Raw genomic sequence first — 72,089 nt, 5'->3', positions numbered from 1 at the left:
AGCAGTGCAATAGTACATCAGTTGGTGTTTGTAGACACTGCAGGAAGAGAGAGTCAGTGCAATTTAAATACGACCAAGGGGAATGTCTCTCGTCACAGCACGCAAGATGACATGGCGGATAGTTGCTGTGCAGTCAAAGTTTTATCCTATTCTGGAATCCACATGATTCTAGCCACATTTTAAGAGGGGCATTTGTTTGTTTATAAATTGGCCACTCTTATTTTCTCTGTGCATTTTTATGTTTTCTTTGCAAATGTCACCTAAAAGATATACATGAATCAACAACGTTATACATGACCAACATGGACAGGAATTTGGACCAAAGCTAAACATGTAAAGCATACCATAAGGAGTCCAAGATGTTTTAAAAAGGAGAAATGGTATCATATAGAAGTTTGTTAGAGTTTAGGTAATGACATGGGCAAACAGCTTACATACACAATAAAAGCTCAGAAAGTTTTTTTGTGCATTAGTAACTAGAGAAAAAATGTAACTTGTGTAATTTGTGAACTCTTTCAGACATAGAACTATATCCAATCATCTATATATATCTATATCATTTGGGAATTTCCTGATGGATTTGCTGCTAGCTCAAATGCAGCTCACAGACGATTTGTTTTCATGATCTGTCACTATAGACGAGAAATTTATGTTTTTTTGCCCTTTGACTCTGTATGGCAGTGTGTTTTACCTTTGGCTGCCTTGGTATGTGTCACTATTCTTCATGTTCTTCAAGACACCAGAGGTCAAAGAACCAGATTTATAGACCCAATCCTGAATTAAAGAATGGTACCTCAATTATACAGTTTTTCCCTCTCAATCTCGCACTTATGAATGTAAAATGTATTTTTAATTCCATAACTTTGAAGAAAATGTGTCTGCTACATTAAAAAAAAAAAAAAAAACAGTATTTATTGTTACACCAGGTTTTATTGCTCTTAGCTTGACTGTTCTCTCCCTCTGCTAAATGACTAAATGTAAATGTAAAAATGTGTACTAAATATGTCACAAAACACTGTATGGCACTGACTATGGCTGTGGAATCTGGCGTTGATCCAGTGGATCCATATCGTGACCAGCTCCTATCCAGTGTGAGTTAGGAACTAAAAACATACAGATGTGTTATCTAGAGGCCTCCTCTCCTGTTTGGTAAAAATCAAACCCCCCAAAATTATTGTTTTTCCTCACGTCTTTCCTGTATGTAGAAGTTACGGGAATAATCAGACCTTCTTGAAGCGCGTGGGCATTTCATGGATCCGTGCAGTGCTCAGCAAACACTAATTGATGGACACGCCGCAAGTCAGCCGGTCACAGTCTGCGGCTCTGGGAAACTGGACGCGCCATGAAAGAGGGACCTTCATGGATGCCACGGTGCTCGCCCCCCCCCCCCCCCCCCCACACACACACACCCCTCAACCCCCAGTTCCCATCACGTCTAAAAATACAGAAAAGCATGAGAAGTCGCGGCTTTCATCTGCGAGGAGCGGACAATACCGGGAGTTTTCTGCATGGGAGCATGGCCGGTTCGCTTAATTGAATTACCATCTTGACATTCGCTTGTGGGACAGGGAGAGGATTGCGCTGGAGATGGAGAGGGATGCTAGCCAAGTCTGCTGACCATTTCTCCCCTGGTGCCATATAACGGGTTTGGCAAACGGAGCGGACGCAGGATGCTTATTTTTCTCTCACCGTCGGGTCATTCGTGGTCCGTGGACAAGTACAGTTTGCATTGTGCTTAACGATTTTTCTCGGTGCTGAAACTTCTCCTTATCGTAGTTGGGGAGAAATTCCAGAGGACGTGGATAAATATTTATACTCTGGTCCATACACACCCACGTGCAAACACACACTCCTTTCCCATAAACTTACATACACACACACACTCACAAATATTATATGCACACAGAGAGCACAAAACACACACACCCACACACACACACATGCAGAGTACAAAGGCAGCATAAATCATTTCTTTGATAGGGCTGAACACTTATGTCTCAGTAATGGGCCTCTGACAGTGAGAAAGCATAACAGCTCTGCTGGCCATTTCCTCATTCAGTCGGTCGTACAGCCTGCACACACAGATGCACACACATACGGGCACTAAAACACACACACACACACAGGAGTACAGACGCACCCATCTTTGTTACACACACACACACTTAGACACACACACACAGTCACGCACAATTCGCTTTCCTTTGTTCTATTCACGTGTTCACGCGTATGCACAACCCCACACACATGCACCCATATTCACACTTTCTCATACACACACACACACACACACACACACACACACACACACACACACACTCTGTCCTCTGCTGAAACAGGAGCAGGAGGGAATAAATCACTGTCCGGCACATTTTTGCCTGTTGCTTATCTTTGCCGGCTGAGGGCCAGTCCTTTCCCCTGCAGGTTATACAGACAAAATGGAGCTGGAAAGTCCAGCTGCTTGTGGTTTGGCTGGGGGATTGTTACTGTAATCTGAATCGAGGGTCCAACAGAGAAGTGCTGGACTTTGGCACTGCAGCCCAAAGACCTATATGTAAAGACCATATGCTATGTCTGTATATTAGGTGTCTGTGTCACCTAATCTTGCTTATAACATTTAATATGCATGTGTTCTGACAGAGCATGTAATTCAAGTCTTCCCAAAATCATGTGAAGTACTGGTGCTGCTGCATCTGTGTATGTGTGTGTGAGTGTGAGTGTGTATGTGTGTGTGAGTGTACGAAATATGACACAAATAAAGCTTTCATCAGGGAACAAAAAAGGCTCTGTATTTTTAGACTGTGCAATATTTAACATGTGTTTGGACGCATGATGCGTAAAACCATGTCAGTTTATCTTATCTGACCCTAAACTACACATCTCAGTGTTGGTGTCTCTCTTTCTCTTTCTTTTTCTCTCTCTCTTCTCCTTTTTCCCACATACTCTCACTATCATTCTTTTTTTATTTAATCTCTCTTTCTCTCTCACACACACACACATACACACACACACACAAGTTCTTTGTCTCTCTTTCACACTCTCTTTTTCACTTTTCCCCCCTATCTACCCACACACGCACACACACACACACGTATTCATCACCTGATGGAGAGGCCCCACCATGGCATCCACAGCTGCGCCCCTAAACACACTCCCCCACACACACAACACACACACACACGTGTACGCAAGCCAACACCACCACCATTGACGCCGCCGTCCCCTTCCACTTCCAATCGATTTCCTCATCTTTGGGCCGCAGCGCTAGTGGAGGCAAGTCCACACTCTTCTCAGGCACAATGAGAGCACTGAATGTCCTTTGTGGCCCCAGCAGCACTGGGGTTTGGAGGTGGTGGTGGTGTTGGTGGTGGTGGGGGGTTGCTGGGCTGGGGGGGGGGGTTTGAGGTGGCCCTGACAAGGGGGTCATTCATTCAACAGAGCGACGAAAGCAAAAAACGGGTGGGAAGCCCGGCTCGAAGTCTCCGCTTGCTCTTGTCTTTTTTTTTGTGGTGAGGGAAAAACCAAACAGAGCAGAGGTGGGCATGGGTGGGTATGGGAAGTGATGATACCAGGGTCGTGTGGATGGGGGTATGTCCCCAGGGCTTTGATAAGTAAGATGCAGAATGCCATGGCATGGCCACTCAGTCTCTTCTGTACACTCATAATGACTCAGAGACAAGCACACACACTCATGCACATGACAGCCTGCTTGCATGGAAACACACACAGACACACTCATTACGACAGCGTTGAGTTGGTTTTAATGCAGCGAGACCCCCACAGATAATTTGGTAGTTATTGGCCATGCATAATGTACTCTAAAAATACTGTTTCCATAAGCCAAAAAATAATTTACAGAACCTTAACCTCTGGTCATAACTGAGTATATTCTCAAAATGATTTGAGTATTTAATTTGGCATTTTCCATTTATTTCATTGTCATTTTGTTCTCCCATAACCAGATGTAATTAGCCCTTTCATATCATAAAAGCACATTTCAGTTCCAGGTAATTTGCCTTTTGGCTGTTTCTCTCTCGATGCCATGTTGCTGTAAAAGATGGTGGTGGTCGAGCGGTTTTTGTGGTGGGACCGTTTCGTGCCTTCGGAGCCATCGCAGGATAGCTGTTTATTTCTCTTGACTGTATGGAGACGGTCCCTCGGTCCAAGACTCACTCGAAACGCTCTCCCACCAGGACTTGTATATGTGAATAGAGCTCTCCTGTTCACAAATACACAGACACCAGCAGAGAGAGAGAGAAAAACACACACACACACACACACACACACACACACACACACACGTGCAAACACAGAGGCTTGGCCTGTGGTGAGAAGGCCCTGAGAGTATAGGAGACCAGTGCTCCTACACTGAAACATCACACACGTACACACAAGAACACACACACACATAAACAGATACATGCCCTCACATACAGTGTGACTGATGCTCTGGTATTTGGGGAAACCTACAGAGTAGGAACCTAATTGTATCTCCTCCCGTGAGAAACATACACAGACACATATGCACATGAATACATAATACAAACCCACTCTCACACATAGATGCAGACACCCACGGAAACTTTTTAAGTGAGTAAACTACACACATATAGAATCTGTCCTTGAAAAATCCATAGAAATAAACAGAAGCAGACACCCACTGTCTGGCACACATCTTACGGCCTTACACACACACATGCTCACACACACACACACAAACACACACACACACACACACACACACACACACACACAAACACACACACACGCGCACACACACACACACACACACTCACACACACACACACACACGCACATACAGTATGACTGTGCCCTATTCCCTTTCATCTTCAAGTTCCTCCCTTTCAAGTCCTTCTTCAGGCATGTCTGTTTCACAACTTTGTGTCGCCTGAGAAGAGGACAGCCAACACTGAGAACAATCACAGAACAAGAGACAAGGAGCAACAGAGAAAACAGGAGAGAGAAGAAACAGCATGAGATACGGACCAAAAACATTATAACACAAAGTGTGTAAGTGTGTCCATGGGAGAGAGAGAAAAAGACAAAGGGAGTAATAGAGAGCGAAAGAGAAATACAGACAGAAGGTACAAAGGACTATGCGACGTGTGTGTGTGTCTATGTGTGTAGATTTGTGCGTGTGCATGCACATGTGTGTGTGTGCTTGCAATTTTGTCCACACATGTTTCTGCGTGTGCACTGTGTGTGCATTCTTCTGTGCCTCTGCAGTGTGTGCAAGAGGGTGAGAATATTGAGGGTGAGAAACTCCTCCTCCTCCCTCTCTGTCCCTCCCCTCTTCTCTCTCTCTGTCTCTCTCTTTCTTTCTTTCTTTCTCTCTCTCTCGCTCTCTCTCTTTCTCTCTCCCTCTCTCTGTCTCTCAGGGTCGTTCTCATGGTTGGGCTGGCCCAGCGCTCTCAGCCGTGGGGCTCTGGCTCTTAGATCGGAGAGGGGCTGACAGAGGGAGCTTTGTGAAGGGGAAGCCCACGCCTGTCACTCGCACCCGGGTCCCCCACCACACCACACCACACTTCCCCTACCCTCTTCCCTCCCATCCCCTCCCTCCCCTGGACACGGGGCAGTCGAGGCCCACCGGGGTCGGCCCCAGGGTGCCGGTCAGGTGACATTCCTACCACTCACCGATTCAGTTTCACACACACACACACACACACACTCACACATAGACACATGCACACAAGCACACACACTCACATAGGCGAAAGGATAAAAAAGAGAATGAAGCAGACACACACACTCCTCACACTAAACTGCATTATAGCTGACGCTGATTGGACCAGTACATACGCGTTGCCATGACACAGAGATCAGAATGCTTGATTTTTTTTTAATGCAAAATATTTCATGTTGCTCACTTATTCTAGAGTACCTGTGGGTAAATTCATTATAATGTTGCCCTTTGTTTTTTTTATTGTAACAGTACTGATATATGCCACCAAAGCGCGCAAAGCAAAGAAACGTTTTGTCCTATACAGATGAGGAGTGAATTTTGCTAGCAACGGCCAATCAGATTGTTGTTGTGTCTGGCAGATTGAAAATGGCAAGACTATGGTTGTTCGACCGAATTTGAATTTGCTATAAAGAAAAGCTTGGGGGGTCTTATAAGGGGTTGTTGTTTTTCCTGGTACGTTAGATATTTAATCCTGTGCTTACAGAATGGCAGTTCTGATATAAAGACAAGTGGCTGGATAGCCTACCAGCCAGCTAGCTTGCAAACTAGCTGTTAACACTATTTCCACATGCCTGCGTCTTCAGGTCAGAGTCTGTAATTCTAGAATTGTACCTCTAGTAATAGACTGAAGAAAACTGGTCCTTGCAAAAGAAAAAGATAAAGGTGTTCCGGACTGTAGAGAACAGAGTGATTAAATGTAACTATCATGGTAGTAACTGCTAATCTTACTTAGGCAATTGCTATAAAGTTAATGACAAAATCCACGTCGGTACAGATTTATAAAAACCGTCTTAGGCGTGGAAAAGGACGTATCTCTACGTCTGGTTCTAGTTCGCGGAAGTACATTTCATATACTGGAGTACTGCAGGAATTCAGAACTCTCCGAGCCCGACAGCTGACAGCCGACGGCCGACAGCCGACACGCAGTTTCATCATCATCATCGCTAGCACCACTGTCACCATTAGGGCTAATGGGGAAAGGCCAAATTAATGTTTTGCTCAATAAAATCAATTCAAATATTAGAATAATTCACACATGAATGAGATTCACGTCTAATAGGTATTCCGTTTTAATTTCACAAGTGTAGAACATTTCGCTCAAACTATAGCCTATAAAAAGTCTAATAGTGGCTTAGTTTTCAGTAGGAGATATGGCTGTATTGGCGTTGTTAGAGGATATTGCCAACTGTGCAATAAGGAGAGAAAGGGTTTTTTCGTGATTGCGCAGACTTTTGACACAGGATGATGTATGGCTGATAAGAAGGTACCGCTTGCCGAGAGCGTTGTGCCCAAATGGCCTCTCGTCTACAGAGGCGCACCAGATGCAACCAGGCCACACACGTTCAGGTTTTGTCTGTTCTTGGATTCCTGGCTACAGGAACGTTGCGACGAGAAATTGGAGACCAGTCGAGCAATCCCCGTCATCATTAAGCAGAATTTTGCCCGATGTTCTTTGCAGTATTATCCCTATATATGCCCGCAATTTATTAGATTTCCATATAGTGCCCAGGAACAGCAAAATGTGAAAGAGGATTTCCTGCCTAAAACAGGGTTCCAAATGTATTCTCATCCAGATTGTGCACACTCAGACAGCCTTTAATACAGCACATGCCCGTGCGTGGTCGGTAGTGGACAGGGACGTGCAGTGAGGTTCGGAGCTGGTGAGGCACAGAAACCGGAAGTGATTACGTCATTTTGAGCTCTAGTTTAAACTATATAATGTATATATACATGTATATATGTCTATGGTTTTAAAATTGTCGTCTGATCAGAACTGAAAAAACGTTGTTTTATTGTCTAATACCATTATTTTCAAACAATTGTTTTTGTATTGTATTATGATGAGTTATTAATAAGATATTAATAGTTGCAAGCTAGTGTATGTAGCCCTCCCACCAATGATATGGCTCATTTCATTTTGTCTGGAGAAAATATAACTACGGTGGTGGGATGCTAATTTAAATGACCATTTAACCAACTCGGACAGCTTCGAAAAAACATTTCCATATTTATTTACACAACATATTAACATGTAAACAGTTAAACACCGCATACATAGCACACAATACCAAAATGTTCTACTGGCCAGTATAATTTAAAGTTGGTGCACTTTCGTTGGAGCTCATAACCGTCAGTTTGAGGTGAAACAAAATGAATCCACTCACGATTATCAGTATAGATCAGTGGCTAGTTTAGCTCAGGATTAGCACCTACCTAGTCTGCTCACAACTTCATGGCAACTTTCCTGCATCAACAGCCTTTAGCTTCTTTAGGTTCGTGTTGCGCATGAATATGTAGTCCCGTTGGGAAACGTGAAATACTCCAATGCAAATGTGTAATACTACTGTGTTAACTTAAAATACTTAAACGTTCTTAGTTAATTCAACATGCCTCCAGTCCTAAAGGTGGGCCAACGTCTCTCCCATTATCAATAATTTCTTTTTTGGACTGAAAGTTCAGTTTTGAGAACTGCTTAGCAATGCAATCTTCTATTTTCGCTGTCAAACTCAAGTAGAGAAGTGAAGAAGAAAATCCAACGTCAGATTATATACCCAACAAGTGCCCTCTCGCTCGCCACCCTTCTTGAATCCGTGGTAGTGCGTGCCTCCCTTGCAATATTTTTCAATGTGTTTTCAGCTCAACTCAAAAGGTTCTACGCTTGCGCACGCATGCGTAAAACCCAGTTTGGAGTGATTTCGCAATCCTAGGGGAGGCACTGCCTACCATAGACATGTATACGTAGACGCCGCCTCCACTGCTTCAGCCCGTTGCCTCGGCGAAACGCGTCGCCGCCATATTGTTACAGGAGCGCTCTGACGCCAGAGGTCTGTCAAACGTATTAAACAACCGCAAGTTGCCAGGAGCTGCGGTTTATCTGGATACAAATCACGATAACCTTCTACATTTCGCAACCAATTTCATGGAGTATTCAAGGGTTTATGCTCTACGTGAAGTGTGTGAAAAAGATTTGCCTCTACATTACTTTGAATCTCGCTAGTTAAATCGCCAGTCATTCATGTGCATGGGTCTATGATAAACGCGCACCTGTCTTGCACAGCTCGTGCACTTTGAAAATACTGAGAAGCTCTATAAACTATCGAAATAGTGCTTCTTTAGTTACTACGTATTGACCATCATTAAGAGAAAGAGCATACATCAAATAGTGAAATACTGGCAGTCAGTGTGTTTTTCATAGTTTAATAGTTCCTTTTCAAGTATGTGCATTAAGAAATTAATGACTGTGCATTAAGAAATTAATGACTCAGTATAATGTGCAATGGAATAACATATATATGATATATATAATATGTGATACAATATAATATAATATATTTTAAGTATAGGTATATATTCATATTCCACAAAAGCAGGCTGCACCACATTGCAAAACTGAGCACGCTGCAATTACAGACTGGCAACAGTCGAAAAAATACGATACTTTTTAAAGGGTTCTAGCCTAGATTAAATTATTATATTATATCATATATTGTGTGAAATTCTATATTGTGTCAATTGCACTGCATAGATCTGAAAATGTTATGAGCATGATTGTATATGTCAAATTGTACAAATGTACAAATATATATATATATATATATATATATATATATATATATATATATATTATATAATATGAATATATACCTATACTTAAAATATATTACATTATATTATATTGTATCACATATTATATATATCATATGTTATTCCATTGCACATTATACTGAGTCATTATATTATATTGTATTATATATATGCTATGTTATTTAAATTACAGTTCAACTATTGAGATGTGTATGTATATATTGAGATGTGTATATTTTTACTGCTATAGAAATATGTAGCTTTTTCTGTAATGTTGATTTGTGAAATAACTGTGTATTGCCAATTGCACTGTTCAAGGTTTCATAATGCACATACTTGAAAAGGAACTATTAAACTATGAAAAACACACTGACTGCCAGTTTCTCACTATTTGATGTATGCTCTTTCTCTTAATGATGGTCAATACCTAGTAACTAAAGAAGCACTATTTCGATAGTTTATAGATCTTCTCAGTATTTTCAAAGTGCACGAGCTGTGCAAGACAGGTGCGCGTTTATCATAGACCCATGCACATGAATGACTGGCGATTTAACTAGCGAGATTCAAAGTAATGTAGAGGCAAATCTTTTTCACACACTTCACGTAGAGCATAAACCCTTGAATACTCCATGAAATTGGTTGCGAAATGTAAAAGGTTATCGTGATTTGTATCCAGACAAACCGCAGCTCCTGGCAACTTGCGGTTGTTTGACACGTTTGACAGACCTCTGACGTCAGAGAGCTCCTGTAACAATATGGCGGCGACGCGTTTCGCCGAGAAGCAGTGGAGGCGGCGTCTACGTATACATGTCTATGCTGCCTACCCTGCCCATAGACTGCAATGCATCTGCCTCCCTTGACCGCACGTCCAATGTTCATTGGCTGATCACTGGGAACCGGAAATGCTCAAATTCAGCGATTTTGGTAATAAAAATGCTCGAAATGATCGGAATCATGCAGAAATGACACTCGTAACACAGATAACTAGAGAAATATGAATATTTATTTTATAATACATAAATATATATGATTATTATACAAAAATATATATATTTTTTTTAATATTTTTTTTTTTTACTTTTCAAAATGACAGGTGAGGCTCTGCCTCCCCTGCCTCCTATGACTGCACGTCCCTGGTAGTGGAGCGCCCCAAAGCCATGGCTTCTGGTGCTGCTCGTGCCACAGGTGCGGCCGCTGGTGCTTCGGAGACGTGTCTACTACATGTCACATACTTTGCTTTTGCCATTACGCCACCTGACAGGCTTTCTTACAATGTTTTGGCCCGCATCTGCTCTTCCATCAGCTGAACGTCGATGTCAGTCTCACTATAATTCTTCTGTTTACATGTTTCTTTCTTGCTTGCCATTGTCACAGAGAGTTTGTGCATTGAGGATGCGCTCTGTTTGTGCATTGATAATATGGTAATTAGATTAAATAGGGGAGTTGTGAGGGCGGAGATTCCGTTGCGCACAATTCCACGACCATTTGCGATTTATAAATGAAGGATTGGCGTACACGTGTTTTTTTGTGTGTACGTTTGTTTTCTGTGGATCTCACAAAAAATGTCTTAGACAAAATGTAGGATGGTTTCTACGCAACTTTTTATAAATGAGGCCCAATGCCTCATATCAAGGGTGCAAGTCGAAGATGCAGGTGAAGTCAAACTCCCTGACTGGGAAACAACCAAGTGGAATCACAGAACAGCTGGATCAATCTGAACTTTAGAGAGTTGGCTTCTTTCATCTCAAAGGAAACAATCTAGTACCATCACTGCATGTATGAGAGCCTCTAAAGAAAAGTAATTAAGGGAAACAAAGCGTTCCAAGGCACCGGACACAGATATTCACACATACTTGAACATGTTCACATACAAATGCTCCATGTCTCAAACAATCCCATATCTCTGGGGATCAGAAAACACACACATACAGACACACGCACACACACACACACATTTGCTGGTAAAGTCAGGACTCAGTTGGCCTCTCTTTTGTTGTATTCTGTCTTTGATTTTGTGGTCCCCTGGCACCCCCTTACACTCACTTACACACACACACACACACACACACACACACACACACACACACACACACACTTACACACACACATATTTGCATACACAAATATGCCTACACATGTGACACCACACAAACACATACACACACACACACACACACACACACAAGGGCCTTTCCAAAGACATTTTCATGTTAATCTATTTTGTTGGATAATACTATACACAGGGATGAGCAAAAGTACACCATAATATAATATACAAAATACTCAAGTTGCAAAAGCATCAAAATTAAATACATAATACAGCAACCAGGACATGAATGAAAATAAATACAGTATTTAGTATTTTAAAAATACAAAAATATATCACCAAGGCAAAGATACATCGTATCCCAGACCTTCACTTAGGCAGACACGTAGGCAGCTTTTCACTGCTTAACAAGACAGATTACAAATCTGTTTAGAGTAGCACTGTATTATGATGGGGAGTATTCAAGCCAGCTAGATGACCATAGCCATGTCAAGAAGGCTATTAGACAAATGTCTTGTCATCCAATCAGAGAGAGCAACAAAAATGACCAGAACACGGTTCAATCTCAAAAGACGTGTGCAGATGCGTACATGTGACGTTATCATGTATACCGTTTTGGGAAAAGTATTTTCTGAAATTTGTATATGCAAAACTACTTAACACTATACTGACTATACTTAATTAAATTGATATAACCACTTTTATAAGGCTCATTAACACAGATTAAGAAATGCAATTTTGTATTTAACATTTGAAATACATATTACTACACACAGAGACGTGGACACACACACACACACAGACACAGACACACACACACACACACACACACACACACACACACACACACTCTCTCTCTCAGACATGCACACACACAGACATGCTCACACATATATACACAAACACATACACACACAGATATGCACACACATACACAAACACACACACAAACAAACATACAGGCGTTTATGTTCTGTTTCATCCTTCTTCTCTCTTTCTTCTGATGAAAACTAGAACGAATAAACACAAACACCAAGCAAGAAACACTTAGCCACATCCCCCACAGATACTTAAAATAGCACATTCATATTATGAGGGCCAGTTCCATTCCAGAGGACGCATAATATCTTCTACTGCAGGATGCCTTAATTAGTGTTGGGAATACGAGCAAAATTTATGGTGAATTAACCAATTGAGATTCCCACTATCTGGACTGACTTCCTCTTCAACCAAACTGGGAGCTTTGATATTATTCTGTGAAACTCTCCCATGTCCAGTGTGAATAGGGCAGCAATGAAGGCCCTATCTCTAACCCAGGTCTCCAGGGGTGAGAGAAGGGTTGGGGTGGAAGGTTGGGGGGAACGGAGACTGTAAGTGCTAGACAGAAGGAGAGGGAGTCTCCCTATAGAAAAGAACACCTCTTTATTCTGGGTCCTCCAGGGACTTGTGATGGAGACAGGCACCAGGGTTAAGGGCCACTTCAGGGTAATGCTTAGCTGTGGAGCATGGAGTTGTGTGTGTGTGTGTGTGTTTGTGTGTGTGTGTTTGTATGTGTGTGTGTGTGTGTGTGTGTGTGTGTGTGTGTGTGTGTGTGTGTGTGTGTGTGTGTGTGTGTGTTTGAGTGCACGAGTGGGAGATTGAAGATTGAGAGTGGGTAAAGGATGGAGAAAGGGTGCAAGTGTGTGTCTGTGTGTATGTATGTATGTGTGTGTGTGTGTGTGTGTGTGTGTGTGTGTGTGTGTGTGTGTGTGTGTGTGTGTGTTTGTGTCTGTGTGTGTGCATGCGTGCGTGTGCGCTTGCATGTTTTGGTGTGTGTGGGCACATGTTTGTCAGAGAGAGACAAACAGAGAAAGAGCGGGAGAGAGAGTTAAAAAGAAAAGTATACAGAGAGACAAACATGACAGCGAGAGAAGGAGTTTGAGGGCAAACGGGACACTTATATAATTCATTTCCCAAGAACACTGAGGAGAAGGAGTGGTTTGGAGTGGTTAATGTGCATCCCTTTGATCAAGTCCACACGTATCCTCTCTCCTCATAAGCATATTTGATGTGGTTGGACAACATTGTTCAACTGAAGCTGTCATTGGTTTGCAAGATCATTCAGCAAGTGTGTGAAAATAACATGATGTGATCTGATGAGATTTTGAATTTAAAGTGTCATTCATTAGTTATCCTTTACAACACATTTAATTCAGTTTTGGGTGTTGCTTACAGTTTGATTACTGCATGGGATGGGTAACCAGCCTTACATGTGCAGCTACCACCAGTTGTGCTTCTTCCATTCACTACTAACATATTCCACTCTCCAGCAGACCCACACACTAGGTTCTTCACCTCGTAACTACCTCATGTTTGCTGAGTCATCGGGACTGCTTGAGATTTCAATTTTAGACCTTTCCTCGGGGTTGTGTAAGAGAGCATGTGTGTGCCCACCAGTCCCATGTAGTGCATGTTTGTTTGTGTGTAAGTGTGTGTGTGTTTGTGTGTTGTGCAACAGGGGGAGGAAGAGGGACGTGTGTGTGTGTGTGTGTGTGTGTGTGTGTGTGCGTGTGTGGTTGTGTGTGTGTTTGTGTGTGTGTGGTGGTGGTGGTACTGGGGGAAGGTGAGGGGTGTGGTCGTGCGTGCGTGTGTGTGTGTGTGTGTTTGTGCGTGTGCGTGTGTGTGTGTGTGTGTGAGGCTGCACAATGGGTCTCTGAGCACAGCACTCCGAGGGCACTTCCCTCTGTTGTGTGCGCGCCGGCGATCCCCTTGGCAGATAGGAGCTGACCCCTCCACCCTCTCGGCCACGCTATCAAGATCTGGAAGCGTTGTCGCGTTAGCGCCGCTCCCACATCTGCCGCTACACACTCAAACACACACACACACACACACTAAATACATATACAAATAAAGTATGTACAAACGTTTGTGTGTACATGCACAACACATACACTGACCCATGCGCACGGACTCATGCTGGGGTATGTATACAGACTGTAAAGACACATACATGCGGACAGACACATGTTCACACAAGACACACACAAACACAAGGTGCATATAAATCCATCATTTATTACTAAACAAACAAACACACACACACTCCCACAAAGACACACACACAGACACAAGGTGCATATAAATCCACTATTTATTTAGAGTCTGATCCCAAAATATGCACACACGAATATATTCCTGGAGCTCCTTATCTGCACAATATCAATACAGGAAGTGAAAATGTTCCCCAGCTCTCATATTCTCTTGTATCATACTGATTGTGAGAAACTGAGGATACTGTAGACAGGATGATTCAGAACTTTCATTCTGAGGAAATGTATTCTGTTCTATTGACTTGGAAATCTCACTGTTCAGGTTTTTTTTCATCAACAGTGAGGCAAACAGCAAATAAAAAAAAATATACATATTTAAAAAAAGTTTCCAGTGTATTCATGACTTATAGGATGGTCACATCCTTGCTCAAATGAAATCTCCAGTTCTGGAGTATCTCAGATTTATGGATTTGCATATTGGGAACTTCACAGAAAATAAGTAGCGTAATGAAATGAGAAGGCTGGATGAACTTAATGGTGATGAACTTCATTTATGCATAGAGGATTCTAGGAACAGGCCCCCTCATATAAAACCACTGAAGCATGTAAAGACATGCAAAAACAACAACAAAAAAGTCACGCATGCAAGTTCCTGTCTCACCAGAATGAAGTGAAGAAGTGTTCTCTGACACATTTCCCAAACACACACATGAAAAATGTCTTCCAAAACAAAAGCCCTGTCACGTTAGCACAATAAACAAAATGGTAGAGAGGGAGGAGCAGAAGCCACAGCATAGCAGCAGCATAGCAGTGGCATAGGAACCACAAATGTCATTAGCAGCAACCCATGGAAGAAAACAGTATTTACAATGATACACAATAACTTATAAAATACGTGTGTACACCCAAGAAGCACAGGATGGGTACATCAACAAAGCAGCCAGTTCATCACCATGGTGATGATTTTGTATTAACACATGTACTTACTCTTTAGTCCTCAACAATACTATTTACACAAGTTTAAAAAAATATAAATCTAAGTATTTGTCTGTATTCACAGTAATGTAAAGTCTTCTTTTCAGTTAGATTAAGCCTTGACATGCATCAGGTGTCTGACTATGTGTACTTCTAGTGTGTCAGTACTGACAGAAATACTAATGAAGCATAGGCTGAGTTAATTAGGCTCTTAAGCTACTAGACAAAATTTTGTTGAGATGAGTAGGGAAAGATGGGGATGTAGCGGAAGAGAGAGAAGCATGATGGAAGGAAGCCAGTGAGGATGAGTGCGAAAGAGTGAGAGAGAGAGAGAAATAGAGAGAAGGAATGTACAGTAAAAAACCACAGACGGCACACACGCTTTCATAAAAAATGGAGGGCTGTCGGAAGCGGTGCGGGGCAAGTGTGGTGAGGGTGGGAACCCGTGCCGCTGGGCAGCCGGTGGTGTGTGTGAGGAAGCGGTGCTGAGAGAGAGCTGGGGGGCCTCTGTGAATGTGCATGTGTTTGAGAGTGTGTGTGTGCGTGTGTGTATGTGTTTGAGTGTGTGTGTGTGTATGAAAGAGAGAGAGGGAGAGAGAGAGATTCGACTGAGTCTACTTGTGTGTGTTTGTGTGTGTGTGTATGCATGTGTGTATGTGTTTGAGTGTGTGTGCGAGTGTGTGTATGTGCTTATGTGTGTGTGCCTGAATATGTGTGCTTGAATGTGCGTGTATGTGTGTGCATGCTTGTGTGTGTATGTGTGTGAGTGAGTGTGTGACCGTGCATCTGGCTGCTAATGAGCCTTTCAGGAGCAGCGGCGTTCTCATCAGCTCTGTTTGTTTTCTCAGGCCGCTCCGTGTGTTGACTCGCCGATTGTTTTCCTTGGTCGGCTTCGCCGTCGTTCTCAGGCTCAGGCCTCTTTATTTATGAAGTGACTGGCCCTCTTTCCTCCTCTCTCCCTTTCTTTCTTTCCCTCTCTACCTCACTCACTCACAGACACACACATACACGGACACGTAAACACACACAGTTGCTCTCTTCCTTCTCTCTATCTCTGTCTCAGTCACTCTCTGACACATACACAAACACAGACAGACACACACACACACACACACACTTACACTCTCTCTCCCACACACACAGAGTTTCTCTCCTTCTCTAACTTGCTATCATTTTTTTCAGTTTGTCTGGGGTCTAAATATAACCTCTCCATGCCAGCCCCAACACTGTGACAAGGGCCTTGGACCACTCTGACCACTGGGAGGGGAGGGGGGATGATGGGGGGAGTGAGGTGGGTGGGGGTGGGGGCCGTGGGGATGAGGGTGAGGGTGTGTGAGGGGGGTTGTTTCCCATTGCTTTAACCTCCCCTGGCTTTGCTCCAGTGAGCACTATGCGAACAGGATATAGTGCAAATATATTTCCCTCATATTGTCTGTGAGTGTGAGTGTTTGTGTGTGTGTGTGTGTGAGAGAGTGAGAGAGTGAGAGAGAGAGTGCTGCAGAGATGAGAGCTAGCTCTCCCTCTGTTTGTGAGTGTGTGTGTGTGAGAGAGAGAGCGAGAGACGGGGACAATCATTTGTTTAGGAGGATGCAGTGGTATTCTTTAACTATGTTTCCTTTTTCGAATAGTTTGAATGAGACAATGCAGTCACACCGACCTAAAGCCTAACCTGTCTTTCCCATCTCTCTGGCTGTGTGGGAACATCAACACATCTGTCCGACATTTAGACACATTTTCACATGCTGGGAAAAACCCCTTCCACAATTTTTTTTCGGCACATTTTTTGTTCAACCCCTTTAAGTCATCTGAAAAGAAATGTTATGACTGGGACCTTGTACACATGTTTACTCTTGTACATTGGTGGCTTGTTGTCCATGTCTTACCATTGCCATTAAGAAAGTGAAATTATGTGAGGTCAAAGGTGGTTCCACCCAGTGTCTGTGAAGTGATAAAGAGTTTTTTTTGTATAAATATGGAGATAAGTTGGCCCTGATTATTATAATGGCCTAATTTGGGCCAAACCAAAGGAAAAGCCACAGCACGTAGTCAGCGACAACAAATGGGACAGAAATACTGAGCAACAGTCATTCCCTCTCTGTAAGACTCATATCCCTTTAGATTATTACTGTGTGCTGGACAGTATGCGCAGTAGACATATGGAACAAATGCTCAAAGTATAATCATCCCACAGTCGGGACATGGATTTCTTTGAAAAACTTTGACTTTGTATCTTCATTGCCAAGTGAATTACAATAAATGTTGAAATCAAATAACAAAGAAAAATTCCTAATGTTAATACTCATATTAAAAGATCCATGGCAAAACCATCTTTAAACAATGAGAATAATAAATGCAGAAAATACAAAAAGTAATTTTTGGTTCACGAAAGTAAGTTAACTCAAAAGCTCTAAATTCAAAAACAGGTTCCATACACATGGAGTGTGTGTGTGTGTGTATTTGTGTGTGTGTATTTATGCATGTGTTTAATTCTGAATCTCTTCTCTGGCTTCTCTTTTGTCCTCTGGATATATGTTTTCTTCCTTGAATGCGTTTTCATCCGGTTTAACCGACAACATCTGAACCAGTCACGTGTGAGTTCAAAAGCACCTCACACCAAAACACATCAAATACATTCCAATTAGCCCTCTTGCTGGCGGCTCTCCGCATTGGACTTGTCACTTAGGCAGAGATATTGGCAAAGGTCATCTGCGCAACACTGTTTTAAAAAAAAAGAAAAAACACCACCTCAACCCCATGACTTGTTAGTCTTAATCCTGCTTATCTCCGACGTGTTGTGACTCTGTCTGCCACAACATAGCTGCTGATCAGTGATCCTGAAATTGGAATATTACATGTTGTGTTTTTTGGCTTGTAAAATTGCAGTGTTCTTTTTTTCACTTTCTCATTGTTTCTCTATGTCTCTCTTGCTCTGGTTCTCTCTCTAACTCTCTTTCTCTCCCACTCCAACTCTCTGCCTCTTTCTCTCTTTCTCTCTCTCCCTCTATCTCTCTCTCTCTCTCTCTATCTCTCTCTAAAGGAGTGTGATGTTGACAGATGGAACGCACCAACAGTTTAAAGATGAAAGTTGTCCTTAGGACCCCGTAAGACTCCCACAGAGATTCCACTGTGCAAGAAAAAGAGAGAGAGAAAGACAAAAGAAAGAGAGGGAGAGAGAGTGTTGGAAAAAGAGTGCTTTAGGGGGTTTTGCCCAATGATCCACGCTTCCCTGGCGACTGCCACCACTCAAACGTGACGCTGGGGTCTGATTCAAAGTCAAGGCTACAGTTGGACACACACACACACACACGCTCACACAAATACAAATGCTTGCACACACAGACTCAGACACACACACACACACACACGTATGCACACACACACACACACACACACACACCCCTCATCACATGCTCTGCAACTAAATCATCCTGCCCTGAGATGCTACACCCCCCACTCCCCTGCCCTAGAGTGCTTCTGAATGTCCTGTTCCCAGGCTACTCTAAGGACAGAGCCCAGCCCAGTCACATCCAAATGCCCACACTCCTCTCTCTCTCTCTCTCTCTCTCTCTCTCTCTCTCTCTCTCTCTCTCTCTCTCTCTCGCTCGCTCGCTCTCTTTCCTTCGTTCTTTTAATGTTCTTTTCCTTTTTTTCTTTCTTTCTTTCTTTACTTTCTTTCAGCAAATTTTTTTAAAAAGAGAAAGGCAATGAATTGCAGAAATACATGTAGAGAGAGGTGAGTGTGTGAAAAAAAAGCGTACGATGGTGGCTCACTGACCACTGAACAGCAAACAAAGCAGTCACCAACCCAGCACACAACCATCCCAGACGCCAGACAGATAGCACAGTATGTTGCTAACACCACAGGTGACAGTATCCACTAGGCAGAGAGAAAGAGAGAGAGAGAGAGAGAGAGGAGGAGAAAGACTGAGGAGGTGAAGGAGAGGGGTGCAAAGCAGCACTGTAGAGTCTGTGCCCCCGGGGGGGGATGTGGTGTGGTGTGTGTGGGTGTGTGTATGTGTGTGTGTGTGTGTGTGTGTGTGTGCAGGCGTGCGTGTGTATGTGTGTGTGCCGGGCAACCCCCCAGGGGAGCTGGCACACTGGGAACAGGGTGATCCATCAGCCAGGGAGGGGGCGCGGGCCGTGGGAGCAGACAACAGGAGCCAGGGAGTGTGTGTGTGTGTGAGTGAAAGTGTGTGTGCGTGTGTGTGTGTGAGAGAGAGGTTCTGTGTGTTTGTTATGAGTGAAAGTGTGTGCGCGTGTGTGTGTGTGAGAGAATTTCTGTGTGTTTGTGTGAGTGAGAGCCTGTGTGTCTGTGTGTGGGAGAGGGAAATATACACAGTGTGGTGTGTGTGTGTGTGTGTGTGTGTCCTTCTCTTACCTTCCTCCTCTACACTTTCTTTTGCTTTTTCCAGCCTCTGTCTATCATTCCCTCACCTTATTCACTCTTTCTCACTTTACCTCTATCCCTTTCTATCCCTCTCCCTGTCTGTTTCCTCTCCTCTCTTTTTTCATTCACATCCTATCTCTTATTTACCTCCCTACCCCCCTCCTTCTCTCTCTCTCTCCTCTGTGTGTGTGTGTGTGTGTGTGTGAAAGCCAGAGCTGTGGGGAAGTGGGTCAGGAGCAGGCTGGTGGAGGTAGTGTTACACAGAGAGCAGAGAGCCGGGCGCCACCACCGCCGCTGCCAGCACCACCCCATCTGTCCCTCCGTCCCTCTGTCCGTCCCTCCATCTTGCAGGAAGTGGCAGGTCAAACGATTGAAAAGAGAGTAAAGAAAAAAAAAAAATGTGGTTATTTAAGCATCCTTATGCATTGTCACTGCAGGCAACCTTGAATAAACTTTGACTTTGTACAAACACAGATTGGTGTTTTGTTGCAGATGGCAGTGGACTTATTTATTACTGACTCATTTCGCTTAACAATGGAAATAACTAATGTTGCTGCCTCGCAAAGCCCAGACATTGGGAGGTGTGTACCATCATGAAACAGCTGAACATCAAGTTCCTCTAAATCCCACAAATAATCATAGACCACATGAAACACCATGTCTGCCATTCCACTGACGCCGGTGTCATTACCTTGCCATAAATCACACCAAAAAGAGGCCCAATAATGCCCTGGCACATGGCCTAATTCCCCACTAAACACAGAGTCATAAACCTTAAGTACCTTCATTATGACACTATGCTTCAGTGTCAGAGCTGGTGTGAACAGAACTGTTCTGCAGACAGCAAGCTTACCTGACAGTGCTCGTTACTGCTCAAGCAGACAAGTGTGGACATGCGTCCCAGGTCAGTAGGAGGTGAAGGTTCATAACTTGAGCAACTAATGGGGAAGGAGGCGGCGATGCTGGTGTACATCTAGAACTCCTGAAATGCATATCTTTACTATGAACCTTCAATCAGTGGGGAACCATGGGAACCTTTTTGGCCCACAACTTCATAGTTCATACTTCATAACTTAGAAGTTCTCGATTGGTGTTTACCTTCTTTTTTTCTTTCTTTGACACAGCGCTTATTATTCTAAGTCTATGAATAATTCATAACAGCATAAACTAGCCCAACAAACATAGACACAACTGTGGCCGCCCAAATGCATGGCTAACAGGGAGGTAGAGTTTTGTTCTTCTCCATATATGTTTGATGTAAGTTGTCCATATGATTTCCCCCACTACAGGGCCTAAGGTAATTTGCCCACAATAAGCCTTTGCTTTAAATAGTGCAAACTCCATAGAACCCTCACCTAAGTCATCATTTCCCAGAGTTGAACATGTTATTGTGTCTATTACTCTTTTCAGTGTCTGCCAGATCATTAAAGTCATTATAAAACTTTATGCAGTAATATGGTGAGAATAAGATACAGGGCTCAGATGCCATAGTGTGGAGTATGACGATGAAGGCCAGGCACAGTGACGAGGATTATGGGCCGCCGCACCATGGCGACAGCGTTAACCCCGAAGAATTCCCAGGGTTCGCTGTGACCCGCTGGGAGGCACAGCACCCCGCCGGGCTCCTCAATGGCCCGGCTGGCCCTGCCAAACGTGGGGTTAAATGTCCCGTCACGCCTCAGATAAACAGAAAAACAATCCTGCTTCCTGTTTACGTAATGTTGAACAACAGGACCTGTACTCTCAGTGCACAATACTTAACGACACCCAAGTAAATGTGTTCTAAATGTTTTCCGATCCCAATTATTTTACCTGATGAATATCTAATTATTTTATGTTATACAGAAATATGCTGCAATTCATCACAGCCAGAACACACTGTCACACATATGTCCTCATTTCTAATCACAGTCATTAATAACACGCTGAAGGCTGCCCTCATAGCTTTCTGTACCATACATTTTTAATGTACTTTTTGAGCTACGGAGGCTACATTAGTTAAATCAGCACCTCTTGTCTCCAGCACATTTAGGGTGCCCGTCATTTTCATCTTTCCATGTTTGAAAATAAAATAAACTCTCTAAAGCCTTCCCGTTGTATTTCATAGTTCACTGCTAATCAGCTTTATGGAGCATGCCAAGATCCGCCTTCTCCCTGGCAGTGTGCTGAGCGCTTCACAGGGGAGCTCCCAGCTCACCCTTCACTCCTGCCACCTCCAGGGAGCCGCTATCAAAGCCAGGCGCCCATGAATCACAATGTCCCTTTCTTCCCACTACAGAATGAGAGGGAGCAGGTGACGAAGAAGAGGAGGAGGAGGAGGAGGAGGAAGAGAAAGAACAGAAGGAGGAGGAGAAGAATAAAGCAGCGTACACCTTCACAGCCCCACCTACCCCCCCACCACCACCTCCCATCCATGTCAACTCCCTCAGGGGGACTGAGAGATCCTTCTCTATCCTTCCACTCTCTCTCTTTCTTTATCTCTCTCTCTTTCTGTGTCTCTCTCATCTTTGCTCTGAACTCTGTTTACGGTTGCAGCAGCTGAGGTCATTCACTTCAAGGTGGTGGGACCCTTTTGAGGTGCAGCCGTGTCGCCAGGGAGGGGGATCGTGTTTCAACTGCCCCCGCACTAACCTCTCTCTTGAGCATTCTCACACGGCCTGCTGGGACGGTGCGGCCCTCCTCCCGGGTGTGATGTGTGTGAGAGCGGCTGGGAACGGAGGCCAGGCCACCGCTGCCTGCACTTAGGCTGACTGTGTGGAGGTGATGCCGGGTGTCCGAACCTGCTCCTTTGACCTATCCCTTTGATAAAAGCTCAGATGCAGACACAAAGACATACACACACACACACACACACACACACACACACACACACACACACACACACACACACACAGTCTCTCATGCTAAAAGGAAAGATACACACACACTCTTTCATCAGTGGTCTTAACTGTAACACTCATAAAACCGCTATCTGAATATCTAACTTCTATATGCAAGGATGTCCCATATTTTTTTGTATCCTGTAGATTATTTAATATTGCAATTGCTTGCTTATATTAATGTATATATTATTATTATATTTACAGTATGGGGTGACGTTTTATTTTGTCACTGGATGGAGTAGGACACACTGAACACTGTGTCAGAAATCTCAGTCAGTCTCATCACTCTCACAGAGCAGAAGAGGATGGGGGAAAGGTCGCTCTGACCAGGGAGGGGGAGTGGAGGGTTACAATAACCGACACAGAGTGAGAAAACAGCAATGAGGAGCAGGAGACCAACAACAACACAGGTCATGATGAAGACCAACAACAACACAGGTCCTGATGAAGAACAACAACAACACAGGTCCTGATGAAGAACAACTACAACACAGGTCCTGATGAAGAACAACAACAACACAGGTCCTGATGAAGAACAACAACAACACAGGTCCTGATGAAGAACAACAACAACACAGGTCCTGATGAAGAACAACTACAACACAGGTCCTGATGAAGAACAACAACAACACAGGTCCTGATGAAGAACAACTACAACACAGGTCCTGATGAAGAACAACAACAACACAGGTCCTGATGAAGAACAACTACAACACAGGTCCTGATGAAGAACAACTACAACACAGGTCCTGATGAAGAACAACAACAACACAGGTCCTGATGAAGAACAACTACAACACAGGTCCTGATGAAGTCGGTCTGCTGCTCACAACCGTTCATCCATTTCACACAGAGAGACACCAACACCCCCTCCCCCCACCTCCCCCGTAGAACATACACTCACAGCGCACCACCCCTCTCGGCTAGTCCGTGAGCAGGACAGGACACAGGATTCTCACGAGAAACTCCGCCGTCTCCCGCCATCTCCCAGCCTGCTGACGGCGTTACTCCGTGAGGAACTGACTGAGGAGGGAGTGCGGCTGCCGGCCCCCGGAAAATCCCCCAGTAGAATTCCCAGGGCATTTTTAGTGTTCCCGTTCCAAAATTAGCAACACACAAACCCCTCAATGCAACTCAGTCCCTGAGGTCAGTGTGAAGAGTCAAAGGTCAGCTGAACATTTTAAAAACTACTACAACCACTGCAGTTAAAAATAGCAGATGGGACAATTCTGCTGAGGGATGAGCAGTCGGCAGCTTTTCTCACTTGTGGAGTGTGGCGTCTATTTTTTGCCCAGGAGGACTTGGACAGGAAGGAACGCTTCACTTCCTGTCAATAAAAGGGAGGAGAGTGCGGTGACGAGTCATCGTTGTTTTGACAACGGAAGCCGCGTGGATAGTGGTGTTTTGATTTGACGTTCCTTTTCTTCTTTCTTTCTTCTCTCCACACCCGCCACGTATTTACCCCTGAGGGGAGGCAGGTGGCCTCTGTTGCCCCAGGGGGTGGACGATTGCAGCCGGTGCAGGCAAAGTTGAAATGGGATTCTCAGGGTCAGGTGAAACATAGGCCCATTCATGCATGCACGAGCGAACGAATGGCACCTTGCCCAGAAGGAATGCCGTCAAGTTGACACTTCCTACTTGAGATTGACGGCGCATCACCAAGAACGTGTTCCGTCTTGAAGTTGGAACAGCGCTCAAAGGCCCGACCTGGCGCTTTACCCACGGCCAGAGCTCAAGGTGCAGATAGAGCGCCGGGGCAAAATAATAAACTTTCTCCCAGCTTCCATGGTAACCAAAGGGTTGTTTGGAGAATCATGTTGAGTGTGAAATTATGTCTTGTTTTTTGTCACAGTAAAGGTAAAGTGTGAGCTGGCCATACTTTGACACAAGGTAGTCTGACAGAAAATAAAGACGTCCTGAACATTCACGAGTCATGCTTGTATAAAAAACCTCATCTAATGCTTTAACACATCAGGGACTCACTTATATTTTTCTTTACTCCTCTGCACTTCAATGGTGCATCCACAATCATCTGGATTTGCAATAAAATACGTATTTTTTAAAAACTGAATTGTCTAAAAGAAATAAGGCATTTTAAAGTCTATTTTGACAAGGTATGGCTTTACAGAGTATTATAAGGCGTCTTAGTTTGCTTGTTGTTTCCAAGTAAACTTGTTCTGAGAGCAGCATATAGAGCATGTTCCTTAGAAGATGTGCAGATGTGTGTCCTAAACCCTGCCAGGAGCTTGACGCTGGGCTGAGACATCGTGAGTGGCACATCCACTCAGCTCCAGCTTCCTTCCTGCTGTCTGCTGTGGAGAGCGTGATAAAAAAAAACACCACTCCCAGGGTGGGCAAGCATTGTCCCCCCCACCCCCTCCCACCCTCCACTGTCTGCGTCTCCCTGGGAAGATGAGCGGCCTCCAGGAAATGATGTCTGCGGGAAAGGAAGCTCAGTGGCGGTTGGTGGCACAGGTGGAGGATGCTGGAAGTGACCGTGGGTGTCTCCCTACTCCCCTGCACACACCCCTCTGAGTTGGGAGCTGACCCTCAAATCAGTCTAAAGGAAAGGGCCTACATCCGACTGTCATCTGTCCTCATCTGCGCGACTGCCGACAGGGCCTCTCACACCTGCCACTGGCGTAGTAGGAGTGAAGACAGAGCGGAGAAAGCTCTGAGATAAGCAGGAAGAGTCTGATGTCATCTCCACCAGTCCTGTTTACCAGCTTTCTCCAAGGTCACTGACACACATTCACACATCTGATAAGGAACCTCAAGGCAAACTGTAATTCTTTAAATAAAAATGAAATCAGGGAAAAATTAAACTTTGAGTCACAAAGCATGTAGGCTACCCACTCTGAGTAAGATGTAATGAGATTTTCGGTCCATTTAATTTTCATGGCTAAAAGCTGCCTTTTAAGATGAGGTCAACTTTTATGTTACCAAGTTCTAAAATAGACCCCATGCAAGCATGTGGGAAAAATTATGTAGTCTGTTTGGAATTTACAAATGTATGTCCATGGACGTTACATTGTATATTCAAAATGATTTATGCCAAGGACAAGTCTACTAAGAGTTTAAAACATTTGATCTTCTTTCAGAGGAAGATAAACTTGTATTGGTTGTGATAAAATTAACTACCAACTTTTTGATAAAAAGACAGAGTTGCAGTTGTTGATTCCCTTCATCTCACACTTATGTAGGCTACTGAAGAAATTATGTTACAGCAAGGGATAATCCTCTTTTGATGTAGGCTACAATACATTTTGTATCTATCAGAACACACATTCAAAAGTTATAAATGTTGCATTTTCAAGAAACGTCATCTCCACTTCTTTGATGAAACTTCTAGGCCAATAGCAAATCCTTTTTATCAACTTTACCACAGAACCAAGCAATGTCTTAGTGAGTTAATCAATCAGTTAATCAATAAATGTTCTTAAAATCCGACCCAACAAAGTGCGAGCATGCTTACCTTAAACTGCAGGGTCCTGAGAATCCCGTAGACAGTGCGTGGGAATCCAACAGACAGTCAAAAAAAAAAGATCAAGGGAAGAGGAGTAAATGACTGAACCAGTTTCAAGCATGAGGCGCCATCTTATGGTTGTTTTGTGTCATTAAAATATCTGGACTAACTAACTGCTTCCGGTTCACCAGCAGCAGCAGTTGTTTGGCATGGACAATATGTTGCAGTTTATGAAACTCATTGGCCAATTAAAGGTAAGCAAATTGCTTTTAATGATGCTAGAATGTGTCATCAAACGTTTACACAATATTGTTATACTTTTAGATGTTGTCTTTTTTTAAAAGACTCTTAAATTCTGAATATGCTAGCATTCATCATACAAGAGGATCATATAACGTTACTTTTGTTCTATACCTAGCGTGTGCCGCGAACTGGCTGGGTGTACAGAAATGTAAAACAACCAGAGAGCGTATCAGATCACATGTACAGAATGTCCATGATGGCTCTTACGATTGAAGATCGCAACCTTAATAAGGATAGGTAAACTTTTGCACACAGACTTGTTCTAAACATGTTTCCCAGATGGCTAGTGAACACAATCATCATCTTGCTTGCTTAATACATTCAACAGACTTAATGCTTGTTCTCATCAATGCGCACTGTGTTACGTGGCTGTCCTCCAATTAGGTGCATGAAAATGGCTCTGGTTCATGATATGGCTGAGTGCATAGTGGGGGACATTGCACCTGCAGACAATATCAGCAAAGCAGAGAAACACAGGAGAGAGAAGGTCAGTTCTCTGTTCAAGTCAAGAAGACTACTTTACGATAATACACAAACATGACATTGCCTATTGGAGAACAAGCTGACCTCATTATTTTAATTCAAGTCTACTCGTCTTTATTACAATGTACTTAAGTGTAATTGTACAAATTTGGGAAAAATTTACATTTGCGTATTTGTACCTTTATATAATCCTAGTAAATTTGACTTCACTTATTTTATTCAATATTTGTGTAAATTTACAAAACCTTGCAGGAGGCCATGGAACACCTGACAGGACTGCTGAGTGAGGGTCTACGAAAGGAAATTTACGAGTTATGGAATGTAAGTGTTTGTCCTACTGAAGGATGGCTTGACCTCCTGTTCAGTCAATTCATAGCAATTTCCAAGGGAATTGATAGCATTTCTCACCCAGTACACCGTGTCCCAAGGTTTGTTTGTGTTTGTGTAAAACCCACCCCAGCAGGCCTCTTTGCTTCGCATAGTTTGAGGAGTGTTCACTCACTCCAATGTAGCCTACCAGTGCTGTTACAGCAGGTTTACTTCATGACGCCCTGAAACACAAATCTGAGGGTGTGAGCCCGATAGATTGAATCTGAGTGATAAACAGATGTTTCCTCAGAACTTCTGAAACTGAATTCACAGTCACCCTCAGAATTTAAGCTCACACGAGCGTGGCTTGTGAAAACAGTTCAGATTAGCCCCATGCTCTGAGTAGGACTCCTGGTCTTCCCGTAGGAGTACGAAACGCAGTCCAGCCCCGAGGCCAAGCTGGTGAAGGAGCTGGACCAGCTGGAGATGATCCTGCAGGCCCACGAGTATGAGCAGCTGGAGGGCATGCCGGGACGACTGGAGGAGTTCTTCACCTCCACACAGGGTGGGTCGGCAGCGCCAGTTCCAGTTGGGTTTAAAGAACTAACTTTATAAATGGGAAAATTGCAAACAGAGATGAACTACAGCTCCCTTTAAGGAGCAATAAAGGAGTATGAAGAATTTGTCTGTCTAGATACTGATATGTAATATGTACAGTACTGTGCAAAAGTTTTAGGCAGGTGTGAAAAAATGCTATGAACTAAGAATGCTTTGAAAAATGTAAACAATAAATGTTTATTTTGTATCCATTTACATGGTAAGACTGAGCACAGCAACAAGACACAACGTAGTTATACTGCATCAGCAGGGTCTCTCCCAGACAAAGATTTCAAAGCAGACAGGGGTTTCAAAATGTGCAGTTCAAGCTCTTTTGAAGAAGACGTTGAGGATCGTAGACGCAGTGGTCAGCCAAGGAAACTTAATGCAGCTGATGAAAAACACATCAAGCTTATTTACCTTCAAAATCGGAAGATGTCAAGCAGTGCCATCAGCTCAGAACTGGCAGAAACCAGTGGTACCCAGGTACAGACATTTACTGTCCGGGGAAGTCTGGCCAGAAGTGGTCTTCATGGAAGAGTTGCAGCCAAAAAGCTCTACCCCGACAAGGAAACAAGGCCAAGTGACTGAACTAAGCACGAAAACATAAAAACTGGGGTGCAGAAACATGGCAGAAGGTGCTCTGGACTGATGAGTCAAAATTAGAAATATTTGGCTGTAGAAGAAGGCAGTTTGTTCGCCGAAGGGCTGGAGAGAGGTACAATAATGAGAGTCTGCAGGCAACAGTGAAGCATGGTAGAGGTTCCTTTCCAGTTTGGGGCTGCATTTCTGCAAGTGGAGTTGGAGATTTGGTCAGGATGAATGGTGTCCTCAATGCTGAGAAATACAGGCAGATACTAATCCATCATGCAATACCATCAGGGAGGCGTATGATTGGCACCAAATGTATTCTGCAGCAGGAACATAACCCCAAACATACAGCCAATGTCATTAACAACTATCTTCAGCTTAAAGAAGAACAGAAAGTCCTGCAAGTGATGGTATGACCCCCACAGAGCCCTGATCTCTACATCATCGAGTCTGTCTGGGTTTACATGAAGAGACAGAAGAATTTTAGGAAGCCTACATCCACAGAAGATCTGTGGTTAGTTCTCCAAGATGTTTGGAACAATTTACCAGCCGAGTTCCTTCAAAAACTGCACAAGTGTATCTGGAAGAATTGATGCTATTTTGAAGGCAAAGGGTGGTCACACCAAATATTGATTTAATTTAGAATTTTCTTCTGTTCCTTCACTGCATTTTGTTAATTTATGAAGAATTGATGAAAATAAACTGTTAACACTTCCATTTTTGAAAGTATTCTTAGTTTACAGCCTTTTTTCATACCTGCCTAAAACTTTTGCACAGTACTGTATATGTGATATGTAATTTCCATGCCCGCTCCCATCTCTGAGGGTTTAGAGTTACTTGTTTTTATCTCAGAGGGGGCCCATGCTGTTACATAATTAACTGACTTAGCTTAACATTATTATGTTAATTATTTTATAACATTAATTATGATCAATCTTCAAAATCAGTAAAACTCGTACGTATCTTGGGTTATGATAATGTGTTTTCTATAAAGCATTTTTGCCAGTAAAAACATACTAATTTGGGGCTGCTCATTGGCTGAAGTGCTTGATTGAATTTCCTCATCAGTGTAATAGATTATGTAAGGTCTGTTTTCCCCTCCTTTTCCTGTATCTATAGGCCGCTTCCATCACCCAGAGGTGCTGCGATTGGTGCAGAGCTTGAATGCTGAACGGGCAAGGGACATGGGTAAGGCAGGAGCTGAACAACCACTAGACACGCAGAACAAAACGGACACTCCTGCAAACCCACCAACCAACTCTAAATCTCATGACTGAAATACACCTCAAAACCTCCACTGGACTGATGTGTGTGTGTGTGCCCCTTAATATCACTTTTGTACGTAATTTTTAAAGGCTTTATGAAAGAGCTGTGAGATGTGACATATTGTATGACGAGTTGTAATTAAGTTCTCATACACAAGGTGGCGCTACAACTACTCAATCAACAAATTACAATGAAAGGGTGTAAGAATAATTGTTTGTAGTAGGGGTGTACCCTTACAGTTCCTTTGATGAACATGATGTTTTACCTCAAAGATAATGTTCAATAACCCAAGCTGTCAGACAACTCTGAAAACAAGTCTGTCTATCCAGGACTAAATGCAATAGTCACACATTAAGGTCAGTACTTGATAGGTGAAACAGTCTAAAAATGACTTAAACTTTACACCTCACAATGTCAGTTTCACATTTACATTAACAAATATCATGTCAGCAGTATATAAAATTGCAATTTTTTTAAGGTTTATGTAATTATACTGTTAATATGGTCTGAGTATGCATCACAGTGTTAAATGTTGCCTTCAGTATGGCATTTGAAGACATCATGTTTTTGGTGTAAGATATTACCACACAATTTGCAAGTATCTTTGTATGTTTTTTTCAGACCCTGATTTTTTTTAGGTTCCCCCTTGTATATAATAGATTCAAAATTTGGAAAGCCATGTTCTGTATGGAGTTTTGTGTTTTTAAAATTAAAACAAAAACATACATCATTAATTAGTTGCATTATTATTTCTTTAATCATAACATAAGTATTTTGGACCAGAGTATATGAGGTCCAAAACTTGACAAACATTAGCAGGGACATATTTTAGATTACAAAAAAACAAACAACCTTGCTCTCCTTCGCTGTAACGGTTAAAGTATATTGCAAACTTCAGAATTGCTTGAGAACACAGCAGAAAACACTTAGGTCAATACATAGACATAAGCATTCACTCAAACCAGTAAACACACACACACACACACACACACACACACACACACACACACACACTCTGAGTTAAGTAAAGGGATCTAACAACCCAGTTTCTGTCCACTTATTTGAGTCACATTTTACAATAATGGAAAACCCAGGGCACTTTGTAACAGCTGCAAAGCTGAAGAATGCTAACTGAATTTGGATCGTGTGCTTTTGTGGTGGGTACAGCATCAGATGGGTCTCGAGGTGAGGGCTTGGGTGCAGTCTGATGCACAGGAATGAAACAATGTGATTTCATGGGTGACAAATTGGTTATTCAAGTACAGTCTCGTCTTGGTCCTCAACTTGTAGTGCAGTGCATGGTTATTGTGCCTGCCATTTCAAGTATTAGTAATACATATGAAACATTTTATGCCACGTTTCTTTGCTTCAAAGTATCTGACGATGTTCTGCTAAAAGAATTCTGCAAATAATCCTTCATCTCGTGAAAATATCTTTTAAAAACGTAGTTTGAATCAAATTTAACAAATTAGTACAAATTTGCCTCAATTGGATCAACTTATTTTGGATAGAAAAAGCATTCAGAGTTGGCCATTAACAGTGGAAGATACTAGCCACTTACAGCAATACAATCTCTCTCTGGCGGCGTGTATCATCTAAATAGTCGAGGTTGGCAGGTAACATTATACTCTGTGTTTGCGTTTGGGGCCTTTCAGGCCCTCCTGTAGTGGTTTCTGCCCCTGGACTGCAGTGTGACCTCCTAGCCAGAGGGGGGCGGCAGAGTACTGTCTGGTCTGAGGGGGGAGGGTGGTGAGTTGGTGTCCCTCTAGGAGGGGCACTCAGTGCTCTCGGTCAGGTTGTTGGTGGGTGTGTCCTGGGAACTGGCATTCGCAGCGGAGGACAGGACCTCCTCAAAGTTACCCCCTCCACCACCAGCTCCGGTACCCACCTTGGTCTACAGACAGACAGACAGACAGACAGACAGACAGACACAGACGACACACACACACACACAGACACACACACACACACACAGCGAGCAGAGAGGAGGTGAATATGAGTAAAATAATCTAGAGTAGTTTGTTTAATCAAAGCATCCACAGGATTTTATATTTGTATTTGTACTAAGGAGAAGGTCCTTGCACAGAAAAGGTCAATAAATGAGGACAATAAATAATTAACAACAAACAAATGCCTCTTTCCACTTCAAAGCTCTCCACTTCCCGGCCAAGTCTCGGTCAATACGGCTACATGGATATCTCACATTACCTTGATGGTAGTAACGGTACTCTCCATCTTCTCTTCGAAAGATCTGAAACTCTGCGAATTCCTGTTGGAAGACGAGTTGATGGAAGTTTTTTTTTTACAAAAATGCTCTTGAAATCAAATTGTTTTAAATCTGAAGCAAAATACAACTAGTCTTCTATATAGGGTATCGAAATCAAAACAAAATCTGCGTGGGGGGTCTGAAATGTCTACTGTAACTCGATATGCTAGGCTCATCAGACTTATCAGAACATAGATGATGGGGGAAAAGACCACAAACACAGTCTAACAGAGCAAGAGACATTGAAAGAGAGAGACATAGAGAGGCAGCAGAGACACAAAAGCACATTTACCTCATTGCAGGCATACTCATTGAGTGGCGGATAGAGGAGCTGTCCCAAGAGAGTGAGGCCCAGACAAAAGAGGAGTTAAGTGATTATACATGGATTCACAGGCAGAGCACACACACAAAGAGGCTTGGCAAGCTCGCTGAGAGGGAGTGCTTCAGACACATGAAACTAGCAGAATCTGTGCAATGGGAAATTTACATTAGGGATTATCAATTTGGGTAATTTTATAATTGCATGTACACTCAGCTGCCAGTGAACACAGAGCTAAAATGAATGCACATTAAGTCACACCAATCCTGCAATAAACATTATAAATGAGGGTTATATAAATTTAGAGAGCTGTTGGGTCAACTGTGGACATTTTGGAGCCTGTAGTTTGTGGTGCTGTTCAACTGTATTGCGTTGGAGGCATGGCTAAATGACAGGAACACCTTTGTGTTTATTCAATATAGTTTGACTGCACCACAAAATGCATCCACCAAAAAGATCATACAGTTGAAGTGTTTTAACATAAACTTAACATTATAACAATCATGAAGGGGGATTTATTGCAGGACTGTTTTATTCACCTGCATTCATTTTTGCTAGGCGTACATATTAAACTGGCAACTGAGTGTATACTCTCATGTTAGTATGGCATATGGCGAATAATAAGAATTCAAAACAAACATTTCCAGTATCACAACATGGATTAAACATTATTATTGTTAATTGAATCACTGAGTTAATCTGAACACAGGAACATTGACAGACACAGAGCTAATTCTACATAACATCACAACATCGCTAGACTACTTTAGAAAGTTTCAGAACAAGCTACATGCACTCTACTGTGATACTGCTTTTTGTGTGGAAATGTGTGTGAGTGTACACGTACATAAAGTCTGTAATTTACATCCACAGAGGGCCTTGATGTTTTCTTTTTTGATGTTCAATCATATCCCATTACTACTGTTCATTCTAGATGTGTTAAGATACTTAGGGATTCTCTGTCGCTCATAGAGTATTCATGATTGATTGTGCGCTGTTAGTTCTGTCAATCACACTCTGACAGAACACACTACTGGGTCCACACAGACAGACAGGGCCTTACCCTATGGATTGTGATCTTAAGATGTGCAGGGGGAGATAAGGGATAAAGAAAGGGTGTTACTCCGGAGGGACGGAGACATTACTTATTACAAGTACTTTCAGGCATAACTTCACACCGGCAAACCCAAAACCAGTCAAAGAGCACAGCTCATTTGATAGTGAAATTCAGTGAGATGAAGAAGTCACACACCAACATACACAAAAACACAGGTGAGGAAAGAAAGATGATAGAAGTTTGATGATACATGGCCATGTAAGGGATGGGTAATTCATATAGAACAGAGAGAACAGCCGTACCATTCTTCTTTTCCATTTAAAGGTAACGGCCTCTCTATGCTGTTGCTCAGTCTTTTGTTCAAAAATCAAATTGAAGTTTTAGTTATGCTCTCTGGATTTGCTTGACATAAGCTCTTTAAAGATATGAGACAGATTTTAAACCTCTGGCAGATTGCAAACATCACGTGATTTAAAAAAAAAAATAACTAAAAAAAAAACCTCACTCATCACACCATGCAAAGGATCACTACACTATACAACAGGATTTGCTGTGCCTGTTTCCACTGTTATCTCTTTGTGCTCAAGTCCTTCAACCACAGCTGTATCAGCTTATTGAACACTAGAACTACTGAAATGAAGTGCATTAGTTCTCTGTACCCGACATACAATTAAGAGTAGACAGTGATGAGCAGGAGCAAGCTCATTTAAAAAGTCTCTCAACCACAGAAGACAGAGGGGCCATTAAGCAGAGCTAAGAACCAGTCCCTGAATACCCCACTGAACCATTTATCAAAGTGAGAGCAATTGCAGCATGGTGTGATCAGACAAGTCTCTGAACATTTTAATCAAACAGGGGCTAAGTATTAGTCTGACTGATCTGGAAGGACACTAAGAGAAACTCCCTGGGAAGCAGTGAGTTCTTTTCTAGACCTTTCCATGCTCAAAGTCAACATGATATGATAAGTGACTGATTGATTTAAATCTGTAATTTTCATCTGAGGGGGTTGGTGCCACCTGAGGTCATGTACCACTAACAGGTACCACTAACATGAGCTACTCTAATTTGCTCTTCAGTCAGTTTGAAGCTATTTAGATTTACAATGCAAATACAGTCATGCAAAACAACATGCCTTATGACAGGAGATGCGAGATTCACTCACAGACACACAGACAGACAGACAGACAGACAGACACACACACACACACACACACACACACACACACACACACAACACACACATGTGCACACTACCTGCGTGGATACAGCAACTCCAACAAGCTGAGATGACACAGAATGACATCTTGAACACTGACAACTCACACACATGTAAGCAGTGAGCTAATGAAGCAAGCAGTGAGCATAAGCAAACCGTAGTCTGCACACATACACTGACAGTAAGACAAGGGACAATGACATGTGGCCAAGGGAGGTGACAGGAGTCTGATGCACAGTGATGTACAATGTTCCACTACCACTCTCACATAATGTTAGTCACTGTCAGTGAAGATGTTACCCACCTTACAGGAGGCAGCTGGACCTATTCACCCTCTGTTCAAAGATTTGCAAAGGTCTGTGCTATGTAATGCTAACAGCTACATAGAGGGGATAGGCTACAGCTTCTTTATTCAACTGCTTATTTAGCTGATATTTGGCAAAGTCTTTATTGGACGATGCCAGCTGCAATTTGTGTCAACACATGATGATGAAGCCCTGATCCATGTACCACCCAGACCTGCGTTCTGCCCAGCCCCTTGAAAGCTGCTTAAATCTTGAACTTACGTAATGCCAACATCCCCTTCTTTGACAGATTGTCTGGGTCAGAGCTGGTCAAGGGTGCTGTTATAAGCCTTACAGCAAACAGCAGGCAGGGTGGGAAAGGTACACTCTGAAGCAGGTTAAGGTTACAGAATACCATGTGGCATAAGTGTAATGTAAGGATCGTGGAACTGGCATACTGGTGAATGGAGTGGAGGGTTTGTATGTAAGCACAGACGGATAAGGCTGAAAGATGGAGCGTGGTAGTTTGTGTGAACAACTGAAGGAGATTAACTCATACCTCATGTCTCCAAACTTCCTACTGATGGAAGAGCCCAGGTTAGTAAACGCTGCGGAGGTCTTCTGTCCAGCTGAGGTCAGTGTTTCAGAGGTCTTCTTGTAACTGACACACACACGCACAAACACACACACAAAATCATAAAATGATCAACTGCAGATTTTCATTTTTCAACAGAGGTTTGAAGAGATGCAAAGCCTGTACCATTCTTTGAAACTCAAGTCAAATTTGCAAATCCTCCTCGGGTTTTCTACATCACGGTACAAATCACAGAGCATCATTCCTCACATCCATTCAGCTGACATAACAGGGCATGTTTTTGTGAGATGACAACTTGGGCTAACAGTGAACACAAACACAGAGAATCGACAAACACAAGCTCTTCCTAAATCTAAAGGTCTGGGCCTTCCACTAAAAGTGGGTAACTAAACGCACCAAAGCAGGACAAAAAAAAGAATAAAAAAAGAAACTACAAAAACCACTTACATGTCATCCATGTCCCTGAGCCGATGTAAAAGAAAAGAGGTTTGCTTTGATCAGTAGTACACAGAGTCAAACATGCTCACAAGGGGGATGTGTCTTGGGAAGAGAGAGAGAGGTCCCATTGATTTCACTCTTTTGTCTTCTCATCAAGAGCCCATCTCTCACACTCTCCCTCTTTCTCTCTTTTTTCGAAACCTCTCTTAGCTCTGCACTCAAGATCTCCATTAAGACAAAGAGAAAACAATGCATAGAAAGCTCCACTGTGCAAACACACAAACAGAGACTTACTGTCTCCATCCCTTCCCTGTATGTTTGCTATTCGCTCTGGTCTGAGGATAAATTAAGCCTCTAAAAGAGGCAACTACCTTTAAACACAGACCACTGGCAATCCATCAGGAGCACTTATCCTTGGTTGGACTCTGCTTTAATTAACTCAGGAATGTGCACCACCTTACTGTGTAGTCAATGAAAAGGATAGAGGCAAGCCTGCTTGAAATCAACCGTGATGTGCCAGATTAGTACATGTGCATTCAGGCCATTTGCATGTGATGATGAACAAGGACGGAGTTTTTATACATAAAAGTAAAAATGGGCCACATTTTCTGAATGGGAATTCATCCACAGCAATTTGTGTAACACAACTGAAATGTTGGCAACGTGCAGCATGACAAATACAAATCCCATCCCAATGACAGACTATAAATGTATAATTGTTTCATTAATTTGTTTATGTCCAGCCCACATAATCTTATAGCCTACATATTCCTGTTCTGCTTTTCCTCTCAGGCTGTTCTGTCTAGATTGGTGAATGGGATGCAGCTTTTGCAGGTCTAGCATGCTCTCAATAACTATCGAATAGCCGCCACCGGATCAGTATGGCCCCATCACTTAGTGGCCTCTTCACCATGGCAACCGTGATAAGAGAAGGCTGCTTGGAGTGTAACTCCCGTCGTCCTGTGACTCAGAGGTAACCAAATAGCACAAGAGGCTAGGCCACACAAGGGGCAGGAACAAGAGCTGCTACTGAAGCTAGAAAATGACTAGGGAATTTAACTTGCATCGACATTTCTATTGTAGGGTTTTCAGTTTTGTTGCCAAGATTTGGCTTCAAGAAATACCATTTCTTTCCAACTCCTCACTTTGGACGACTTGATGTATATATTTCACAAATGCAAAAACTATGTAAAACAAAACAGGCATTACAACTTACAACCTCTCACTTTCTGATAAGGGTTCCCTGAGCTTTCTGAGGCGACAGATTAAGCAGAACAGCTAAAGGCAGATGGGATGGTAAACAGGCAGAATGGGTCGGCCCCTATAGCTGAAAAGTGCTGACGCTGCTTCCTCCTCTTGCTCCGCTGTTCTATTACGTGCTGAAGTGAACTCAAACGAACGTGAGCCGAGAGGAAACACAGCTGTGGCCCACTCTCACCTCCACTGTTTAAGTTTAGGCTCAGGCTCTTAAGACCCATATCTCTTCCTTAACTACCACACAGCCAATCTGATGCTGGCTGCTTGTCAAACACACTACACAAACAACCAGCCTCAGTGACCATAATAAAACAAACATATCCCTCACGTAACAATTCAAATGCTTGCTAGAGTTTATCAGGTCTGATTTTTTTTTTTCAGAGTCAATTGGCTGCATAAACTACACAATGGCCAACTACACAATGGCATAGGAAGTATTTGCTTCCTATGATAGGAACAGAACAACTAACACGCCTAATCGTTGTCAGATAAGTGGAACAGAGAGGCAGTGGGATTCACACACGCGATCTGTCCGTGCGATATCAGGACAGAGATAGATGCAGAGGTTGTGGGGAGCTGTGCAGGACAGCACGGACCCTAAGCGCAGATGTGCCACGAGCGAGCCTGATAACCACTCTGACCTTACAAAAGGCACGGTCTGGTTTCTCTCAGAACATCACTGAGTGAGAGTGTGGACACAAGGCAGAGCTGGCAGGTACAGAGATGTGTCGACCAGAGGAGCAAATCTCTGCAGGAGAAAAAACAGAACACCTCGAAGGCCTAATGGCTGTTTCATAAAAGAGGTTATTTTTCATCTAATAATGGGGAGGGATTTGTGTCTCTGTGTGTGTGTGTGTGTTTGGGACTTCTCTTAGTTACAAAACAACAATGATGGTTTCAAGCCCTTGTCCTTTAAGATAGACCATTAGTAGCCATAAGGTAATGCAGTAAAATACCATGCTTTGCTAAGTTTTGCGTGGGAGATAAAGGCTGTAACCAAGAAGCATAACAAAAAGGTCACAGTCTCCAGTAAGGCATAACAAATGGATGTATTTAGTCTTCGACAGGAGCCACAGTTACACACAGACACAAATAGCACAGCATGAATAGACTGGAAATGCAATGCATGTCGGTTTTGCATCTTGGTTAATCTGCATCTTGATCAATCTGACCTCTTAGAAAAGTATAGTCATATAATTTAATTGAAATGTAAACATACTATCTTAAACTGAGTTTGGTGCAGCACATCAGCTTTAGTAAACTCAAAAGATTATTACAACTTAGTATGCTCATATCTTCCAAATGACAGAAAACAAATGCCAGCTCATCTACCTTGTCCTTGCAAAACTAGGTCACAGAAATGCAACAGACAAGTGACTTCAGCCATGCGAGGTACTTGAGGGCACAGATTATTCAAGCTCAGTGACCTACAAAGCCACTCATACCATGGGGACACAATAGACATGACTACTGTCCATCAAAAGGGCCTCTGATTAGGACTCAAAACAGCTTGCGCTCAGCTAAAGCTAACCAGCCCATGTTTAACATCTGGATCTTCAGATGCATTCAGATGCAGAGTTCTATACCACTCAATCTGGAGTGATCAGATTGCCCAGTCAGTTCATTCAATTGTTAAGGTCAAGAACCAGTTGTCATATGATCATACAAAAATGGACCCCAGGATTTATGAATGTATTGATAACAATGGCAGCTGTGGGAAGTCCCCAACCAATAGCACAATAGGACCTGATTACTGACTAAAAACGCCTGGCTTCTAAAAATGACTTTGTAAGGCCACCGTATCCACAGGGTGGAGAGTACTCACACGGTGGAGGACTGCATGTCGGTCCAGCTGCGGTTGAAGTTCTGGCGCAGCTCGCTCAGGGGTGTGATGCCCAGCTTCTGCTTCAGCTCTAAGTGGCGCTTCTCCTTGGAGTCCAAGACCTGCCTCAGGGTGGAAATCTCCTCCTCCAGCTAAGAGAGGGACACACAAGGATGAGAGATGCAGGGTTGTCTCTGAAGCTTGTTTATGATTCAGTTATGTGCCAAATTCAACATAGTAAAATGTGTGTGGGGGGGAGTAGGTTATTTGTGAAGGTCATTTATGATTTGTTTGTGAAGCAGGATTTTTGTTTACTCAAACTGCCATGTTCGGGACAGATTTCTGTGTTTGGGGTTTGAATGGGTTTTTAACTGCACTGTGTATGGAGATCTTCCATGTAAAAAAATTGTATACTCATTTTACAGGAACATGCTCAACTTCCACTGCTAATTCAGTTTCGTCACTATCATTGAAAATTCATGGGAGTTGTCAGAGGTCCTTGATTGTTAGCAGGATCTGATGTGAGCACTATTCCCTATTGTCCATTAGGCCTTTCTGTCTGTTTCTGCAACAAAAAAAAACCTCTGTTTACACTGTCCACCACACTGATAACATCCAGTACTATTATAGGCTCTCCCAAGATTAGGATGGTTACCCTTTTAATATCAGTTCCAAACAGCATAAATATAGTGCTAGTGTTCAACCATCCTTTGTGTACCAGCACATGAATTGTCGTTAATCTACAGAAACATTTGGCCTCAGGTGATAAACTGCTTGCCTTTCACATGCATCGCTGAGTAGACCAGCAGATGTGGCCAGGAGCTACTAAACACCAGTGCCAGTGATCACATGCTCAGCCTTCCTGAACAAAAAGAGGAAGGTTTTTGCGAACACACACCAGCTTTTCCTTTGTGTGTGTGTGTGTGTGTGTGTGTGTGTGTGTGTGTGTGTGTGTGTGTGTGTAAATCCACAGCACAGCACACACACACTTTGGCGACCTCTGGACACGGCAAGCAGCCAAGAGAAGCAGAAACACCCGGAAACCGACATGGGCTGAGTTGCTGAGTCACTGAGGCCCACCGGCGGAGGCTGCTGCTGCTATAGCTACTGCCAGGATTTGCATGAGCATTAAAATCCTTCCTTCTCTCTGCCCCTCTCACTCTGAACTAGTGCTGGAACAAAATGGTGGCCCTGGCAATCATTCTTTATTTGTTTTTAAAATGGTCTTCACACATCCCTTTCAGTGAGGGGGCAACTGAGTATACACTGCAATGTAAAGCCAATTAAAGGTATAGTCCCCGATTCTGAAGAAAGGTTGTTGGTATTTGAGCTCAACAGTCGATCAAAATTACACCCCTCCCATGCTCCTGAGGCAACGTGTTGATTGGATGCCATGGTGGTCCCAGCCACTTTGTTTGTTTCACATTTACAGTCAGGACTTTTACAACCACCGGAGTTCTTTTAAGCAAACACACAGAAGGGACAGCCAGAGGGCTGTGAGGAGCGATTTGCTGAATTCGACAAAAAAGTATTGTGGAGATTAGGACTGTGGGCTACACACCCATAAGTGACCCTTAATGATTTAAACCACACAATGAACTTTAAAAATGGACAACAAGAGCTCAAGAGCCTTACTTGAAACCTGAAACTGAGAGAGAGTGGGCCGGCGACTGTATGTGTGTGTTTGTTGTGGTATGGTGATTATGGTGGTGGTGGTGATGGTAGGGAGGCTTACCTTCACTAGCTCATTGTTCATCTCCTCTCTCTCCTCATCGGTAACACTGCTGTTGAGGTCCACCTCAGACACCATGTCCTCGTCCACCTCCTGCAGAGGCTCGGTCTCCAAAAGGCCTGGGGACAGGGACACAAAAGATGGAGTTGTCAACATGCAGGAGTCATGTTGTAGTTTAAATTCCGCCATTCTGAGGTTTGGATCCACAACACGAATGTCAATTATAACAGCCCTCAACGGGCTTACCTGCCTAAATGATACCTAACCATTCTTCCAATTTTCTTAAAGTATTTCATACAAGACTAAATGTCTCTTTTCCTTTGCCGGGAAATGTCATGAAGATAATTTCAAATCTGCAAATGCAGCAGACATGGTTTACTCCCTTGTTTGTCTCTCAATGACGCAATCAGTGTCAGCCCAAGTTTCCAATGTTGCTACCATCAGCAGCGAGCAGAAGATTCTGCTATTGAGAATGCTGATGAAGACAATTACAGCATACAACTGTCTTCTGGAGGCATTTAATGTTTGAGCTACAGCTCCATGGTGGGAACCGACAGTGTACCTTCCGGTCAAAAGGAACACATTTAGAGCAAGGTTAATGTGGGAACGTGACCTGACATTCTGTTGCCATGGGAGCGACACTTGTGGGGTGTACAGGCTTCATCCCTCAGCCTCTGCCCGACCACAAACACTTTTAACGATCACCTTTTGTCTGCAATTATCTCCTTCTTGGAGTCTCAGGCGCTTGGCAGAGCTTTATTTTTACAAATTTAATGGAAGGTTCTGGAGGGGGGAGCCATTCAAAACATCTCCATACATTGAACAGTTTCACCCGTTAGAGGAGTTTTAATTTCTGAAATTTGAAATGTTGAAATGTCAATGAGAACATAAAGAGGCAGGAGAGACTGACAATGCTCACAACATTTCCAACTTGTCAAAAGGAAACATTTATAAACTTAAGTCAAGATGGTGTATTAATAAAATGTCAAGTATTGTCTGTCAGGATATATACAATATCTTCTCTCCTTCTTACTAGGCCTGGTTTTGTCCTCAACTGACACTTCCTCATTAGACCCCCTTAATACCACAGTAATTTAGTCTTTGCTTCCTATATGGGGAGAGTAAAGGGAACTACAAACGTCTGACTTCCCTGACATTGCAGGGTATCAGTCCACATGATCACCCTCAAAGCCATTTAAAGATCATTTCACTGTCCTTTAGCTGGCTTTCCAAACTAATCAAGCCTTACTATTCTATTGAGTCATTCAAAGTAATTTCTTTGCCAAAAGGTGCAGTCTGTTTACCAGCACCGTTTGATTCTCCTGTTAGAAATGGTCCATCCTCTCCTCACATGATGCAGGTCCAATCTAGCATCAGTTAAACAGACATCAACAGCTAATCACATTTGCCCTCATCATCCAGCAGCAACATGATTAAAGGGGCGTCCTGCACGCCAGCCTTCTCAGCAGAGAGAGCAGGAGCACCGTGCAGCTCAGTCTGGACTATAGTCACTGACGGGAGGGAAGGGGCTGAGGGCTACTAGGCTGTCTTTGGACATCTCAGGACACACACTGAGCGATCGGTGCAGTCATGGTGGAGGGTAGAGATTAGAGGTAGATGGACACATTCACAAACATGCGCACTTGCAAAGACACACACACACACACACACACACACACACACACACACACACACACACACACACACACACACACACACACACACACACACACACACACACACACACTTCATGATGAGGGGGATGTGAGCAAATGCAAAGTACGGGTCTGTCAAACTATCCTCACTGTGTCCCATCATTAAATGACTTTCACCTGTGGTTCTGATTGTGAAGGACAACGCTATTGCCACACACGCACACGCACACGCAAACACACACACAAACACACACAATGATTCCATCTTTCCTTGCAGTATTTGATGACTCACCTCACTGAAAGTACACCGGGGCCCTGACGGAACGGGTCATAAATTCTGACGTGGTAGACCACAGAGCTCATGGGGAAAACTGCCCTCTTGGCACTGCAGAAAATGTCCATCAAACCTCTCAACACCACACACAGGTATTCACTCTTACATCAGCCATGGAAGACCTCAGCTTAACCCTCCATGAGGCTTTCTGGCTTTGTTAGTAGTTCATGTTTACTGCTCACATAACACAGGAACCTGCAGTCCACAGAGCCAGTGGTCGGTACCTCAGCAGATGATTGGAGTGGCGTGGGAGGGAACTTGTGATGCTGTTTTTTGTTGTTGTTGTTTTCTCTGTTTGTTTGGTAACCGATATCACATAACCCAATCATAACCAGGCCCTTGGGTTGGCCAATGAGATGGAGAAGAACCCAATCAACCCTCCTAGAGAGAATCGACAGATTTTTCGAGAAACTCTCTTTGCCAGTGCAGGTTTGCAGCAGCAGTTTTTTTGGTTCTTTGTTGGATAAACAAAACATTTCGACTACAATTTAAAAAAAGCAATGCTGAGATAAAATTTTAACTGCCATGTGTTTGCCAACCGATGTGCTTCGCAGGCCTCCAGGCTACAACACGCTGACAACATTAAGATCCACGGTTTAAGCAAAACACTGCAAATTAATCTGCACTCGTAGACTGTGACTGGCAAAACATCACAAAAGTATAACTGACATTATGACTAAACCTCATACAATGCACCACCACCATCCATCACTGTGCAAATACTGGGGATTTGCACAGGTATTTTTTAAGAGTACCTAAGCTTCAGATAGGACTTACCCAGCTGAGAAGTAAGCAAGTACCCTTTCAACAGTGACAGCAGTGATGTTTCCATGGAACAGAAGTGACATTTTTATGATGCAATCCTACCACTTCTAATAGCCTCTTCCTCCGCTCTCTGTCCTAAACGTTCCCTTGTAATCGAGGACTGCCTTTACACATCAAAGTCAAATCTCCTTTTTGAAAACTAAGTTTTCCTTGAGTGGGCATCAAAGTGGAACAGGCCCTCTTCCAGAATGTTTACAATTAAAAAAAAATCTGATTGTCCTCAGAAAAGATCAATGCAGCTAATATTCAGGCTGCTTAACCAAACCTGTTGAGCCTCAGAGATTCACATACGTGAGCCATGACTTAATCGAAACTACACAATCTGGAGTAAAGTGAGTATTCATTATATCTGTGCTTTCATGAAGGGACAGTCTGAAACTCATGGAGAGATCTGGTGCATGGAAAAGTTCACAGCAGCTCGCTATCATTATCTAGTCCAGAGTGTGTACCAAGAAACACCAATCTTCCCCCCGTTTCACATCTCACTCATTCATTTGGCCCTGAAAGCTCTTGGTGTGAGATTACATAATTCTTCCTTTCCACCCCACTCCACATTCCTGTCAGTGATCTAAAGCCTGGTCGAATGAATGTCTGTAATGTAATCTTTGACTTTAGGAAGAGGAAGGCATCTTTTGTTTCCTGACTCTTTTGAAAAACTGTGCAAGTTCCACTATCATGAAGTGCTGGAAAGTAAATAAGTATACTTACTCAAGAACTGTACTTATGCTACTTCGGGGGGGGGGGGGGGGGGGGGGGGGGGCTAAACTTTCACTCCACCATCTTCAGAGGGGAATATTGTACTTTCTTCTCCACTACATTTATTTGACAGCTTTAGTTACTAGGTAGGTACTTCTAAGATGAAGATTTCACATAATGGATATTCTAACACGCTTTCCAACTAAATACTACACAATGTTTAAGATTAAACCAGTGTTTTTCAATTTTTTTCTTACAAAAAGCAGTGTGTATTTTCGGTTTATTACAAAAATAAACAAAAAATTATTCTTTTCTCTCCCATTAATCTCACAGCCCCTCTTATATATCTGGTATCCCTGTATAAACAACGGTATAAGAAGTAGTTCAAACAAGCTCCCCCTCCAGCAGCTACAACAGTAACATGCTGCTTACACACTAATGCTTCAGTGTTGATAGTCTATTTCATGGTATATCAATCAGAGGGACCAAACCAGTACTTTTACTTAAATACTTTAACTACATTTTACTGCTAATATTTATGTACTTTTGCTTTAGTAGGGTTTTTTCATGAAGGACTTTTATTTGTGATTGGTATTTTTTACATTGCTGTATTGGGACTTATCTGAATCTGAATGCTTCTTCCACCACCGGCATTGTGTGACACAGCACAGACACTGAATCCAATGAATTGCTACAGATTAAAAACTAGTGATCAAGAGAAAGGTTGTAAGTTTGTTCACTGGGTAGCAGGCAGCAAGACAACAAAGGGCAAAGGAAGTGTTGTTGCATCTCAAAGCAGCAGATGTCTAGTGTCCAAAGCTACCTGTGGGTCAGCCAGAACAGTTTTTTTTTTTTTTATCACAGTACAGACCTAGAATCTTTAAATACCATAGTCGAATATGCTGTCTGACTGAATCCATGATTGATTACCTTAGTCAATAACATCGAACAGACCGACGGCTCTTTTCTGTTGGTTGCCCAAGGGGTTCCTTGGTATGGTGGAGAGTTTGTTTAAAAGCCAAATCTAATTGCAGTGGGAGGTGATGTATATTACCCTGCATTTTCCTTATTTAGACTTGGAGTGTATCGCTTGGTTACCCCTGAGATGCAGAACAATCAACTCCATTGTCCTCACTACCAGTTTTCTCGCTACAGTCTTAGTGCCTTTAAGTCAAAGTTCAGTGGGCAAACAGCAGACATGTTGTTTTCGTATTGGCGCAGCTCTGATGTGTCTTTTTGAATCTGAGACTCATTGTCTGCTTCGCTTAACCACTGCCAATGACACAGCACTTTTCATTTGCTTTTTAAACGATTAAAGGTGGAGGGATGACCTCAGTTTAATTGATTAGCTTTTAATCTCATTAAGCAATAAAGAACCTCTACAGGATGAGGTGTTTTACTGACAATTGGCTTATACAAATTCTTCAAACTATGCATTATTTCCACAAAAAAGAAAATAGCTTGAGATAAAAAAAGCATAGAAAAAGGTTAAGTATAATTCCAACAAAAACAATCCCTGTTGTCAAGCACTCAAGTAGAAAATATTGCAGTTCTGCTACATTAAATATCAGCAAACATATAATGGCTCTTTTACAACAAATATACTAGAGCAGACCTAACTGGACCTTAAGGGAAAAGTGAAAAACTGTAAGCGTCTTTCTGAGGTATGGGGTTTGGTCAGACAGAGTAGAGGGAGACATTGCAGTCATGTGCACATCACATTACCCCTTCAACACATGACTTGGTCCTTAACCTTCCCGCCAACAGCCACTCTCACACACACACACACACACACACACACACACACACACGCATGCACACACATACACATGCACGCACACGCACACGTGATCTTGACCAAGATAAATTAGGTTATTATATTTGTGACTGCAACCAGGATCACCAACAATAGCAAACTCCCTAGCACGCACACGCATACATGCACACCAAACCCAAAAGTTTGCAAAACACAGCACATCACTGCTGCATTTAGTAGCAAAAAGATTTTGGGATCTTCATTTCAGCATTCCCATCTAAGATCATCACCACCAGGCGAGCAAGGGTTGTCCGAAGGCTTTTTGTAGAGTATCCCACTATGAGGAGATGAGGACGAGTTCCCCTCACACAAATCGGATCAAGCAGAGCTCGCTTGCCCTCCCTATCATTACATCTTTTCGTCAGTCTCTCTTCTCTCTCTTTATAATGTGGTTTCATGCTGCAGGCCAAGAAATTATCACACACTTACACTTATCACATTTCTCTTTATCCATCTTCCTTTTTTCCCCCCACACACTTAGCCCACTATCTTTTTCCATTCTTTCGTCCCCTCTCCCTTTCATTCCTTCTTCACCTCTGCTTCTCACCATCTCTCTCTCTCCTTTTCTTAACCTTACTCCCACCCACGCAAGCCTCTCAAAGTGATCTTTGTGCTTCTCAACTGCTTCCCAGACACCACAGACGCTGTCCACAAATGCTCCAGTGAGTTCTGTGTGTGTGTGTGTGTGTGGTGGCGGCTGGCGGTGTGCAAAAGGAAAGATTTAAGCCTCCCTCAGTCGAGGATAATGGAGAGCTATCACACTCTTCACACTGCCCATCACACTGGTGAATGAGACCTCCTGTCATCTGCGGTTCAGATGGAAAGAGCGTTTATCCTTCTGCCAGCTGAAGCCATGTGCATGTCTCACTTACGTGGAAGCCACACTGAAGTAAACAATCACTGATGTTCACTTAGAAGTGGGCAAAAAAGGGATTGCATAATATCTGTGGTGGTTTTTGAAGCAACTTCTGGTGTAGGGCTAATAATTTAAGTGAGGTCTAATCACTGATGCCTGACTGTCTCCTCAGAGGTAATCCTCACAGTAAATGACTTATTCACCGCACTAACAAGACAAGTCAAGCATGTCCAGTGCTAACATCCTGTAACAGATCACCGCTGACCGTAACTGAGCCTCTCGTGGCCAGCTGATTTCTTCCCCATAGCGATTCCAAATGGGATCGCAAACAGGAAAACAAGATAACTCGGTTTCGGGGTAAAATGAATCCAATCAATTCATTGAAGGATGGGTGGGGGAGGGGTGGAGGGGCTGTGTGGAAAAACAATGGGACCCATTGACCCCCGCCACCCCACCGATGTCTGAGAGTCTCATCACACTGGGCAATGCAGCCATAATCAGGGATTTTCCTCACGGATTATCAGACTGGATTTATCCCGAAGCTGCAGGCTCTGCCACATAGAGCATTAAGCGCAGAGGCGACATGTCAAAGACGGCCCTCGTGGGGAGAAGGCTACGCGTAGCGTCAGGGTGTTGCGTAACATTAGGAAAACAGAAACACCACTGGCACGTGGTATAGTAGCATGGCACAGTTGACCAGGACACCGAATAAAAACATGAAGACACCAGGTAAACCTACCTGTTCTGAAATGTCCCCCTTCTTCAGTGGGCAAGCAAAAAAAGGTTAAAGAGAGAGAGAATTGTCAGGGCATTTTAACTCTACACTGAACATAGACTTTCATAGGGGCCTCTCAATAGTTGAGGTAAAACTAGGTTACTAATGAAAGATCAATACATGAGTGGTATCTCAGCCTGAATAGACAGGTTTTTGATAACTTTGTCTGCAATTGCCTTAGAGAAGCCCCTCATCATTCCAAAGGCAAGAATCAACAGGCAGCAGAAGAACACACAGAAGAAAACACACTATCGTAATTCTAGACATCATGCAAATAGATAGATACTCACACCACACACTCTTAAAGAGGACAGGCACGAGTAATCAGTGTCTAAGCAAACATCAACTCCATGGTCCTTAAACACACACGGGGGGCTACAAGCATTTAGTATTGTGCATGCATACACCAACATGTGGAAACTTTAGAGCTGTAGAGAACAGCATGAGAATAGATCTGACAGACTACTCCTTCCATAGAGATCAGATCAGTATGTTACCCTTCAATTCACCCATTACATAGGCCTAAGCCTACTTCATTCTCACTAACACAAATACTGAATGGCATTCATAACTAAATGGGAGATGGGATGAAGTAATGGTGGACTGGGGGAGTAGGGGGGGATTTCTAGGCAAGGCAAAGCCTGTCACCTTCATTGTAGAGATGGAGTGAAAAATTGCTTGGCATAACCCATTCATCGGAGATTGAGGTCTTACCCCATTCCCCGGCCTCAGGACTCAGTACACTAGAGTACAGCTCTGTGTTATTTTGTTTGGAAATGAGATGAGAGACAAAAAGGAGGTTACAAACACTCTCACACACACACACACACACACACGCACACACACACGCACACGCACAAAACACACACACACACACACACACACACGCACACACACACACACACACACAGACACACACACACGCACACACAGTCTCTTTCCAACTCTCTCACTCACTCACTCACTCACTCACTCACACACAGACACACAATCTGATGGTATGCATATACAAGTAAATTACTGAATCAATGCAAGTCAGATGAAACAAAACTTTCCATGGTGGGGTGGGACGACAAGCCAAAACCTGTAAATACCTGAGGTCACAAGTTTTCAATTATTTGGAAACCAATGATCACGTGGGAAGCTAAAATGAGTGGCCGCCAGCAAGTCATATGGTTTGTGAAATGGCCAATTGCTGAGCGAACATCCATTGGAATGGACAGTTGCACTCCACTGAAGTGGATAATTTGTTTACATGCTTTAGCCTTCTGGCCATGGAAAAGTTGTCACATGCCCCTTAAGTAAATAGGCAAGATGCGGTACGCTAAGCAAAACAGGTCATGACTGGCTAGCTTTGAGAGCAACTGGCTACCACCATGCCCGAAAAGGAACTCGATTCTAAATTAAACGACACATAAAGAACAACACTAGATGACATGTTTCCCCTGTCCAATTATAGGCTGTTATGACTTCCACATGCAAATAAACCCATTGAACATGTACATTCCTGACAAGCCAATAGTGGAAGAGATACGTTTCGACAACAGCATTTAAATAAATTAGTTAAGTTTAGTTTCCTAACGCATTGTTAATTGTTGGGTAGTTTCCCTCACCCTGTTGCCGCGGCTCCATGACAGTGGTAGGTTACCGTCCCTACCGACAGATCCAGTACACGAACAGGTCCACAACTTTAAGCACACAGACGGCTCCTCGATCAGCTGTTCACTGTTCTGTCTTCGCGTCTGCTCTTCAAATCCTTGTTTACGAGGTTACGCATTTCGACGCTGCCGTCACCGCCTCCATAGGCGGGGCGATCAGAATTACTCAATGTGGGATTATTTTTCGTGCGGCATGAAGACACAACATGCAAGAGAAAGAGAGATAAACGATGTTTTTATTTTACCTTAGTTTTTAATATTGCTCAAACTAATATAAATAAGAGACGATAATTTCGATAACGAAAAAGCCTGTAATATGTCTGTTACGAATGCCATAAAGCGCTCCATATTGATACTATTTTAGGCGTAGTTTTGCAGTTGCATAAAAATAGATATGATTTTAAGTCTGTGTTTTTAATCGCTCAGTTATAGACACAGGCTACACACAAATTGTTTACATCGCTTCTCAGAATTTACATTTATCGAAGACAATACACTTTGACGCAGTAGCCAAAGTGTTTTGTTTGTTAACAACAGACCTTTTACTTCAGTGATGAACGTTCAAGATAATCAGAGTCATATGTTTTGAATATGCAGCCACAATATTTTAAATTATTTGGCTGTTTGAATATTGCTCAGCACTCAAAATTAGGCCCATTTAATACAATTACTCGACGACAAAGTTTATGATTTATGTAGTCATAAATTAGTATGATGACGAATCAAACGAAAAGATAATAACAATTGTAAATTAAATGATTTACTCTTAAATATCGATGACAGAAAATGAGACTGGACCATTATTTTGTATAACACTGCCATCTTCTGTAGAACTTTGGTAAGGAACGACTGAAGTTAGGTATGGAAAAAGGAATGAATGAATGGAAGACTCATCAAGCATACATGGGAGTGTCTGATGTTTATTCCTGACATACCAAAAAAATGTTGCAGTGTGTATTCAATTATAAACAGATATTTTGAGATAACCATCTTTTTTATTCTGTGCAATCCTGAATTTGATGAGAAGTACCACAACTGGCAAAACTACAAACAACCCGTGAACGCTGACATGTACTTACAGCAGGTGGATGATGTGTGTGTCAGCTGTGAAAAGTTTCCAGCTAAGCACTCTGGTATTATTATTGCTATAGATTAAAAGAAAGCCCAGAAGAGCAGCTCACTTTCAACCAGAACAGGATACCCACATTGATTAGAGTGTATGTGTGAGAGAGAGAGAGAGAGAGAGAGAGAGAAAGAGAGATGGCAACATGTAAGGATGTATCGAACAGAAAAGTCTTAAGCCTTCAGAAAATTAATCATGTTGGTGTGACCATTATCTGACACCAGTAGGTGATACATTTTAATAAAAATAAACATTAAAAACAAAAGTAAGACAATCTAAGCAATTTCCTTGTAAGGTCATAATCATAAATATGTGTCATACATGGTTCAACGTCAGTGACTGAGGTACCCCACAGGATGGCCTTTGAAGATGGACATTTTTATATTAGTGCCATGGTTCATTAATCAGACTTGATTTGCCATCAGTTGGTTGTCTCACTGGGTGCCACCAAAACATCACATTCATTCAGCAGAAGGGACATTTATTTGATCCTTCATTCCACACCACCATTGAACACATTCTGATCGAAACCCCTCAAACCTGTGTAGGTAAGGATTTGAACTGGCTAATGTTGTTGTGTTGTTGTTGTTAAGAGTCTCAATCATAATTAAATCACAACTTATAGCTAGAACAGCAAGGTTTCCCTTTTACCTTTCACAATAAATGTTTTCTGTCCGCAAGTGGTCTGTCATCATGGGCTTCATTTTTCTCACGCAACAGGAATTTGGATGGTGGTGCTTCCTTTCAACCCACTCTAAAGGAAGCTGGGCAACCATTATGAGGCTTCCAGCTAAGTGGATCAGCTGACCTAGGAACAGCTGATAGCTGAGTCATGAATTGGGAGGCACTGATCCATATTCCAGCCCAGATGCTGATGAGGAAGAAGAGGGGAAGGAACCATCAATATGGGTTGGATTAAAAGTCCTGTGACTTACCCCCAACCTTGAGAGAAGCAAATATCTCACTCATACTGAAAAAGGGGAAATGTCCAGAGTCCTGTGCCTCCTATAGGCCCATATCTCTTCTAAATGTGGACAGGAAGATCTTGGCAAAAATGTTGGCTATACGCCTTGAAGGTCTCCTGCCTAAAATTGTAAAAGAGGATCAAACTGGTAAGGACAATACCCTCCATCCAGGGCTTACAAATAGACATCATGTACATCATAAGATAAGCCTTTATGCTGACGATGTCTTAATTTATATTTCAAGTCCAGAAACATCATTACCTGTGTTACTTGATGTTATTGGTTTATTTAGCAAATTCTCTGGATATAAAATTAATTTAACAAAATCAGAGGCCATGCCGCTAGGGATCCTTAGATCAATACCTACAACATTGCCCTTTTTCCCCTTTAAGTGGTCCCCAGGGGGCTCTATCTATCTAGGTATATTCATAACCCCTACATTTGAGCAAATGTATAAGACTAACTTCATTCCATTGTTTGAGAAGGTGAGACTAGATTTAGAACGTTGGAACTCTTTGCCAGTCTCCTGGCTAGGTCGTATAGCTCTTATTAAGATGAACATATTGCCTAGATTGCTTTATCCAATCCAAATGATCCCAGTTTTATTTTCAAATGGAGTCTTGAAAAAACGTAATGGTTGACTTAGTGCATTTATATGGAGCAAACGTAGACCAAAGCTCAAGATGACTACCTTACAACTGCCAAGCTCTGAAGGTGGATTAGATTTACCAAATTTGAGAAAATACCAGCTTTGTGCTCATTTGCGATATATAAATGATTGGATCTTAAATGAGACAGCCTCTGTCTGGCTGGATGTGGAAACCTCCCTTTCAAAATACCCACTGAAGAACCTGTTGTTTGTCATGAGTTTTAAAACTGTTAGGTCATGCTGTGACAATATTGTTACTCTCAACACAATTAAGGCTTGGAGACTAATGCGGAGACTTGAGGGGAGGTCAAAAATAACATCAGTTTTCACTCCTATTTTGAACAATCCCGATTTCCAACCAGGACTCCTGGATGCTGGCTTCAGACAGTGGCTGGATTGTGGCATCTATGTGTTGAAAGATCTTATTTCTGATAATATATTAATGTCATTTAACCAAGTGGTTGAGAAATATAATATCCCCAGACAGAGCTTCTTTCATTATTTACAGATAAGACATTATATATTGCACAGTACAACTCTAATTGATAACCCTGGTACATCTCATCTTGAGAACATTTTGTTTGGAACACCTTGGAGATTGTCTATCAGTCTACTCTACGGAGCTATGCGTACTCTGTCAACTGTGGGTTTGCAAGAACTTAAAGAAAAGTGGGAGAGCGAACTTTCTGTTACCATCAATGACTATGAGAGGGACAATATGTGGGTTTACGCTAAATCAATTTCAGTCTGTAATCGAGCCAAATCTATACAGTTGAAAATTCTACATAGAATGCATATATCCCCCAACCGCAGACATCATTTTAATCCAACTTTGTCGCCAAAGTGTCTTAAATGTAAAACAGAGATTGGTACTCTAACCCATTGCCTTTGGTCATGCCGTAAACTGCAAAGATACTGGTCTAATGTTTTGACAGAAATTGAAAAGATACTTGGGCAGAAATTACAGATGGATCCATTGTCCCTTATTCTAGGTCTCCCTGCTAGATTTGTAGTGTTAAAAAACCAGAGGCTCTTCTGTATTCTAACATATGCAGCTAGGAAGAATATATTATTGCAGTGGATAAGTGATAGACAGCCAACTGTTAAGGGTTGGCATGCTGTTTTGTTTGATTTAGTACCTTTAGAATACCTGACATGTGTGATACATTCCAAATCCAAACAATTTTATAAAGTTTGGGAGCCTTATCTGAATTATTTAGACCCCAACGTCTCTGACATTATGGTAAGGGGATTTTCTGAAAGGTCGTAAGAGAGAGCACTTTGCTGAGTATCATTTTTCTTTCTTTATTCATCATTTTTATTGTATTAAATGTGTGTAGCTGAGCCAATGTTGTTGTATCTTTGTGTTGTGTTTTTGATGTGTGTGCTTGTTTTAAGTATGGTTGTGTGCTGAAAAATAAGGAAAACCAATAAACATATTTACAAAAAAAAAAAAAGTCCTGTGACTGACCCGATGGCTGCTCTTCTAATTAGAGGCGTTCAATTTTGGTTAAATCGAAGTCACATCTATTTATATAACACTTGTTCTGCAATCCTCTGACACAGTGAGAACAGGAAGCCTATTTAAACCCATGCAAGTTGATAGAGCCAATTACCATAAAAGTGAATAGGATAGTTCAAGAAAAAACTGATACAATGGTATTTTATTGAGATATGGGGAATTTCACCAAAGCATGTCAGCTAATAAAATGCATTTTGATTGAGTTCTACCTGTGTCACAGGAGGAAATGAGTAACAAAAAACACAAATTTTTGCGTTCAGTTTCGTTTAATGGATTTCACAACTCCACGATAAGATATGCACAGTGGCTGCCTGATGTTGTTATTTTTTCTTTCTTTTCACCAGACTTTGGAGATAAAGTGTAGCAGCAAAACATCTCAGAGGAAAAAAAAGCGTGATGTGCTGTAGGTTTTCACTAATTTGGTATCGCGTTTTCCTGAAGGTTTGCGTTTGAAAGGAAACAAGTCTCTTGCAGTTTCATATCATGGACTACTACACCAGGGGGGTATTCGTCGTACGTGGTTTAGTGACCAACCTGGATTCTCCTAACAAAACAACGTCAGAGGGCTCTTCTATTAGGAGGTTTACCACTTACTCTGAGTTAACTTATCCAGGTTTGTCACTAAACAACGTAAGACAAATACCCCCCAGATGTGTACACCATTGGTTTACATCTGTAAGAAATAAACCTCATACCATGTGCTATAAGTTTTCTAAGGAGAACATTTCAGGTGATTCTCTTGACAAAGTAGATAAACATTATCTCATACAAAAGTATTTCCCCATATAAATAATACAGGTAAAAGGCACAGGATAGGCTAAATAGCAACATGATCACAATGGTATTACCAGGGCTTCCGTCAAACCAATTTTTTTTAAACAGTCAATAAAATTAAAATAAAACCAACCAAAACATACAGTCAACCAACCAAGGGAAAGAGTGTTGTTTGTAAACCGTTATTTATAGACAAAAAAAAAACAAAAAAAAAAAACCAATAAACTGAATACAGGTTTGAATTCAATGCCCAGCACAGATCTTTTGGCCGCAATTCATTTTTATAATAGTGCACATGAGGGAGAAAGGGGAGTAAAGTCAGCAGTTCTTTGTACAGCAATCCCTGAGAAGAATCACTTACGTCCTACTAAAATATATGCCTTTAGACATTTAGCCTAAAACTCCAACATTGATTACTCACTGCTCTTTGAGCCGTAGAGTGACCTCAAGGATATTGGAGATCAGCCTCTCAAACCTCTCTACCTCCACCTCTCCCAGTGGGAGTGCTACGGTCTTGCTGGGTTGCCTAGTTACACAGTGGAAGCAAACAAAGTGTCCCTGTACCACCAGACTAGGGCCCAGGGCCTCCGCTCCGTGTGTGTGGGCTGCGGAGAGGCCCCTTAAGCTCGAGAGGGCCGCCATGAGGAGATGCTGAGAGATGCTTTGGTTATTGTCTGACGACTCAAACTTTGCCCGTGTTGTCTGCATTGGTGTGCAACGACCACTCAACCGTGCCACCTGTTGTGTCCTAACTGACCCTCATATCAGTCAGCATCAGTGGTAACGTCAGCAGAGGTGATGACCAAGCCTGTCTAACTGTCGGACTGCATGGCACAGGATTGCCAAAAGCCCCTCCAGCTAAATTGACCTGATTTTACCAGTGGTGTAAATCCCTATACCCCTTTCTCTAAGAGTGATGGGGGACCACAGTGTATGTATCCTCTTAAAACATGGCTCTGAAATATGATGGCTACATCATATGATGGGTACAAATCTTTTTTACCTCGGGCCAGAGTACAATTAAAACTATGACAAAACCTCTGACAAACAAAACAAATTAAGAGACATGGTGATGCCATGCATCTCACATAGTGCAGTGACTTATTTATAATGGTTGGAAAACAAGAAAAACAAACAAAAACAAAACAAAAACATCATGTGACTGTTTCATGCAGTGTAGGTTTGACACAGGGTTGGAGAATCCTTGGCCCATGAGACATGCTACAGTAATAAATAACTTCTGACCACCCCGCCACCCCCCACCGGGGGCGAGTGACCTCTGACCCCGGTGTTTAAAATGTGCTTTCCTCCCTTCTTGCCTATGGGGTTAGACTTCCACTCGAAATCCCCATGTGCAAAAGCTAAAAACATGATTCAGAAGCGTGTGAACCAGTCATGCTCAGAAGGGAGGCTGGAGAGAGCACGTCCTTGACAAAAACCTCTTTGAGCACACCATTCCACATTCTTCAAGGATACAATTTCACCTCGTCTCTCCAGCGGCCATTCATTCCGTCCCTAGGTTGTGCACATCCTGAGAGAGAGAATTTCAACTTCATTTCATGCGTTTTTTTCTCGTTTCGCGGCTGAGACAAACATTTGGCAAAGCAAAATCCCACACATGAAGGTGTGTGTTTGTACAATATTTATAAAGTGACAGACTCTTATATTGGCACTGAAGTTGCAGCAGCATTGCACTGGCTTCTGCAACTGTTGTTACCTATTGTTTGGTTCCTCCAAAAACAGAGGGCAGATTTGAATGCGTTTTGTCAGTGATGCAAATACCAGCGAGCTTGGCACAGCCCCCCATGTGGGATTTGAAGGGAGTGGAGATTATGAAGGGAGGTGCTTAGCCAAACAGAGGCCACTAGAACGACCAGGCTGGCAACAACAGGAGTAGACAGTGAGAGGACGTCAACTTTGGCTCTGTTCAGAAGCTTCATATTGGCTTATTCAGAAAATTATTTTAGACTAAGCTCCCACAGAGGGTCTAATTTTGTGCCAGGGCCAGATCAGTCTCGGAATAAACCTGCGGCTTGGGGTGTGACAACACTAGCAAAACAAATACATACTTTGGTTAATATCGGCAAACAAGTCCTGCAATATACCAGAAAGTCTTATTTGTTTGTAAACGCTCTTTAGCATGTGTACAGTTAATTGCAAACTCAAATTAGTTTGCTCATTAGGTGCTCACAATGTCACAAATTATAAATCTGTTCACGCTTAGCGACTCCGCATTAGCATTTCCAGTTGCTAAGCAACATTGGCAGCCACTGATATCAGTAGCATGGAATCAAAATGGCTGTGCTGACCACATCTCAGTGGCAAAGATTTGCTTATCTGTCACTCTGTTATAGCGATGGGCCATGGCCAGATAAATATCCGGCACAGACCTGCCACGCCACCATACTTGGAAATAAAATCCCTGAAAGTTAAAATAGCATCAGTATTTTTTTGGGGGTCTGCACATGGCAATGTCCTCATAAGATTATGACAAAAGGAAAAGACCTTTTATAAAATGGTAAGGTGACCAGACGGGGACAGTCCCCGTTTTTCACTTACAAAGATAAAAACATTACACTGGTTTGCGGGTGTTAACGTGTCTGAACTGATAATGTCCCCGGATTTTGTCTCAGAAATATGGTCACCTTATACAATGGTAGCTAAAGTCTGTCAGCTACCATAGGTTGATTCATACTTCAAGTCCTTGTAGTGTGTAGAGTTAACAGTTTCCACGTTGTTGTCCCATGTGTTCTTGGGGGGGGGGGGGGGGGGGGGGGGGGGGGGGGGGGGGGGGGGGGGAAGAGATCTTTGATGCAGATCTAAAAGCGTTCATTCGATCAATTTAAAAGTCACTTCTGTACAGTAACCACAGTGATGCACACATTCAAACAGTGAGGGAGTGTGTGTGTGTGTTTGTACCCCACACAAGGGCTGGAGTCTTAACTCAAAAGACTAAATGGATTCAGCAGGACATGACTGTTTGTCGGTCTCACTGTCCACAACTGCTTTGTAAGCAGGAGTGAGGTTTGATTCTCTCTCTAGCTGAAACTGGGGGTGCAGAGGAGGGAGGGGTGTGTGTGTGTGTGTGTCCTTGTGTGTGTGTGTGTGTGTGTGTGTCTTGTTTTGGTTTCTCTGTTCATCTGTGTCCACGGTGCCCACCCATCTGTAACGTCCCCATTTGACCCCAGGGCCGGGCTGGACCAGCAGCGGCATAGGTGGTGGTGAGGGTGTCAGTAGGGCCTTCAGGAGAGCCAGTACTCGTACCCTGTAACCCCTTGAGGCCTCTTCTTGCGCTTCTTGCAGCAGTAGATGGGGAAGATCAGCAGAGCTGCAGAGGGAGGAGCAGAGGATTCTGACAAACAGACACATAGATCTGCAACAGTAATTATACAGCAACTGATCCTTATCCACAACACACACGTGGCCAGTAGGATGTAAATTAAGAGGATGCTCTAACAACTTTAGTCAGTTAGCACCAATTGGCTGTCAGGAGTAATCTAAAATGACCATGTTACTATTATGGGGCTTTGTTGAAACAGCGTTTGGATGCACAATTAGCGCCAGAGAACCAGGACGATAGGTAAACTCTAATAGTCTTTTGTGTTAGTGCCATTTGTTTCATTGTGTAAACCAGCTTTCACTATTTGTTTATGACAGTTTTATTTTTAGTTCAAGGTGAATACACTTAAAAAAAAAACAGCACTGTAATTGGCATGTTCAAATATTTTTTTCCTTGCCCAAAAATAGCGATTAGCAGGAATCTGAATGAAATCGGAATAGTTAAAATCTTATTAATTCTCATCCCTACCAATGCATGACTGTGTCCAGCCATGGGAAAATCAATGTCGCAGATGCCAGGTGGTTAGCAGGGTAGCTCGCCAGTTAGCATTAATTCAGGGCTTATGTTAAATAACTGGACTATGTTGTTCTTATGGGGCCTTGTCAAACAGCCTTTGGATGCACAATTAGCGTCGGATGAATAGTACATTACAAAACAACCAAGGAGCGACTTCTTATGCCTTTGGCCATAGACAGCCATTAAAAACATGAACAAAACATGTGTACCTTCAAGGCAAGTGCATTACGGCCTTAACACAGTTCCCGCTCCTGATGTTATGCTATGCAAATGATTAAAGATATGAGGGGGTTTAAAAGCTCCAGTTCGGTGGAAGTGGAGCTGAGACTGATATCAATTCTGGGGCAAACAAAGCATGGCATTCATGAAACAAAGAAAGTGCTGCTTAATGCCTGGAAGCTCTGGGAAATGTTTCATTCAAAGCAATGTCTATCCAGTGGTAACTCCTGAAGACTAATCGTAGCAGGTTGCCTATAAAGCCCAACGATGCCATTAAAATGGCAGACCTTTAAAACATTTTTTAAAAGATATCAGACTTTCAGACTTTCAAAGGCATGCCAGGTAAAAAATTAGAAGACTGAAACTGAACTGGTTCCATTTAAGTGGTTTACAATAAATGTCTGACACAACAGCCAAATGAATCCCTGTAGGTCCAAGATTGTGGCAATACCTCTGTGTTGGAGAGTTCCTGCAGGGAGAGATCCTTAGCATAGTGTGAGAGTTTTGTATCATTCTGACATTGGTTTTTAAAAAGAGAGCCTTACCAACGACGATGACCACTGCACCAACCACCACCGTGAGCACAACCACCAGAGGACACAACAGCAGTTTAGTCACTGTGGAGACACACACACACACACACACACACACACACACACACTTTAAGTATTGAGGCAACTTAGGTGTAGCCACTAAAACACACACCCACACACAATCCTGTGTCTGTGTCTGTGTCTGTGTCTGTGTCTGTGTCTGTGTCTGTGTCTGTGTCTGTGTCTGTGTCTGTGTCTGTGTCTGTGTCTGTGTCTGTGTCTGTGTCTGTGTCTGTGTCTGTGTCTGTGTCTGTGTCTGTGTCTGCAGTTTCCGTCCCATCCCACACACTCACCGCAGACCGAGCCCCTGACGAACCGGCGCAGGTGGGGCTTGTCAGGCAGGTAGCGGTACTTGCAGCCGAACACGCTCAGGTCGGAGGTGTGGTCGCCGAAGAAACGCAGGTGCCGGTACCTCTCCCCACAGCGGTAGCAGAAGTTAGTGTTGCACTGGGTACAGGTCATGTGATCGCAGCCCTCGGTCCTCTGGATGTGGATCTGTAAGCGTGTGTGTGTGAGAACATGGGGGAGAGCAAAATGTGTGGGACAAGAATGCACACGGATCCTAAAAACAGCACAAGAACTTTTTTTTTTATTATTTTTTTTTATACACACAGTGAAGCACACTTACCCGGAGCAGTGAGCTGCTTTTTTAAGCGCCCGGGGAGCAGTGATTGGGGCTAGGTGCCTTGCTCAAGGGCACCTCAGCCGTGGATGTGGGCATGGGAGAGCAGCGCTCTACCACTTCCCCCGCCCACATTTTTCCTACTGGTCGGGGATCGAACTTATTCTTACTTTGAGACAGAAAGTTTGACACCGTGCAATTGCACATTCCAGTCAAGGGCAGGTGTGACTGGTAATTCAACCTCCATGAAGTTCCATTAAGAAAATAATGAACTTATCCCACTGTGAGAACAAGAACTATAAGTTCCAGTTTCTCCCCCAAGTCACAGGCCTTACACACTTGTCCCCTGTCGGATATCAAAGCGTCTTGAGTGCAATCATAACTGTACTGTACTGTCCACTTGTTGAAGATGCATGCGAATGCCCGTTGTGAACAGGGCCGAGTGATAGTGAGGAGACTCAAGCTGACAAGACTTCAAAAGCCACCGCAAGTGTTTAAATGGCTCTGTAAGAGTGTGTGTTTGTGTCAGACAAAAGAAGTGTGTGTGTGTGTGTGTGAGAGAGAGCGAGAGAGAGAGAGAGTGTTTGTGTGTGCCATAGATAAAGAGTGTGTGGGTGTGTGTGTGTGTGTGAGAGCGTGAGTGATGTGCACTAAACAGGCATCTGTATGGGGAACAAAAGGCTGCCAAAGCAGCAGTGGAAATGCTTTTCACTTATTGACTTTCTGCCCAGAGTGCAGTTTATGACTTCCTGGAGTGCCACGTTTCTACTGAGTGTTATGAGAAAGAGAGAGAGAGAGGAGACAGACATACAAATACAGTAAAGAACAAGAGAAAAATGAAACAAATCTCTTCTCCCCGTCTATTCAGACACAATTGCACTATGTTTGGGTGATACTGTAAACTAGTCTGGGGTCTCTCTGACTGCTTGGCAGAGCATGGTTTTAGAAAAGATCCTGTCCCTTGATACCAATATATCTTACATGAGAAGACACAGGGATATTCATGGTGGACATTAAGGGTATGGATGTTAGGTGGAGGAGAGGGAATCTTTTTGTTTGTGTTTAAATGGAGAAGAAGATATGTGCATGCTTTGTGTATGCAAGTGTGTGTTTAAATGGAGAAGAGGATATGTGCATGCTTTGTGTATGCAAGTGTGTGTTAGTGTTTGCAAATGCGTGTTTTCTCAGGGAAGTGGTGGCCATTCATGGTAAGGTAAGCCAATGCCTTCAACCCACCTTACAGCGTGGGCACTTCTGGGCGTTCCTCTGTCCGTGTTCAATGACGCTGGCCCAGTCGCGCAGCAGCTTGTCCCCCTTCCGGTAGTCCCGACACTTCAGGCCGTCATGCCAGGGAGCGTGGCACCTGAAGCACCACACAAACTGGCACTCGCTACACTGGATCTGCACACAACACAGGGGAGATAGGTGATGAGTGTGTGTGTGTAATGGTGGCCAGCTGGGTACAGTGCTGTGCAGCGAGTAAACCTCACTCCCCGACACCTTAAGGAGACAGGCTAGCGACAGACGCTTGCACACATGGGTTTTAGCCTCCTTGCCATCACACCCGCCTTCCATGGCCGAGGTTGTGAGTTCGAGTCTGGTGCGGAGGGTGCTTGTCTACACAACATAGCTTATATGAGGATTGATACCATGTTTTTTTTTACTAAAATGGCCACTCCATGACAGACATATTGCTATTGTGTGCAAGAGTTGGCAGTTAAGTTTGCTTCATTTCTTAAAGCCTTTCTTGCCCAACTAAGATTGGCGTGTATATTTTCACACTTAGGCTACCCTCTGATTGGTTTTGAGTAGAGGAGTGCTTGTTAAATCAGTATATCCAAGGCAAAAACACAACACACTCTTTGCTTACACTTAGCGTGTCAGACATTTACGCCTGTGCTTAGCTGATCACAGGAAATTAAGTAACAGGCACATGTTCACTCCGGCAGAATTGGCCAGTTTGCGCACCTCTTTTTGCCCCCTGTGTTCAATCAGCTGCTCAATACAGGCTAGACAAACAGGCCACAGGTCTGTGAATCTGTGCCAATGGCTTTTCAGTTCCATTTCAGCTAAGTAATCGGTGGCCTTTGAACTCAGACAATCAAGCTCCATGATTAGTCAACATTTGAGTCGTCATAAGCCACAAAACGCCACAACCGTGTTTGGGATTTAAAGGGTGTTAATCAAGTATAAGCGGGTAGGTTAGGTGAAAAATAATCTGCATAATAATACAAGTATTAGCAAATTATGTAGATTATCACCATCACCTTAACACTCAATTTACTAGAAAAGCAGAATAAACAAACAATACACTTTGCCTTCTATCCATGTTCCAAAGAATCATTGCTCTTGAGTCGACCATTTCCTTTCTGATCTCTAGTTTGCAGGTTCACCAAATCTCACTCGGCTGTCAAATTCATAACTCTTAAAATCACTCCACCAACCCACCTACATCTCCTAATTAGTATTAATTAACTTCATTGTTCTACTTTATCCGCCTATCGCTGGGAATTAAACGTATGGCCTTGATTTTGTAGCCTCCTTGATTTACCTTGAGCTACAGGTACATCTTTTCTCTCAACTTGCACTCTGTATTCTAACCTCCGTCTTTGGAAAATTTCTGCTTTCCTTAGATCTCCATCCCTCTTTTTCGGATTCTTCCCCCTAGGGCTATCTGTGCGTCCGCTCCATTCAGCTCACCTTGTACTTGTTCTCGATGCGGATGGGCGTAGGTTCCCCGCTGTGGGTCTTGAGCGAGGTGAACAGATTGCATTGCGGGCACGGCTTGGTGCCGGCGTCCAAGCGGCTCAGCTCCAGGAAGTACTTGTACTTGGCCACATCCTCGAAGGCCAGGGTGGCCACCACCACGCCCTCCTCAAGGTAGCCGCTGCACTCCGGGATGGGACAGGTGATGGCCACACGCCCCACACGCACCTGGAGGCCATAAAGTGGCAGATATAAATAAATACCCCAACATTTTATTTCAGTTCTACACAGCACTGGACACCACATGAGAAAGTGGGACTGTTGTGGAGGGCCTGAACAATAGGCTGAACTCAATTCTGCTCAATATAAATGTTAGCTCTTTATGAAAAGCATTAAATTGTATGGTTTTGATGTACTGCTACTGGTATGAAAATGTGGTGCAGGCATAGTAACAACGCATATGACGCATATGCCGCAAATGGCCCTTGGGCCGCACTTCTGTCAGGTCTGTCATAGAGACTTGCTTGAAAGCTTTGGTCATATTCAGACAGGAGGCTTAAGATAAGCTCTTCTAAGTCAACTCAATCTTTAACTCTTGTATAGAGGTTAAGAAGTAAATTCAGATAAGAACAGAAGTCACACATATTGCCTTTTTTTCAAGGGCCTTGACATCAATAAATATGGTCATTAACACACTATTCAATATTCAGCTTTTTCACAAAGTCATTCAGCAGGGGCTATCTGACGTCCTCATTGCAAAGGTGAATATTTCCTAAGTGCTTACATCAACAAAATCGCCTCTTAAATTGTTCAGTCACTGACGATGGACTGATGGCTGAATCAATACAAAAACAGCAAAACAAACTTTGAGGTAAACCTCACGTATGCACTGGCACCTTGTCTCCTGTTTACAAGAGATATCGGGACAACTGATTGCAAATGCTTACAAACGACCTTAATGAGGATCAGGACACAAGCAATTATGTTCTCTGTGAACTCCCCGTAGTCCACAGGGGGGGGCCTGTGCAGAATATCCAGTAGCAAACAGCAGCATGCTTTAATGTTTTCAGACAGAAATTCCCTTTGGGATCAATAGGCTATGCATGCAGCCTCACGCCAGTGTGTTGGGAGTGGAGCAGAGCATGGGCGTACGTTCTTTCAGTCAAGCATATCATGTGCATTCACTTGTACAAACACCTTGTTGTGCATAGCCTTTACTGGTTGAGCAGCACTGAAAAAAAGTCCACTTCATCTCCCAAAACACACGGCAGTGTACGTGATCATACTTCTTCCTTCTCACCCTGCACTGTATGCATGATAAGGTGCTGGCATTAAAAATGCTGTCTGCCATTCTGGCAAAAGGTTGTTGATATTTGAGGCAATCAAATTACACCCCTCCCTTCTGTGGCTGGGATTGTTTATGGCTTGGTCAGAGCCACTGCGTTTGTTTCCCCATTCATAGAGAGGCAACACGCTGAATGCTCAGCTAACGGGCCGTGAGGAGGAGTAATTCACCAAATTCCACAAAAAGTGCACGACAAATGCACCTCTTCTCTGTGACCTTTTCCCAGTCTACGGGGAGGGAACAGTGGCAACAGCAGCTGCAGGAGTGTTGTCTAGCAGTCGGCTCCGTTTCAGGGTAAAAATAAGACCTGAGGGGCTTCACCGAGGACTTGGTGACCTAAGCGCTACATTTAGTGCCTGACTTGAAGTGACCAGTGCATAGTGCAAGACGTTCTACTGGGAACTAGGGAAGCTATGGGAAGTGTGAAAGTCTATAGGAAAGGTCATTAGGGTCAAGAGCTTTCAGACTGTCTACCTCTGCTAAAATGCAGGCTAGGCCTCAGAGAGTGAGTGTGCAAGAGAACGAGCGAGCGATTACACACAGGATTACACAGTAGTGACGTGGAGAGAGAAAGAAAGCAGGGCGGCCTAATCCTGCTAGAAGCAGATTACGCAACAGTCTGGAATGCAACAGGCAAGGAAAGGGAGCATGAATCAGAGTATGGAAGAGATGGAAGGCCATCAAGTCAGGCAGGGATCCCGAGTGCCTCCCTGCTGGGTAATGATTGAGCTGTAATCAGCATGACCTCAGGCTTCCATCTAGGTTTCACAACTCACCTGCTAGAGCAAGACACTGGTGTAGACTAGAGACACCGGCAGAGAATCTGCAGTACAGCTCCATAGGCAGTAACATCAGCTTAATTGTTTTAGCATAACGCTCCAGGCATGCGGTTTAGTAGTGTTAAAATCACAAGATGTGTTTATTAAAAAACCTGACTGGATATGCAAGATAATAAGGGGAAGCAGTTTGGCTTGATTTAGCAGAGGGCTTAAAGAAGGTGCGTGAGTCTCTAGAGACTCGTAAAGCTTTTGGAGCGTGCCCATGACACCCATGCGCTCCGTGAAGGCCTACTCCTCCAGTTAAGACCCTGTTTACATGAAGTCTAGAGTCACTAAATCTGGTTAATTTTTCACACAAATTGAATCTTTTAATTTCGTAAGAAAGGGCAGCTCAGCTCAGACCTTCAGACCTCCAGCTGTGCCAATGGATGGCAACCTCAGTAAACAAACTGATGCTCGTCACAGCCTAAAGGGAACCAGGAAGATGGGGGAGTGGGTGACAGCAGCGACAGGAGCAGTTTACTGAAGTCAGACAAAGGGTTGAAGAAGGTCAACACACACTCTGTTGTCTCTCACGCCCCATGTTGTCATGGCCCACGCAACCCCCTGATGCTGGGCGGATGGTGACACGAGGGGGCTCACGGGCCCCAGTGCCTGATGGGATGTGACAATTGGCGAGGAGTGGTTCATGAGCCGTGCAGGTGCTGCCCCGGTGACCAGGGCAGTAATGAAGCCCCGGGGAAGCCCACGGAGGCACAGCAGGCAGAGGCGTGAAGCCACCGGATACCTCTACTGCTGGATGCTTCAGTGACCACTGGGCCCCTGGGGTGTGAGACACAGAAATTGTGCTTGTCTATTTGTGTGTCTGTAAGAGGTGTCTGAGGCTGTGTATGTGATGGTGTCTGTGATACAGAGTGAGGGAGGGAGATCAAGAGAAGGAGATACTCGGTTTGCTTATTTGCATGTTTTTTTCTGGGTCAGTTAAGTCTATTGTAATTTTAATAATAATAGACAATAATTGATTGATCATGTACGTGCATATGTTTGCCCTATTTTCTATGCTTTGTTTATTTCCATAAGTTATCTTTTAACCACTGTGGGTATTCAGTCACTTTCCTGTGGCTACTTTGCTGTTTTTCTTCATAGAATGTTTTGAATAGACTTGGCCACTCCTTAATGCAGCATAGTCACACTGACTGATCAATCAGGCAGCTGACTAGGATGGATATTAGATCATGTGATGTGAGAAGCTTTTTGTGTTTAAAGCATTTGAAATGTCTTCATGTGTATCAATGTTTACTTTGAAAGGAAAAGGAATGACAATACAATGAGGCACCTTCTATAAGATGCTATTCAGCAATGAGAGCAGGAGAGGAGTCAGTCGTCTCACTTTCTCTCCCCCTTGGCTATTATTGGCTCAGTTCAAGTAATGACAGGCCTCACAGATGAACTACACCAGGCCCAACGCGCTCGGATGACCTGAAGTGACCCCAGCTGCGTCAGCGCCCAATCACCCACTCCTATTCTTCCCCTGACTGTCACTGTCACTCTCAAACACACACACACACACACACACCTTCAAAAATGACAAAACAAAACACCATGCATGGCAAACCAGTGGAACCAGCTATGACGCAGACGACGCTTGATCCAACAGAGGGCTTTTTTTGGTGACAAAACACAAACAGTTGCATACTCGTTGTCGACGGCCGCACATCATATACAGTACACATTATAAATTATACACCATTTTAGTTCAAACCAAAACAATATGAGGAATCCTGAGCGAAATGCTCCTACACACAGACATTATGCAAATTCAAAGCCCCTTACCCAAAATATTCCACTTACATTTGTTTTGGAAGAGTGTTTTTCTAGTCTGTGATTTGCAGCTGCTTCGATGTGGCTTGTTAAGAGGTTTCTCTGGCTCAGGGAATTTTTAGGCATGGCAACTAAGCTTGGTGGTTGTGATTCAAATGTGGTTTTGGACACAGTGACCTCACACTGTATAACACTGAATGCTATCTTAAATAAATCAATTAAAAAATCAACAAAATGTCCACCACCATGATGATGTTGATCAAAGCAGAGTGAGAATGATTATTACGTTTCACTTTCCATTTTCTGTGGACTAATCTTACCAGGCTCTTTTTCACAATTTCAGATGTGCTGACATTAGACATAGGAATATATTGAACATAACACTACCTTTTGTCCCATAGGCTTCCATTAGTCTTTAACAACTTCAGCATGCTGGAAACCAACCAAATCAAAGATAAAATACTTATTCACCAGGCATATACTAGATGGTCAGGTGAAAAGGGGGCAAGTACAAAAACATGAAAACTTGATTTTGACTGAATTCCTTGCAAGGTGTCACTTCACTGGCCTGAGGCAAGATCTTTACTCTTGGCAGTGAGGTTTTAAGATACCTGACTGATGGGCCATTCTGTCACTTACGATGGTGAAAGTTTAAACCGGACCAGGTAATCAATTATGAAGTTCAACACAAACCTTACAAAGCCTCTTTGAAAACAATGTTTAAACCAGTGTTTTCAGTCACCTTCAAGTCTTTCACTTCAGCACACACACACAATGGTCACAACTACCAGTTATTTGATCACTAGGGTTGCTGCTATGGCCTCAACTCTGACAACAACCTCAACTGAAAGGTCAAGAACAACACAGATAAAGAGAAAGCAATTGTTCATGGCCCATCTACTTAAGACTAACTGAAGAGTTTACACAGAGTTACACAGACGTTAGTCAAACAAAAAATACAGAGTAACTGGTGAGAACTGAGACCATATAGCCTGCACATATGATTTCACTCAACAAACTGATATTTGGTTCAACAAAGCACAACACCAGGGGCTGAATGTGATATACATTAAAAATATCAGTGCTCCCGACAGCATTTGCATAAGCCACTGGTTCCTAAAGTGTGGGATGGACTTATAGCGAGGGGGTGCGGGTTTAAAGGCGAATACTGCAGAATGAGAACCCTGAACCAGAATGAGTACTAATTAAATTAAGTATGGCAGTGCTTTTACACCATAGTAGCCAGTTACTAACCTATTTGGTGGTGGTTTATAGCCTACTTTGTACCAATACAATATGGTCAGGGCCTATCGCTTACCCTATATGGTAAAAGGGACAGCTATCCTAATTATGAATTCAGCAGACATGGGGCTAACATTAAACGATCCAATGAATGGAACGATACACATTCAAATCATAAAACTGCATTTGATCCGGCCAGATTTGATTCCATTTAAACAAGAGCTCTGATCAAATTAAAATAAAATAAAATGTTTAGTGTTAGTTGAACTGACTGATGAAATTAAAATGTTTAACTATTCAAATGTAGAAACAATGTTAAAGAAAAGCTAGACAACAGCTGATGGACACCTTTTTTTATTATTAATACAAGTTGAACATATTGTTGAAATGAAATTTAATGTGTTTGCTGTTCAAATTTAGAAACAAAGTAAAAGAAAAGCTGGGAGCATAATGTGTTTTTCCTTGTCAAAGGGGGGCCTGCCTTGAAAAGTTTGCGACCACAGACTTCAAATGAGGCCCCAATGCAACTGCTCTCAAATGGCCAAAACAAACAGCACCCTCTCGGTCAGGCTTCCTTTTAAGGCTATGTGTGAAGACTGAGGTGGCCAAATTGGCATGTCCACAACACTAATTTTACCAAAATGAATCAGCCCCCCCATCCTGTCACCAAACAAGGCTGAGCATCTCGTGGAGCGGCCCTCTCTTTCACAGTTAAAAATTAGCCATTTAAATCAGGACTTTTTGTCCGGCGGCCTCCCCAGCCTGTGTTGTCTCACACTGAGCAGATTACACAGATCAAGCGCGCCATTTCCATCCCTTTCATCTGGCTGTAGCCACAGTGCTATTTGCCAATGATGTGTTCATTTCAGTCCTGACCAGGGGTACAAATTCATAATCAGGGAGGGGGTGGGATCACGGGGATGGCATCCTGTGATCAAGACTCCTCCATTCTCCTTGAAAGGAACAAGAATAAACACATGAAACTGATGACTGCTCACTTCTGCGCCGTCTATTGCCTATGCCCAGAGCGTTCCTGAGAAACTTCAAATAATACGTGAGCTCGGCTGACAGAGAGACATTCCTCTCTCCGTTTCCATACTCCAATCACTTTAGACTTGGCAAAAGGCCTTGAGTATACTCTACTATTGATTGCACAAGTTGCTCTCTCTCCCCCATGAGCAACTGTTCTTTTCTTGAGGGGATATTTATGGATGTACTCCCATGTTTCCTTGTAAAAAAAAGCTGTGTGGAGTGCAACCCTCACAGCGTTTTTATTTTTTACATTGGTGGATATCACAGTGAGAGAGAGTGAGAGAGAGCGAGAGCGAATTAACCTACGTGTGTGAGAGCTGTCAGGACTTATAGCTGCAGGGGGGGCAAATCCCACTAAATCTACTTTCAATGCACAGCGATGCAAAGAGCTTACTACATCAGACGCTACAGCAGCAGGCACTGCCACTTGGCTGCGAGAATGTTCCCTGGCTGCAGCACGTGGGCCAGGTCCACCAAATCAAACACCCATGGCATGGCCTACACGGGCAGTTTGGACGGGTTGCATTGAGGCTTCACCATGGCAACAAATATCAACCCTCACGTTGGGAGTAGATGAGCCGGTATGGCCATTATAAAGCCTATAGCATGGATCCAAGGGTTTATAGTACACCTAATTTGCTTTTCAGAAGTAATCTTTTGATAGTGAACACTCGAAGCGCACCTAGCTCTGAAACGTGTGAAAACATGCGTCGTTCACTTTCATTCATAAAGAGTCGTAATGTTTGTAGGATGGAGCACTATGCAGATAAGGATTTCAAAGCTACCAAAGGACCAAAACCAACAGGCAAATAACACCCCCCTTCACAGGAAGCACACAAATTTCTCCGGTGCTTCTCCCCCCTCTAAATCCCACAATCATCACAACCCTCTGAAAAAAAAAATATTGGGGCGACAGGCAGGCCAGTTACATGCTTATAGTGACAAGATCCCTCCAGCCAGACAACTGCTTTGTGTGTAGGCTGCGGAGACGCCTTAGCAGGTCCTTTGCTGAGCAGCAAGAGTAATGTAATTATGGGTCAGTGAGGCAGAGCTCTGTGATCAAGCAATCAATTACAGAAACAACACAGCTACAAGCTTCCTCCCACTTCCCACTAGTCTCAGCCGTGAGGGAAAACAGAGGCTCTGGCTCGACTAGCAGAGGAAGCCAATCCATTTTGGCTAAATGCTGAGCCATGAGGCGAACACACAAAGCCAGGAAAACAGACCAAGGCATCTGTTGTTACAGTTGTCTGTGCGTTGAGAAGAGTTCCCTGGCCTCACTGTATCTACAATGACCAGAGAATGAGCGCGGGCCCAGGAAGTTTGTCGCTTACCTAAACAGTCGCACTTCTCTCAACACACAATGGACTGGAGAGTTCCTAATTAAACTCAAAGACGCACCTTCCCTGTCAAGACAACAATTAGCCTTTCACGTCTGCGTAATTTACACCGAGTCATGCATCATGATTCTTGTAGGCTACTAATTTGGGCAAGCCTGCTTTTCTTAACAGGTCAATCAATCAGACATAAAACTATGTGTATTAATGACCAATATGCAGGCCTATTACTGAGGTATGAAAGCAAACATTGCTTGCCAAGTTACCTGTGAACTGATGTATGTGTCCAGACATTCCTCACAGACAGCCCTTTTGCAACAAAGCAGCGGCTTTATTTGTTTATCTTCCAGACAAATGCGGCAAGTCAACACTGACAGACTTGACTCCCCGTAATAAAAGTTGTTCAACGTGGTAGCATCCACCAGATCCGCTAAGGTAAAAGGCTCGGGATATCCCCTAAGCTCCGAACCACTTAGTTGCAGGGATTGTGTGTTTTGTTCGAGTGATGTGTTCGATATCGAGGGAGTCACTGTCCGATGATTCTCTTCGCCTCCTGTGTTGTCAACAGAATTTCTGTAACTGTCGTTGGCAATACAATAAACGGAACAGTAGACATGTTGTTTCATCTCACGACTACCGCCTTCTTCTATAGGTTCAACTTTACATTCAAAAGTTTCCCCTGAATCATTTGTCCTAAATTCGACCCCCTCTTCATCGGAAAATTCCGATTTGGACTGACACTCTAATATTACTTCCACTTGTCCATTATTTTTCGGATGTTCTACACTTGTTTCGGAGTGCCCCATTTGCATGTTGCTAATTGAAACAACTACATCCTCTGGATCTCTGTAATCCTCCGTAAAACTGAAATTTCGACGTGATCTAGACCGTCCAAAATTTCTTCTCAAAATATCCACCGCTGTTGTCTTCCTGTCTCTTTCAACATTGTCTTTGTTTTCAAGTCTGTGGTTGTGCAGTTCCAAAACACTCTCTGGAACACACACTTTGGTTTCCCTATCACCCTGCACCAAATCTGTGCTGGGTGCCCCAACTTCGCTGGACTCATGACTCACGTTGTCTTCGTCGTAAGTGCTAATAAAACTCGGCATCTTTTTCACGTAGGCATTCAAGACAATGCCTTCATTTTCCATCACCGACGCCCAACTTGTCATTCGAGTGTTGTCGTTTCTCCAACAAACTCACACGAACAGAGCATCTACCTTATACTACTTCCGGGTCTCCGTAAAACACTGAATAAATCCGTATTGAAGCTGTCTCAATGTGCAACGAACCCCCGGCTGATCACGTTTTCACACTTAGCGAACAGATAATAATTAGCCACCCACACTGGGATGAAGAGCTCAATGGAGAACCACGCATCCTTAAAAACAAATCTATATATCTAGAGAGTTTCGCGAGGTCACTTTAACAGGAGGTTACTTTTTGTAACCCTTGCTGATTGATACTAGCCTACCGTGTGACATGAAATATAAGCTCATCTAAAAAGTTTGCAAAGGCACCAAGGCGTTTGTTATAAACTCAGTGTGCCTGTAGTTTACCTTCATTGTAACTTATTCATAGGTGAGGCTACATACGGTTATTATTCTTTCACGTTTTTATAGACGTGGCTAATAAACGAATTAAATGAGTATCTTTTGCACGAATTCGAATAGGGTCATTAATCGTTGTATTTATAGCAGCAATATGGCTCAGGAACAATTAACGTTAGGACAGAAATAGTCGGAAAAAAGTGAGCAAACTTTAAAACCAGTTCAATAGATAACTTCAGCAAAAGTTGGAGGCTAGCCTCTCAACGGGGAAAAAGGCAGATAAATAGCACATCATACTAAACGCTAGAGGGGAGTAGAGGGACAATGCTGTAACCTTGGGAAAGAGCGAGTCTTTTGAAAGCACCTTAAATATGGAGAACAAGGGTTATAGTCAGTGATATTTAATCCTATGTTGGACTTGCTTTGAATGCATTATATGGCAGTTGTGCATCCTGTGTTTTGCTGAATGTGTTATTTGTCTGAAGAGCAAGACTACTAGCTTACTACCGTTTAATTGAAAGAAATACCTTTGCAAATGGGCCACAGTCCGCAGAGGACTGTTAGGAAGAAATACAGCCTGCCCACGATGGTGAACTTTATTCCCCAAGAGCAAGTAGCCTCATAGCTACTTATGTAAGGTCCAGCTCAGCATGTTCTATATGGGATCTCTGCATTAATGATACATTCATAAAACCTATTTGTGAATGTCCCTTAAGAAATTAGTTTTTA

General features: G+C 43.1%; 3 protein-coding genes across 4 annotated transcripts; 1 reads left to right on the top strand and 2 right to left on the bottom strand.

Annotated features, from left to right (window-relative positions):
* Positions 1–26,255: 26,255 nt before the first annotated feature.
* Positions 26,256–30,338, top strand: hddc2 (HD domain containing 2). The gene is made up of 6 exons (XM_080859943.1): positions 26,256–26,329; positions 26,494–26,615; positions 26,763–26,865; positions 27,114–27,182; positions 27,597–27,735; positions 29,478–30,338. Exons 1-6 carry the CDS (start codon positions 26,285–26,287, stop codon positions 29,633–29,635), a joined length of 636 nt encoding a protein of 211 aa, XP_080716069.1. The 5' UTR covers positions 26,256–26,284; the 3' UTR covers positions 29,636–30,338.
* Positions 30,339–30,448: 110 nt separating this feature from the next.
* Positions 30,449–49,281, bottom strand: tpd52l1 (tpd52 like 1). 2 transcript variants are annotated; one of them, XM_080832078.1, is made up of 6 exons: positions 49,181–49,281; positions 40,614–40,729; positions 38,882–39,030; positions 35,326–35,427; positions 31,833–31,893; positions 30,449–31,518 (listed from the first exon to the last, which is right to left on the bottom strand). In XM_080832078.1, exons 1-6 carry the CDS (start codon positions 49,197–49,199, stop codon positions 31,390–31,392), a joined length of 576 nt encoding a protein of 191 aa, XP_080688204.1. In that variant the 5' UTR covers positions 49,200–49,281; the 3' UTR covers positions 30,449–31,389. The 2 variants fall into 2 exon arrangements, with proteins under 2 accessions (XP_080688204.1, XP_080688203.1); XM_080832077.1 differs by lacking the exons at positions 30,449–31,518; positions 31,833–31,893 and having other exon boundaries at positions 35,074–35,427.
* Positions 49,282–57,141: 7,860 nt separating this feature from the next.
* On the bottom strand, positions 57,142–70,999 carry rnf217 (ring finger protein 217). The gene is made up of 6 exons (XM_080860697.1): positions 70,077–70,999; positions 62,249–62,482; positions 60,785–60,949; positions 59,220–59,421; positions 58,879–58,950; positions 57,142–57,586 (listed from the first exon to the last, which is right to left on the bottom strand). The coding sequence occupies exons 1-6, from the start codon at positions 70,980–70,982 to the stop codon at positions 57,501–57,503; spliced, it is 1,665 nt and encodes a 554-aa protein (XP_080716823.1). The 5' UTR covers positions 70,983–70,999; the 3' UTR covers positions 57,142–57,500.
* Between the last annotated feature and the right edge of the window lie 1,090 nt (positions 71,000–72,089).

The sequence above is a fragment of the Sprattus sprattus genome (genome assembly GCF_963457725.1).
Source record: "Sprattus sprattus genome assembly, chromosome: 2".
NCBI lineage: Eukaryota > Metazoa > Chordata > Actinopteri > Clupeiformes > Clupeidae > Sprattus > Sprattus sprattus.
This window is presented reverse-complemented; position numbering and strand designations above follow the sequence as displayed.

What these genes read in the sequence shown, in the direction of transcription:
- hddc2 (XM_080859943.1), top strand. Translation starts at nt 26,285, where the DNA reads ATGGACAATATGTTGCAGTTTATGAAACTCATTGGCCAATTAAAG. An exon ending in AACTCATTGGCCAATTAAAG is followed by an intron (nt 26,330 to 26,493) that starts GTAAGCAAATTG and finishes TTCTATACCTAG; the next exon opens with CGTGTGCCGCGAACTGGCTG. An exon ending in CGCAACCTTAATAAGGATAG is followed by an intron (nt 26,616 to 26,762) that starts GTAAACTTTTGC and finishes TCCTCCAATTAG; the next exon opens with GTGCATGAAAATGGCTCTGG.
- tpd52l1 (XM_080832077.1), bottom strand. An exon ending in TGAACAATGAGCTAGTGAAG is followed by an intron (nt 39,031 to 40,613) that starts GTAAGCCTCCCT and finishes TCCCTCTCTTAG; the next exon opens with CTGGAGGAGGAGATTTCCAC. An exon ending in GACATGCAGTCCTCCACCGT is followed by an intron (nt 35,428 to 38,881) that starts GTGAGTACTCTC and finishes TGTGTGTGTCAG; the next exon opens with TTACAAGAAGACCTCTGAAA.
- rnf217 (XM_080860697.1), bottom strand. Translation starts at nt 70,982, where the DNA reads ATGACAAGTTGGGCGTCGGTGATGGAAAATGAAGGCATTGTCTTGAAT. An exon ending in ACACATACATCAGTTCACAG is followed by an intron (nt 62,483 to 70,076) that starts GTAACTTGGCAA and finishes TATGGCCTCCAG; the next exon opens with GTGCGTGTGGGGCGTGTGGC. An exon ending in GCATCGAGAACAAGTACAAG is followed by an intron (nt 60,950 to 62,248) that starts GTGAGCTGAATG and finishes TGTTGTGTGCAG; the next exon opens with ATCCAGTGTAGCGAGTGCCA.